Source organism: Jaculus jaculus, unplaced genomic scaffold (assembly GCF_020740685.1).
Source record: "Jaculus jaculus isolate mJacJac1 unplaced genomic scaffold, mJacJac1.mat.Y.cur u26, whole genome shotgun sequence".
Taxonomy (NCBI): Eukaryota; Metazoa; Chordata; class Mammalia; order Rodentia; family Dipodidae; genus Jaculus; species Jaculus jaculus.
Window position 1 is genome coordinate 509617 of NW_025423516.1, and position 61778 is coordinate 571394.

At 38.3% G+C, this 61778-nt stretch overlaps 1 protein-coding gene and 1 pseudogene across 1 annotated transcript; one reads left to right on the forward strand and one right to left on the reverse strand.

The window, feature by feature from the left end:
• Positions 1-26217: 26217 nt before the first annotated feature.
• LOC123457593 (vomeronasal type-2 receptor 116-like) lies at positions 26218-56117 on the reverse strand. The gene is made up of 6 exons (XM_045141441.1): positions 56095-56117; positions 32329-32620; positions 31147-31950; positions 30674-30901; positions 30042-30165; positions 26218-27137 (listed from the first exon to the last, which is right to left on the reverse strand). Exons 1-6 carry the CDS (start codon positions 56115-56117, stop codon positions 26218-26220), a joined length of 2391 nt encoding a protein of 796 aa, XP_044997376.1.
• A 178-nt stretch (positions 56118-56295) lies between these two features.
• On the forward strand, positions 56296-60141 carry LOC123457594 (annotated as a pseudogene).
• Positions 60142-61778: the final 1637 nt, after the last annotated feature.

Sequence of the window (61778 nt, forward strand, 5' to 3'; positions counted from 1 at the left end):
TTTTCAGTAGATAGAGTCCCTGGTGAGCCTATATTCTCTCTCTCTCTCTCTCTCTCTCTCTCTCTCTCTCTCTCTCTCTCTCTTTCTCTCTCTCGCCTTCTCTCCTTCCCTCCCTTTTTCTTCTCTTAAGTAAACAAATAAATGAAATTTTTAAATCTTCAAAGAAAATCAAATAAACCAAATTATTAGGGTTTTGATGGAGATCTTTGAATTGAATGGCATCTTTAAGATGTGGAGCAAAACCTGTGTTTTGGCTCACCTTGTACACATGCTTGATCACCTTTATGGTGTGATGGTGGAATCTCTCTGTCTGCTGATGATGGTCTTTAGAATTGAAAGGATTGATCATCACTAGTTTTTGTATGATTTCTTGTAACATTAAATAAAAGTCCACAGTTGTAAGCACAGACCATGTAGAAACCTGGATGGAATCCGGAGGAGAGCTAGTCCCCAGACAATTAACCCATCTAGTGCTGGAAGGTGCTACATGAGCTTCCAGGGGGAAAGTGGACAAAATCTGTCCAAGCAAGTCAAAGTCTAAGTAACTCAGAAGCAAACAACCTGACATGATGCTCACACAAATGCAATAGTGGCACACAGCCATGATGGATAACCACATGCTCTTGGATTGGCTAACAGACCCATTCAGTGGAAAGGAAACCATATCTGGAACAGGGAAACAAGTCTGAACCATATCCAGATGATAATTCTCTTTTCCACCATAAAGCTCCCCCTAACCATAGACTATAAGAGGGTCTACATCCTTTTAATTCTTTCTAAATTAATAATGGTTATCCCATTTATCCAGCAATGACTTCATTCTCCATTGGAGAACTTCCTTTTCTTTTTCAGATGGGAGCTAGACCTGAGGAGATAAACGACCAAGTGCATGCCTCTCTGACCACAGCTGAACCCACAGAGGAATTGGGGAAAAGAGAAAGAGTGCTCCTTTCTTAGCAAATCTGATATCAGCTCATGGATGATGGAGAAATATACTGAGGACACTAAACTTCTACCAAACCAGAGATCCAGAGGCTCCTATGTGTTCATCACTGAAGGAGACTTAAAATGCTCTGAGCATCGCTAGGGGAATTTTGCAGAAGAGGTGTGCCAAGATTGTTGGAGCCACAAGTTGGGACATTTTGCATAGAGACATTGCCTCTCCCCCCCCCCAACACATGGCGTACATTCCCCATGGGGTGGACATGCATCCCAAATAAGAAAGTCCTTTTCAGAAAAGGGGCAGAGAGGAGGGAAAGGATGATACCAACATGTGTTGTTTATATACTAATTATGTTCATATCTAAAAATCTTTCACATGCAAAAAAATGATAAACTTCTGGAATCTCATACTAAAAAAAAAAAAAATAGCCCAAAGTAAACAGTGAGCTGAAAAAAAAATAGACATTAAAGATTCTCTTTTCTATCTGTTCTGAGGATAACTCCAGTGTCAAAGATAATGTCATAAATTCAGATCACTGATCGATGATTGAAAGCTTAGTTCAGAACCATGTTCCCTCTTGTTCACATAATTTACTCTATCCTTTTCATGTGTGTCTCTGTGCATGGTGTGTGTGTGTGTGTGTGTGTGTGTGTGTGTGTGTGTGTGTGTGCATGGTATTGTGCATTCATGTGGATCTGTGAGCCACAGCATACATGGGGAGATCTGAGGACAAGTTCAGGTTTCAGATCTCACCTTGCACCGTATTTGAAGCTGTGTCTCTCAGTCAACAAAGCATTCCCCAGGATGGCTCAGCAAGTTTCTAGGTAATTCTCCTGTCTCTCCCATATTTGACCAAAAGCAATCTCAGATTACATATTTTATGCTGCACATCTGGATTTTATGTGGCTTCTGAAGATTTCAACTAGGATGCATTTGTGTGGCAAGTTCTTCATCCACTGAGCCATCTCTATAGCTCTCTCCTATATTTTGATGGCTGAAAACTTCTAATTCTTTGTTAACTGTGTTGCTGCTTACATATTTGGAATCAAATTATAATACATGCCCACCATGAAAGCTTCTTTTATGGTATTTCAGGTAGTATGTGCATATTCTGTGTGTTTTGCAGTGAAGAATAATCCAGACAAATATTAGCACATCCGAATCTGGTACAGAGGTCTAATGAAAGCATAGAATGAATTGAGCACAGGCTTTGGAGGTGAGCTTGGAGCCAACTAGACCATCTCCTCTGGGGCAATGGTGTGTGGTGATGCATTTATTTAATACAGTCTCCTTGAACAGGCCATCGTAGAGCAATGATTACATCTTCATCATGAGCCAATGAACTCCTTTATCTACTCTACATTCTTCTTACCTTTAAGATGAAATTTTATAATGAGGGTGTTTAAGAGTTGGTCAGGAGAAAGAAAAACAGTTTAGTCCACCAAATTAGACTGATTACTGGATGGGATCATTTGGATTTTTCTAAATCCCTGAATATTATGTTTCCATAGAAACTTACAGTATCTTTAAAGTATAGGGAATGTTGAGACTCAACATGTACAGTTCAATTCCTATAAACGAAGTGATTGCATTCCCTGGTCTTCTGCCTGTTATAATGCCAAGGCTCAAGCAAAAGTCTTCTGTTACCCTTACTCTCTCTCGCCTGGCTAGGAAGCATTGCCCAGACAAAAGCTACTCTCACTATGTGGCATTAGGCATCACCTAGAAGTTGCATAAAATGCAGATTCTGAGTCCAAAACTCTTGAGGAGCTTGCCACAATTCAGCACATCCAACGAGCTCCCAGGAGATGCTGTGATAATGGTCCAGGAAGCATATTTTTAAGATGCCAGAATTTGGGCTTACTTATTGTCTTCATGATCCCTGCCAGACCTCGCTTACATATTTTTGAATAAATATGCATTTGTAGAAAGTGCAGCCAGATCCGATGAGCCAAACATTATCTAATTATTATTGTGTGAATGTCTTGGTTTCTTCTTACAGACCTTCTAATGAGATGCTGTCAATTTGTGAATCTAATTCATGAGGCAGCATTCTTTTCTGATGATTCCAATGTCATCTACCCCTGAGTTTAAAAATGTCACCTGGGTAATCGTGAGGCCTATTGTCCTACTACCTTGTAGGTTCTTTAACAGAATACATGCAAGGATGGCTTGTGATGAACATTTATGTCTAATTGTTCCAGACGCTAGTAAATCAAGGCCCTAATAGATGTGGACTGTAGTGAGGGTACTTCCTCATGGATAGCTATTTTTGTCTCTAGCCTCACATGACAGAACTTTGAGGCTCATGCTTTCTAATCATTTCATGTAAAGACAAAGAACCCCATCATGAGGCCATCAACTCCAAGACTAAAATCATGCACTAGATTTCCACACATACATTTGGGGAGACACAAATGTCCAGCCTATAGGATCTGGCAAAGATTTCAGCCCACAAACTCATGTAATGAGAACTGTATCTTTATTTTCTCACTTGTCCAAGTGTGATGTCTTGTCTTCTAAGGAGTTCTGGAGGAAAAACTATTTCTTCCTCTTTGGATTATTGCATCTACCCTGGATCTTGTCCCACAACTAAGGGTTTACTTGTGCAAATGTCTCTGGTGGGCAGGGGCCCACCATATCAACAATTCACACAATAAGTTTCCAGGGCTATGGGATCTCTGGGTTGAGCCCAGAGAGAATTATGCCACTAAATATGCACATGCTCTGACTGGCTCATTCATTACTTCAAATAGTCACTGCCTGCTGAAGATGCTTCCATCTTTTCACACATATTAGAGCACGTGTCCAACTTCTCTCTTTGGAGAGTCCATGCCTGGGCCAGAGGTAAAGACACAGAGTGGCTCTTCATAGGAATTTTTTCATCATTTTCAATTCCCTTTAATAGTTCTGGGAGTCAGTTCCCATAGCCTCTTGAATGTCAAGAATGCATGTTTTCCTTCCTTTATTGGTTTGTAATGTGATAACTACAAAAAGATGTGAAAATACATGTTTAATTTATTTTTTATTGATCCCTTAAATTGCTTCCTTGGAGGAGTTTACACTAATGTACTATTATAGACTGAAGTGCTAAGCTGAAGTCCTCACCTCCAATACCTTAGAATGCGGTTTTATTTTTATATGGAGTTAATGCACAGGTAAATAAGTTCAAAGTGTGCCATGACTAGAGGATCTGGTAAAGATTTGTGTATGGAGAAGTATGGAGGGAAAGTCACGCAAACACCCAGGGAGAAGGTGACCTTCTGGAAGCATGAGGAGGCCCAGTGCTATCAGCACCATGATACTGGATTTCCAACCTCCAAAGTCACGAGAGTGCAATGGCAGTTCTTTAAGCTACCCACATTGACTACTTGTTACCAAGTCCTGCTTAACTAGATACAGAGATACTGGCAGATTTGCCATTTGTGTTTTGTCCTGTGTATTTGAAAAGTTATCCTGTACATTGTGAGTATTGTTATTTGTCTACACTTTTCACATTGTATCACTGGAATAATTTAAGAATTTGAAAAATGGGGCTGGAGAGGTGGCTTAGTGGTTAAGACACTTGTGTGCAAGCCAAATGACCAAGGTTCAATTCCTCACAATGCACATAAACCAGATGCAGAAGGTAGTACACTCATCTGGAATATGTTGGCAGCATCTAGAGGCCCGGTAATACACTTTATCTCTCTCTCAGATAAATAAATAAAAATAAAATATTAGCATCTCAACTGCTAAGCTATCTCTTCATCTCTTGATACAATCTTTAACTATGAAAAATCGTGCACTTTTATATTATGTGAAGAGCATATATTCAAAATTTTTTGAGATACATACTGATTAAAGCCTAAAAACTGAGGTTCAATTCCCCAGGACCAATGTAAGCAGGATGGACAAGTTGAAAAATGTATCTGGAGTTCATTTGCAGTGGCTAGAGGAAAGGCCCTTGTGTGCCCATTCACTCTCTATCTGCCTTTTTCCTCCTCTCGTTCTTAAGCAAATAAAATTAATAAAAAAATAAACAAAAATATTAGATTTCTGGCCAAGATTTTGACCACCTCTGCACCACACATCCCTGGGAATAAAGGCAAGACATTAAGGGGTCACTGTTTCTTTTAGGGGAGAGCAACCTCCAGTAGATTGCCAGTTGGAAGGCACAGAGAGGAAATAAACAGGGAGTCACTGATTCCTCACATGCAGGTAGCCCACCCCTCCCCTCAAGCAGCCACTATACCCACAGTCCCAGCCTCAGGAACCTCCCACACTTACTACAGGAAAAGAGTCCAGGCCAATATAGTTCCAACTTGCTTCACTGCACAGGGTTGATCGCCCTGCTATCCCTGGCCAGGAGTGACCTTGGCCAGGCTACAACCACGGGCCCATTAGAGCTCAGGCTCCTTTGATCAATTTGCCTGCCAAATGTGTGCCACCACACCACTCCCTGCTTGTGCAAGCTTAGCATGTTCGGCCCATTTGCTCACTTACTGCTCTGGCCACTGCACATTCATGCCCAAGCCCAGGCCCATTGCAACTGCCCATGGGAGCTCAGGCTGTCTCTGTCACTTGCATCAGCTCAGGTGCAGGCCCATCTTTGTCTGTTGTGGCTGACCTCCATTGTCCTGTTGGCGGGGGAGCTTAGACTACTTCTGGGTCCTGGTGTTAGGCCAAGCCAGAGTGTGGGCTGCCTCGGTGCTTGGTGCCTCAATGCCCCTCCTAGTGCAAACACAGGCAGCTTTGGCGCATTACAGCATGAGAGCTCAGGCAACTTTGGGGCCACTACCAGGCAAGAGCTCAGGTGGCTTTGGAAAGTTAGAGCCAAAGCAAGATCCTGAAAAAAATCCTCACAAACCAAATCCAACAACACATCAAAAGCATTATCCATCTTGACCAAGTGGGATTCATCCCAGGAACACAGTGGAGGTTCAACATATAGATATCTATCAATGTAATACACCACATAAACAAGGTTAAACACAAAAACAACATGATCCTTTCAATGCAGAAAAGACCTTTGACAAAATACAACATCATTTCATGATCAAAACAGTGGAGAGAACTGGCATGGTTGGTTCACATCTCAACATAATAAAGGCAATATACAAATCACCTAAGGCCCAAAGAATACTTAATGGAGTGAGACTGAAGGAATTTCCATTGACATCAGGAACAAGACAGGGTTATCCATGCTCACCTGTGTTTTACAATATAGTACTAGCTCAAGCAATAAGAAAGAAATAAAAGGGATACAATTTGGACAGGAAGAAGTTAAGTTAGCTCTATTTGTTGATGACATTATTGTATATGTAAGAGACCTGAGAGACTCCATGCCAAAACACTTGAAGGTGATTAACACCTATAGCAAAGTAGCATGATACAAAATAAATGCACAAAATCAGTAGCCTTTCTATATGCAAATGACAAAGATACAGAGAAAGAAACAAGGGACATGGCACTCCTAGACATATATCCTAAGGACTCATCTCATTTCCTTAGAAGTACATGCTCAACCATGTTTATTGCTGCTGAATTTATAATGGCTGGGAAATGGAACCAGCCTAGATGTCCCTCAACTGATGAGTGGATAATGAAGATATGGTAGATTCATACACTAGAGTTCTATGCAGCAGTAAAGAAAAATGAAGTTCTGAAATTTCCAGAAAAAAATGGTAGGATCTGGAAAGTATTATACCAAGTGAGGTAACCCAGGCCCAGAAAGCCAAGCACCACATGTTCTCCCTGACTGGGATACTGAGTGAGAAGGAAAAAACTCAGTAGCAGAGGCCAGTAAGTTAAAAAGGAGATATAAAGGGAAGAGAAAGGAAGGGAGGAGGGCACTTAATAGGTTGGTATTGTATATATGTAAGTAGAATGATTGAGATGGGGAGGGGATATGATGGAGAATGGCATTTGAAAGGATAAAGTGGGGGAAGGGAGGGTGTTACCACTTAATATTTTTTATAATCATGGAAAATGTTAGTAAAAATTGAGAAAAAAAAAAACAGCATGGTACTGGCACAAAAACAGGACTATAGACCAATGGAATAGATTTCAGGACCCAGACTTTAGGTCAAGCAACTATAACTACTTGATATTCGACAAAGGCCCGAACAATAGAGGCTGAAAAAAAAGACCGCATCTTCAACAAATGGTGCTGGACAAACTGGATAACCATATGCAGGAAACTAAACTTGATCCACACATCTCGCCATGTACTACACTCAAGTCCAAATGGATCAAAGACCTCAATACAAGGCCAGAAACTCAACTACTACTGGAAGAAAATGTAAGAAGTACTTTCCATGATATAGGCATGGAGAAAGACTTCCTGAACAAAACCCCATTAACTCACAATCTTAAACAGTGACTCAACCAATGGGATCTCATGAAGCTGAAGACTTTCTATACAGACAAGCATATAATAAGCCAAGCCAATAGATTACCCACAGAATTGGAGAAAATATTTGCAGGTTATCCAAGTGACAGAGGCCTAATCTCTAGAATCTACATAGAACTCAAAAATCTAAAGAGTAAAAAGCCAAAAGCACCCCACTTACAAAATGGGGCAAGGAGCTGAACAAGCAGTTCACAGAGGAAGAAATAAAAATGACAAACACACATTTAAGAAAATGTTCATCATCCCTAATCATCAGGGAAATGCAAATTAAAACAACTATGAGATTCCACATTTCCCCAATAAAGATAGCAAACATCAAAAAATCAAATGAAAATAAGTGCTGGCAAGGATGTGGAGAAGAAGGAACACTCATTCACTGTTGGTGGGAATGTACGAGGGTACAACCACTTTGAAAAGCAATATGGAGACTCCGAAAAAGCTGACTATAGAGATACCAACAGACCCAGTTATTTCCTTACTGGGCATCTACCCTAAAACCTTCAAACCACAGGCCAGAGAGATTTGCTTAACCATATTTGTTGCAGCTCTTTTCATAATAGCTAAGAGCTGGAATCAACCCAGATGTCCATCACTATAAGAATGGATAACTAAGGTGTGGTCTATCTACACAATGGAATTCTACACAGCAGTAAGAAAAAAATGACACAATGAAATTTGAGGAAAAATGGTTGAACCTAGAATAAATCATTCTCAGTGAACTTATCAAATCACGGAAAAAAAATCGCCACATGATCTCACTCATCTACAGCACCTAAACTTAATCTACCCAAGATGCCTTACATACCCAGCAAGCATCGTGTGGACTAGGAAATAGGATGGGTAGGGATGGAGGGGAGGGCAATAGAGGGGTGGGAAACTCAAATCTAGACACAAATGACAATGGTACCATAAAATTCTGCTCCCTAAAAGGCAGACCAAATGGCTGAAACTTCACCAGGCCCTTAGAGGGAACACCTGAGCCACAAGACACTGGAGAGTGTATGATGAAGATCAACCTACATCTTCTACAGTTTCCCTCCCTCCTTCTCTCCCCTCTCTACCTCGTTCTTTCTCTCTCTCTTCTCTCTAATTCTTGCAAATTAGTTATCTTTTTCTTCCTTTTCTTAGTGGGCACTGACCTGTAACTCACAGTACCAGCATGTGGCTATCATCCACAATGAGCTTTTGATCAGACAGACCTACATTATTTCCTAAAAGAAAGACAGAATTCTGTCTGACTATTTGATGACCCACCATAGGTTAGTGGTAAGGCCCTACTGCTGAAGACACTTTATGTAGTCAACATGTAAAATGCAATGGTATGCCTGGAAGCTGGAAGAGAGTCAGTCCCCAGACAGTCAGTGGGTCTAGTGCCAGAAGGTGCTAGATGGGTGACTGGGGGAAACTGACCAATATCTGTTCAAGCATCTAACCTACTTAGCAGCAAATAGCCTGTTGTGATGCCCACACAAGTGCAATAGTGGCATCCAGCTATGGTGGGGAACCAACTGCTCTTGATTTGGCTAACTGATCCCCTCAGTGGTATGAGACCCATAGCTGGAGCAGGGAAACAAGTCAGAACTATATCCAAACATAAGCCCACTCTCCATTATCAAGCTACTATCAATCGTGGGCTACAAAAGGGCATACACCTATTAAATTATCTGTTTAAGAAAGTAAGGGTTGGGCTGGAGAGATGGCTTAGCGGTTAAGCGCTTGCCTGTGAAGCCTAAGGACCCCGGTTCGAGGCTCGGTTCCCCAGGTCCCACGTTAGCCAGATGCACAAGGGGACGCACGCGTCTGGAGTTTGTTTGCAGAGGCTGGAAGCCCTGGCGCGCCCGTTCTCTCTCTCTCTCCCTCTATCTGTCTTTCTCTCTGTGTCTGTCTCTCTCAAATAAATAAATAAATAAATAAAATTAAAAAAAATTTAAAAGTAAGGGTTTTCTCCTTTATCCTGGTTCTAACTGACTCTCTGTTGGAGAATCTGCTTCTCTTTTTCAGATATATGTAGATCCTAAGGAGAGATCCTCCCCATCATACCTCAAAAGGGCCCCAGCTGAAACAAACAAACAAACAAAAAAAAAACAAACAAACTGGTGAACAAGCAAGGGTGTTGTTTTCATGGTGAACCTGATACCAGCACAAGGGTGAAGGAGATTAGCACAGAGAAAAATCAACTCGTACAAAATCAGAGAGCCAGAGACCCAGAAGACCCCAACACCTCATCACTGAAGTAGACCAAAAATGAACCCAACATGGCTCAGGGAAATTTATGAAAAACGGGATGGAAAGAATGTCAGATCCGCATGTTGAGTCATGGTATGCAGAGACATTTATCCTACCCATAACTGAAGGCAAATTCCACAATGCATGACCCATATACCTCAAAAAGGAGAAGCCAAGGGGAGGGGAGGATGAGCCTAATAATGGTACCAAACTGACTATTTGCTGAAGACAAAACTAATTAATAAAAAAAAGAAAAAGAACAAAAAAGTCCTAAGAGTTCAACTATCTAGATTAGATGAGGTCACACATCTAAGTTCTTAAGAGTCAATGGCTTTGTTTCTTTTTATTTTTAACTTAGTTGAGAGAGACAGAGAGACAGAGAGAAGGCAGACACAGACACAGAGAGAGTATGAGCATGCTAGGGCCTCTTACTGCTGAAAACAACTCCAGAAGCATGTGCTACCTTGTGTACTTGGCTTTCTGTGCGTTTTGGAGACTTGAACCTGGATCCTTTAGCTTTACAGACAAGCACCTTAACTTCTGAGCCATCTCTATACCCCCTGTTCTTTTTCCTTATATGTCAGGGTTTATTTTATGGGAACACGTACTCAGATGTCTCTGGATCTGAAATATTTCCTGAGGGGTGTCAAGTCTGCTCACCTGAATCTGAATTTCTAAGAGAAATCAAATATACTTGCAGGGATCCTTGTGGCACCTGTAGGCTTCACAGTCTTGGAGGTGATGTCTAAATGCCAGGACACCCGGTATTCCCAATAGTAGTTGCGTGTACTGCTGTGATAATCTCTTTCTGCACCCCAGGTCACTGGGAGAGGTACCTGGAAAGATCTCTCTAACCTGGGAAGCTTGTCCAAGAAAAAAGGACCCCAAGTGGAAGTCAGGCTATGGATGAGTCAAAGTCTTGTACACGACATAGAATTAAAAGTCACTGGCCAGTGGAATGTGGTGTTGCTCATGCCTTGAATCCCAGCATTGGAGAGGCAGAAGTAAGAGGATCATGGCTGTGAGCTCGAGGTCAGCCTGAGACTACAGAGTGAATTTTAGATCAGCCTGGGATACAATGAGACACTACTTCAAAACACACACAAAAAAGTGACTGACATTGTAGCTGGAGACATGGTTCAATGGGGAAAGCACTTGCTGTGCAAGCATGAGAATGTGAGTTCAAAGCCTCAGTAAACATGTAAATAGCCAGGTGCTGTGGTGCCCCCTCGCCATCCCAGAGCTGGGGAGGTGAAGACAGGAGGATCCCTGGTGCTCACTGGCCAGATCATCTAGCTTAATTAATGACCTCCATGTTCATTGAAAGACATTGTTTCAAAGAGTAGGTCAAACAGGCCTTGAGGCAAAGACCTCACCTTGACATCTGGTCCCTGATATATGAAGAGATGAGCAGGTGTATGACACATGTATGTGTCCACACACCTGCACATGCATGCACAAGTACAAACACACACACACACACACACACACTGCACACCATTAAGATGTGTGAGCACATACAATCCCAGAACCCATCCTGAACTCTTTTAAATTAATCTCAAAGTTCATAGTGGCTGAGAACTTGGGCAAATGAATGTCTGATTTTCTCAACATTCAATTCTTTTTAAAATTTTATTTATTAGAGAGAGAGAGAGAGAGAATGTGGGCACACCAGGGCCTCTAGCCACTGCAAATGAACTCCAGATGAAAGCACCACCTTGTGCATCGGGCTTTGCTTGGATAATGGGGAATTGAATTCGGGTCTTTGGGCTTTGCAAGCAAGTTTCTTGACCACTGAGTCATCCCCCCAACCCTAACACACATTTCAGATGAAGAAAATATACTAAGGAGGAAAAGGGGACTGAAATTTCACCTTGACACTCCCTCCATGGGAGTCTTGCTTCCTAAGGTTCTGCCACTTTTGCTCTGCTATTCAGTTTACTGACCTTTTTGTCATTGACGTCCTTTGTAATTAATTAGTTTATTTACATAATGAGAGAGACACACAGAGAGAGACATTGGGCATGCCATGGCCTACAGCCACTGCAAATGAACTCCAGGCACATGAGCCATTGTGTGCATCTGACTACATGTGGGTACTGGGGAATTGAACTTGGATCCTTAGACTTTGCAGGCAAGTGCCTTAACCAATAAGTAGTCTCAGCCTGGACTAGAGGGAGACTGCCTAACAAGAAAAAGTAAAAAATAAGTTGAAGAGTACGACATTTGTGTTTGTTCGTGTGTGTCTATGTGGTGTTGGGGGAATGCACATGTCTTGGGATGTTAGGCCTCATCATTCACCAGGTTTGAGAGAGAGAGAGAGAGAGAGAGAGAGCAAGAGACATGACTTCTGTGGTACCGACCATCTAACCACCCATGCATGCTTTGGGTTTCCCCTAACTCTGTCACCCAATGGTGTAGGTACTTTTGGATGACAGATGCAGGCCTTATGCCATCCAGTGTTATGTGGGTTCTGGGGGTTCCAAACTGCAATGCTCAGGGTCTTACCCTATTTGTAAACTTGAAACATGTCCCAGTATTTTTGGCTACTAAGGCTATAAGACTCTCTCTGTCTCTCTGTATGTATATATATAAACACACACATATATGTACATATAATGATACAAAAATGTTCAATGGAAAACATTAGAAACAGATAACTAAAATTGAAGCTAATACCATGTCCTTAAACGAAGTGCACTTTTTCCTCTTCATACATGTGTCAGCAAAGTTTAATTAATTTCTTTATTTTTTTGTTTTATTTTTTTGACATAGGATCTCACTCTAGCCCAGACTGACCTGGTATTCATTCCTATGTAGTTGCTTGCTAACCCCAAACTCATGGCCATCCTCATACCTCTGTCTCCCCAGTGCTGGGAAAAAAGGTGTGCACCACCACATCTGGCCAGCTTTTGAAGATAAGTATTTTATTTGTGTTTTGGCATTTTCATATCGGGATATCATGATTTTGATTTTAGTTCCCTCAATTGTTCTCTGTTTTTGGTGTTTGTTTGTTTTTTGAGGTAAGATCTGCTGTTATATATATATATATATATATATATATATATATATATATATATATATATATATTTTTTTTAATGTTCTACATTTTATGTTGTGAGACACGGTTTCACTGAGCCTTGAGCTACCCAGTTCAGCTAGACCACCTGGCCAGTACATTTCAGCGATGCTCCTGCCTCCGCCTTCCCAGCCCTGGGATGACAAGTAAATGCCATGGTGGGTGTTCTTTAAGTCTAGTGTGGAACTCTCAATAGGTTCTGGATTTCTGCTTTGGTGGGTTGTGAGTCTCCTCAGTGCCTGTCTCCATCACCCTGGTGCAGGTTGTCAGGCCCACTGTGGAAGCAGCTCTCTCACTCCTCTTGCAAGTTCCTCTCTTTGGTTTCACCTGTGCCTGTTGTTTCTTCCTTTTCTTAGTTGGAATGAGGGTCTTGTGACCCGAAAATGGGTTCAGATTGTATTTTCTGAGTATCTAGTCCATGGTGGGGGGAAGGTTTACTTCCTGTAGTGACTTCTTTCTGACACAATGAAGGTGTTATGTTGAGTATTTATTTGGTGTGAATCTACAGTGGTGGAAAGGCTATGTCTGAATCTTTGGTAGAGAAAATGGTGTCAGTGAAGTATAGCACAATTCCCATAGCAACTTCCTAATGTAGTATTGATCCCAGAGTCTAAGTCAGTGTAAAACCATGGCAATGAGGACTATGTTGAATCTTCCTTGAAGGAATGGATATATAAGTTCCTACATTTGAGTACATTGAGGTGCTGCAACATTTCAAATGAAAGGATACTTTATTTTTGATTTTTTTTATCTCTATTGTACTCAGTGAATACAGTTAAGTTGGAACCATTGTTAATCACCTCCTGTCTTCCCCCCTCTACCTGGCCCCTCTTTGTTGGGGTATATGGGTCATGCACTGTGGGGTTAGCCATCAGTTATGGGTAGGAGGAAATGTCTTTGTATATCATCACCCAATGTGTGGCTCTGAAATTCTTCCTGTCCCCTCTTCCACAAATTTCCCTGAGACATCTTAGGTTCATTGTTCATGCACAAAGTCTTGGGAGCCTTTGTATCTATGAATATCTGTTTTGGTAGGAGTTGATTGTGCTCTGTGTCAATCTCCTTCACGCTTTTGGTTGTGCCAGGTTCATCAAGAAAACAATACACTTGCTTGTGTTGCCAATTATTCCTAGTTTCAGCTGGAACCCTTTTGAGGTATGATGGGGTGGTTTTCTCTCTAGTACCTCCATCTATCTGAAAAAAGAAACCAGATTCTCTGATGGAAAGCAAAGTTAGCAGAAGATAAAAGGGATAATCATTATTTTTTAGAGGGAATTTAATAGGTGTAGGCCCTCTAGTACCCCATGATTGGTAGTAGCTTTATATTGGAGAACGGGCTCATTTTTGGATGTGGTTCTGACTTGTTTCCAAGCTCCAGCTATGGGTTCTGTCACTGAGCTGATCAGTTAGCCAAATCAAGAGCAGCTGATTACACACCATGGCTGTGTGCCACTATTGCACTTGTGTGAGATTCATAACAGGTTAATTGCTGCTATGTAGGTTAGACTATGAGTTGGTTGGGCAGATATTGGTCATTTTCCCCAGTCACCCATACCTTCTAGAGCTGGACACAGTAACTATCTGGTTACTGACTCTCTTCCAGCTTCCATCCATGTCAGTCCATGTTACATGTCAACTGCATATGGTGTCTTCAGCAGTAGGGTCTTACCACTAAGCTTTGGTGGGTCATCAAGTACTCTGACAGAAATCTTTCATTCTTTTAGGAAACCTTGTAGGTCTCTCTGATCAAAAGGTCATTGTGGATGATATCCACATGTTGATACTGGGAGTTACATGTTAGTGCCCACGAAGAGAAGGAAGAAAATGATAAGTAATATAAAAGAGTTAGAGAGAAGAGGAAAAGAGAGAGAGAGAGAGAGAGAGAGAGAGAGAGAGAAAGAGAAAGAGAGAGAGAGAGAGAAGCAGTAGAAGATTAAGGTCAGTCTTTATCATACACTCTCCAGGGCCTTGTGACTCAGGTGTTCCCTCTACGGGCCTGGTGAAAGTTCAACCATTTGGTCTGTCTTTTAGGATGTAGAATTTTATGGTACCATTGCCATTTGGGTCCAGATTTGTGTTCCCCCTCCCTTACCTTCCCTTACCTCCCCACCTACCCTATTGTCTGGTTCTTGAGATTCATGATAGGTATGTTGGCATCTTGTGTAGATTCAAGTTAGGTGCTGTAGATGAGTGAGACTATGTGGCAATTACCTTTCTGTGATTGGGTGAGTACACTGAGCATGATCTGTTCCAGGTTTGACCATTTTTCTTCAAATTTCATTGTGTCACTTTTCCTTACTGCTGCATAGAATTCCATCGTGGAGATATACCACATCTTAGTTATCCATTTGTCTATTGATGGACATCTGGGTTGATCCCAGCTTTTAGCTATTATGAATTGAGCAGCTATAAACATGGTTGAACAAATTTCCCTGGACTGAGGCTTGGAGGTTTTATGGTAATATACTCAGTAAGTGAATAACTGTTTATGTTGGTAACTATGTAGTCAGCTTTTATAGGAATCTCCATATTGCTTTCCAAAGTGGTTGTACCATCTTACATTCCCAACAACAGTGGATGAGCATTCCTATTTCACCACATCCTCGTGAGCATTTATTTTAATTTGATTTTTTAATGTTTACTATCCTTACTGGGGCAAGGTGGAAGTTCATAGTTGTTTTAATTTGCATTTCCCTCATGATTATGGATGATGAAGATTTTCTTAAGTGAGTGTTTGACAATTGTATTTCTTCCTCTGTTAACTGCCTGAACAGTTCTTTGTCCCTTTTGGTCAGGGGGTTGTTTGACTTTTTATTGCTTAAGTTTTTGAGTTCTTTGTAGATTCTAGAGATTAGGCCTCCTTCAGTTGGATATTTAGTAAATATTTTCTTCCATTCTGAGGGTAATATTTTGGCTTTGCTTATTGTATATTTTTCTGTGAAGTAACTCTTCAGCTTCATGTGATCTCACTGGCTGAGTGATTCTTTAACATCCTGTGCTACTGTGGTTTTGTTGAGGAAGTCTTTTTCCATTCATATATCATGGAAATTTCCTCTTATATTTTCTTCTAGGAGTAGCTGATTTCTGGTCTTATATTATGGTCTTTGATCCATTTGGACTTGAATGTTGTGCATGGAGAGATGTGTGGATCAAGTTTTAATTTCCTGCATATTGTTATCTAGTTTGTACAGCACCATTTGATGAAGATGCTGTCTTTTCTCTAGCCTACATTTTTATGGCCTTTTTCAAATATCATCTAGGTGCAGTTGCTTGACCCAAAGACCTTGTCCTCAATTCTCTACAATTTATCTATACTCCTGTTTTATGTCAGTAGCATGCTGTTTTTATTTTATTTTATTTTAGATCTTTCACTTCCTCAGTTAATGTTATTCCAATATATTTCTTTTTTTGTGCTTTTGAAAATGGGACAATGTCCCTTATTTCTTTCTCTGTATCTTTGTTATATGTATAGAAAGGCTACTGATTTTTGTCCATTGATTTTGTATCATGTTGCTTTGCTAAAGGAGTTAATCACCTTCAAGAATTTTGGGATGGAGTTTCTCAGGTCTCTTATATATAGAAATATTGAAGAGCAGAGGTGAGAGTGGACAATCCTGTCTTGTTTCTGATCTCAATTGGAATTCATCAAATCTCTCTCCATAAAGTATTTTTTTTTTTGCTGTAGGAACTTTCATATATAGCCTATATTATATTAAGATATGAACCGATCATGATAATTCTCTCCATTGTTTTGATCATGAAGTCATGTTGTATTTTGTCAAAGGCCTTTCTGCATCTAGAAAAATGATCATGTGGTTTTGTGTTTAACCTTGTTTATGTGGTGCATTTTATGACCGGAAAATGGGAGGGTGGGGTGGGAGGGGAGGGTAGTGTGGAGGTGGGGTACACTAAACTGGACCCAGATGGCAATGGTACCATAAGATTTTACATCCTAAAAGACAGACTAAATGTTTGAAATTTCATCAAGTCATCAGAGGGAATACCTGAATCACAAGGCCCTGGAGAGGGTATGATGAAGACTAACCTTAATCTTTGCCTCTCTCCTCTCTCTCTCTCTCTCCCTCTCTTTCTCTCTCTCCCTCTTCTCTCTCTTCTCTCTATCTCTTTTATATAATCTATATTTTTCTTCCTTCTTTTCCTTGGTGCTGGCCTGTAACTCCCACTACCAGCATTGGCTAGCATCCACAATGAGCTGTTGATCAGAGAGACCTACAAGGTGTCCCAAACCAAAAGAAGACATATTTCTGTCAGAGCAATTGATGACCCACCATAGAGTAGTGCTAATACCCTACTGCTGAAGACACCAATGCTGTCAGTATGGACAACATGGAATGACTTGGCTGGAATCTGGAAGAGAGTCAGTCCCCAGACAATTAGCTCGCCTAGTGCCAGAAGATGGTACATGAGTGACGGGGGGGGGGGGAGGGATACGACTAACATCTGTCCAAGCAACATGTGGTTTTAGCTACTCAGCATCAAACAACTTGACATGATGCTCATACAATTGCAATAGTGGTACACAGCCATGGTGGGTAACCAACTGTTCATGATTTGTCTAACTGATCCACTCAATGGAACAGAACCCATAGCTGGAGCTGGTAAGCAAGTCAGAATCATATTTTAAAAAAGTGCCTGCTCTACATTATCAAGCTCCTATCAACTGTGGGCTACAGAGGGCCTACACCTATTAAATTCTCTCTAAAATAACAATGGTTATCCCATTTATCTGGTGCTGACTTCACTGTCTGTTGGAGAATTTGCTTCTCCTGAGGAGAGATTCAACTCATTGTACCTCAATAGGGCCCAAGAAGAAACCAAGCGTAATTGGGGGAATGATCAAGAGTGCTGCTTTCTTGGTGGAACAGGATTACAGCAGAACGATCACAACATATGTAAAACATAGAACCAATATGTTAGTGAAGGCAAAAGAAAAGTTGATGACATTGTTTGTTATAGGGAAACAGGAAATATTATTCAGAACCAAACATGGCTACATAGAGTCTGCATTGAAAGTAGGATGAGGAATGAAAGTAGGGCCAGAGAGATGGCTTAGCAGAAAGCATTCTGGCTTGCAAAACTTGATGACCCTGGTTCAACTACCCAGTACTTATGTAAAACTACATGCACAAAGTAGTGCATGTGTCTAGAGTTTGTTTGCAGCTACTATACATTATGAATGTACATAATGAGTATACATTATGGTATACTCATTCTCATATTCTCTCTCTCTCTCTGCTTAGATATAAATAAATTTTTTTAAAAAAAAATAACATATCATTCTTTTGGTTAAGTGTATTGAGGTAGTAAATTACTTTTGTCAATTTCCTAATTTTGAACAAACCCTGCTGCCCTGAGAATAAACCTACTTCGTCAAAGTGCATGATAATCTTTATGGGTACTTCAAAGGGGCAGAAAGAATGTTACAGCCACAAGTTGGGACATTTTGCTCAGAGATATTGCCTCTCCCCCATAAGTGCATGCTGCCCATATAAGGCATGACCCACAATACCTGTGGGATTGACCTGCATCCCCAATGAGGAAGTCCTCCTCAGAAAATGTGCAGGGAGGTGGGAAATATGGTACCAATATGTGATGCTTACATGCAAAATATGTCCATATCTAACAATTAAAAAAAAAGAAAGAGAGCATAAGTGTGAGAAGGAAGACCGAAGGAAAGGCAAAGAATTGGGGAGCAATGGTCTCTAGCCACTGCAGTCGAATTCCACACACATGTTCCACCTTGTGCACATGTGTGAATTACTCATGTGTCTCCGTAGGCATCTGACTTATGAGGGATGTAGTAAGTCAAGCATGGGTCTTTCAGCTTTGCAGGTAATAATCTTAATTGATAAGCCATCTCTTCTGCAGTAGAAATCATGGGAAATACCTCATGTAAGCAATGTTATTATATAAATCTAATACACTACAAAAATATTTTATTCTTTTAAGAAAAACAAAGGATCGGGCAAATATATACGGTAAGTTAAGTGAATGAAATACAGCTTTGTTAGGCTGAGGAGATTGCTCAGCAGTTAAGGCACAGGCATGCAAAACCTAACCAACTCAGTTAAATGACCCATTACACAGGAATGACAGATGGACAAAGTGGTACATGTATCTTGTGTTTGCTTTCAGTAGCTAGAGGGTCAGGTGAACATATTTTCTCTTTGTCTCTTACGAATAAATAAATAATTTTTAAAAGCTTTGTTTATCTCACCATAATATGATGGTCTTTGTTAGTTGCCATCACCACTTTAGAGAGAACTACCTTAATTGTCAATAGGAACATGTAATAAAGTAGGGTTCATCTCTGAGACACGTTTTATGTAGCGTGCCATGACAAAGAAGGCAATGCTACCACTAATCTGATACTTTGAATAGTTTTCAAGATATGGATTAATATGTGAAATGCCCGATCAATCAGTATGCCAGCATAGAGAAAAATCACTGTCTCCAAAAACTATGAAGTTTCTGACTTATGAAGATGCCTTGGGGACGGCTCTACTTGTATAGCCCTGTGCTTCTCTACACTTACTGCTCTTGTACTTGGGACTTTTGTGAAGCACCAAGACACACCGATTGTGAAGGGCCAATAATCAAACAAACAACTACATGCTGCTCATCTTCCTCAAGGTCTGTTTTTTTGGTCCATTAGTCTTCATTGGACGTCGCAACACGGCCAAGTGCATCCTGAGGCAGATCACATTTGCAGTTCTATTCACTGTGGCTGTGTCCCCTCTTTTCACCGAAACCATTACTGTGGTTCTTGCCTTCAGGGTAAATTTTCCAGGAAAAGAGATGATGGGGCTGCTGGTATCAAGAGCATCTAACTTCACCATTCCCATCTGTACCTTGATCCAACTTGTTCTTTGTGGAATCTGGCTGGGAACATACTCTTCCTTTGTAAAGGCAAACAATGCAGCACATGCTTCTGTACAGTAGGTATGCAATATTATATTTATTCTTCTACTATTAGCTAAATACAGACCATAAGTTTCATCATATAGTCAAGGATTCAATGCATATTTCAGAGGCCATACTTAATTTCATCACTGTCCAGAAATGTTTCATTTTTCACAACTTGGGCTCTTCTCATTCAAAGCAATTAAACTGCCTGACCTTTCCTCCCAAAACAGGAATATGATTATTTCAGGCCAACAAATAAAGACCCTAATATTATAGTCTAAATCTTTGTGTGTGTGTGACTTTAGCTTTTTAAACTGTGGTTTGTATTTGATTATGTAACTATGAAAGTGATGTACTTTATTGCTGGCAGCAACTGTCAACTTTTAGGGCAAATATTGTAATGAGCCAAAACGCTGATCATTTCAGCGTTGTGGTCACATGGTCTCTGTGGCTGCTGTGAGACTCCACTGCTAGAGTGTGAAAACAGACCTAGGTGATGCAGACTAGATGGATGTGAAATGTTTGGAACAAATCTTGAGATAGCATAGCATAACTAAGATTTAAATGGAACTCACATGTTATGAATTTGAATTTGAGAACTTTTTTCACATATGAATATTGATAATCCTATATTAATGATTGAAAGCTGGAGTTCAAAACCTGTTATTCATTTTATGAATAAGTATACTTAGAACATATAGCCTTCCAAAATACCAAAAATATGAAAAATTAAATATTCTGAAACATAAATTTATACAAATTTTGAAATATAATACTGCAAAATATGGATATGTAACTGTGAATCTTACATTTCTTAAAATTAAATATATGAAAATTGTGAATTTGTTTGTCAGTTTTTCACTTAAATATGAATAAATTAATCTTACTTATTTGCATAAGTATGTAAAAAAATTCACAATTAATAAAACAATCCATAGAAACCAATGTCAGTTTATGAGCTATGCAAAGAAAGGATCCACAATTTCAATTCTACATTTAATGACATGAAGAAAATGGTATTTTTGTAAAATGAAAGTATTCTCCAGTAAATAGGGTTTGCCTCATTGATGTATTAGTCAGTCTACACAAAGGGTTACAGAAATCAACCTGTTTCTTAAAACAGAGTTTAGTCACTAACGTAACTATTCCATAATTCTAATAGGTGGAAAGTTTTGTCTCCAGGACATGATCCTCTTGGAGATTGTACATTTAAGTGAGGTGATCTGCTGTCATTAGTAAATGATATTTAACTATGTTCTTGCATGGGATACTGTCACACAAACTGCTCCTCTCCCTCTGTACTATGTGACGGCACATTCTGCCTTTCATTCCACTAAGGTTGTGCTGCTGTCTCGTCACAGCATAAAAGCACTGGCAACAAACACGTGAACATAGAATAAATGTGCTTAAACTGTGAAACAAACTCACTGCTTTCTCTACAGAATTAGGTACCTTCCCATATGCTGCTGAAAAACAATGGGTATTGTGTCACATTTGGATGGGATATTCTGTAGAGGTGTAGATTTTACAGATTTTTAAAGCTTTGGAGAGTTATACTTAAGAAATAAAAATGAAGAGTTACAACTTGTTTTAGGTATGCAACTGCCATAGCATATATTGTTTTGGTGGCCTATGTCACCTCACTGGGCCACAACTTACTGGCAGGTATCTCATCACTGGCATAGAATGTTTCTAAAGAATTTTATTTTTAAACTTGTAATCAGGGACAGACAGTGAGGAGAAAAACAGCAAGATAGAGAAAGAAAATGGCTATACCATGCCATCTTGCCACTTCTCACAAAGTTAGATACATGTGCCAATGTGTGTACCTGGCTTTATATGGGTACAGTAAAATCAATTTAGTGTCATTAGGCTCTGAGTGGTTACCCTGTTGTCATACCATTATTTGGTGAAAAGCTTTTTTTTATCATATGGCATATGATTAAATATTTTAAATTTAGGTTTTCAAAAGAAGGAAACAGATAAATTAAAAAAATAATGACATGATATTATAATGGAAATTTATATAGAGAAAAAAATGAAAAACAAAACTGAAATGTTTCTGGAAAGAAGAATTCAAATTAAAAACTGTGGAAATCCTCTCCAATTGCATCCTATGAAACACAGAACAACAGCAGGTAAGACAAGAAATCTGAATTAATGTTTCAGTCAAAATTAATAAGGTCGGGTTAGAGAGATGGCTTAGCAGTTAAGCACTTATGTGTGAAGTGTAAGGACCTCGGTTCAAGGCTCAATTCCCCAGGACTGATGTAAGCCAGATGCACAAGGGGACGTACAATCTGGAGTTTTCATTTGCAGTGGTTGAAGGCCCTGGAGCACCCATTCTCTCCCTCTCTCTCTCCCTACCTTTTTCATCTCTGCCTGTAGCTCTCAAATAAATAAATAAATAAACCGAAAAAAATTACTAAGGTCAAAATATATAAATAAAATAAGGGATATTTGCAACCATACAGAAGGACCAAGCTTACAAATTGTAGGCTTAGAAAGAAAAGAACCCTTGTCTAAAGGTATGGAATGTTTTAAAAATGTAGAACTTGTTTTCTATTTCATTGGGGAATGCTTTCATCTCAATTATAGATATCAATCTATAACTTTCTATTTTGGGGGGTGTCTCTGGTTTAGGTATGAGACTAATGGTAACTTCATAGAAGGACTTTGGATTATTCTCTCTTATTCATTTGTGTGAAATAACTTTATAGGAAATATTTTTGTTCTTGAAAAGTTTGGTTCAATTCAGTAGTGGATCTGACTTGATATTTTTGTTGTCCTTTTTGTAAGATTTAATGACTTTTCCATTTCCTTGGAAGTAATATATTTGTATAGGATGCCTGCCTTTTATAAATTTACTTCTGGACTGTGACATGAATCAAGGAATTCATCTTTTTCTTCCAGGTCTTTCCATTTTGTTGAATACAGTTCTTGAAATATGCCCATGATTCTCCAAATTTCATTGGTATTAGTGTGACATCTCCACTTTCACTTTTAGGCATGTTACTTTGAGAATTCTTTTTGTTTGGTTGATTGATTCATTTGACCACAGGAATATCAATCTTGTTCAATTTCTCAAAGAATCGGCTCTTTGTTTCATAAACTTTTTAATTCTTACTTATATTTCCAATTCATTGTTTCTACTGTGACCTTAAATAATTTATTTCTATCTCATTCTTGGACTGTTATTGTATTTTCAGCATCTTTAAATGGGTATTTAAATTATTTATTTGAAATCTCTGTTTTTGTAGTATGGGCATTTAATTGTATAACTGGGAAGTAATGTTTTACCTGATTGAAAGAGAATGATTTAAAATACTTTCACAATTACAAAGAAATTAAACATTGGACCTAATAAACAAGTTCCAGACATATACAATGTGTTAGTTTGTATGTAATCTCCCAAATTCAGACTGAGTCCCCTAGCATGTTATGGGTCAATTGAACTATGTGCTTGCTCCAGTTTGATTAGAAACGTTTTACAGATCTGGTGGGCGCACTTTTGCATGATACTGAATGTGTCTAGAATGAGTTCTCAATACGCTTCTTACTTCTGTATATTAACAATTCTCACTATAACATACCCTGAATATTTTCTCTTTTGGCTCATGTGCATTTGCTATTTACTATACCTTTTGTACCTAGATAGTATCTTCTCTCCTTGAAATAGGAAAATTCCTTCTACATTTTTTTCAATACATTCAATATTTTTAGTCAAGGGTTCCTTTCTTTCTAAGCCTATAATTTGTACACTTGGTCTTTCTGTTGTGTTGCAGATACCCGTGATTTCCTTTATACGTTTTGACCATATTAATTTTGACAGAAGCATTAATTCTTTGTCTTTGTCTTCATCTGCTGATATTCTGTCCTTCATAGGATGCAATCTGTTTGAGAGGATTTCCAGTTTTTAATTTGACTTATTATGTTTTTTTCTTTCCAGACATATTGCAGTTTTATTTTTCATTGGTATCTTTCTATTTATAAACTTCCATTAAAATATCCTATTATGATTATTTTAATTCACTTGGTGATTCCTTTTGAAAGGCTAAATTTAAATTTTCAAATATTTAATTAGATGTGAAAACCACAAGTGAGGAAGAAAATCTTTTTCAGTACATAATGCTATGAGAACTGTGTAACCATTTACAGCCTAATAACATTAAATTGATTTTACTCTACCCATATAAAGCCAAGTGCACAAATTGGAACATACTACTGAAAATTGTTTGAAGAGGCAGGAGGGACTGAGGCACCCATTTTTTCTCTCTCTGTCTGTCACTACTCTCTCTCTCTCTTTCCTCAGTGTTTGTCTCCCCTTACAAATATATAAATAAAATTCTTTAGAAACATTCTATGCAAGAGATGAGATACCTGCCAGGAAGCTGTGGCTCAGTGAGGCAACATAGGCCACCAACACAATATATGCTATGGCAGTTGTCTTGGTTGCATACCTAACATAAGTTGTAAATCTTCATTTTTATTTCTTACATATAAATCTCCAAAGCTTTAAAAAAAATCTGTAAAATCTACACCTCTACAGAATATCCCATCCAAATGTGGCACAATACCCATTTTATCAGCATCATATGGAACAGTCCCTAATCATGTAGAGAAGGCAGTGAGTTTGATTCACAGTTTAAGCACATTTATTCTATGCTCACATCTTTGTTGCCAGTGCTTCTAGGCTGTGACAACAGCAGCACATCCTTAGTGGAATGAAAGGCAAAATGTGCTGACACATAGTACAGAGGGAGAGGAGCAGTTTGTGTGACAGTATCCCATGCAAGAACATAGTTAAATATCATTTACTAATGACAGAAGATCACCTCACTTAAATGTACAATCTCCAATAGGATCATGTCCTGGAGACAAAACTTTCCGCCTATAAGAATTACTGAATAGTTAGTTACAAAACTCTGTTTTAAGAAACAGGTTGATTTCTGTAACCCTTTGTGTAGACTGACTAATACATCAATGAGGCAAAACCCTATTTACTGGAGAATACTTTCATATTACACAAATATATTTTCCTTCATTTCATTAAACATAGATTGAAAATTCTGGATCTTGTCTTTGCATAGCTCATAAACTAACATTGGTTTGTCTGGGTTTTAAATATTAATTGTGTATTTTACATACTTATGCAAATGTGAGTAATTAGTTTATTCATGTCTAAATGAAAACAATTCTTGAAATCATCATATCTATAATTTTAAAAAAATGAAAGATTAACAGTTACATATAACCCATATTTTGCAGTATTATATTTGTATAAATTTATATTTTAGAATAGTCAATATTTTCATAATGGATAAATGTTTGAATCATTTGTGTAATTTTTTTACAAGAATGGGATAGAACACACACTAAAAACAATCAAAAATAAAACTCCTGATGAGCTATTCCCTTGGCCACTATGATTTAAACTTCTCTATATATTACATTCAGAATTCCATGGTCCAGATAGACATTCAGGCTTGATATAAGTTCAGGTTTCATGGACACAAAGGCTGATATATTCATTCAGGAAAGACAAGAAATATTCAGCAAAAAGATGATAGGGCAATCATATTAGTTGTACCAGGAAGCACATATTGGATTATTCCTATGCCTGACTGTCTTTCATGTTGACCATGAACAACATTTTCACTGTCACCAAAGTTTTGCTGACATTCTTTTGTATATTCCCTACCACAGAACATCAAATGGCTAGTGATTTAAACCATAACTATTCTGTTTCAATTTTCCAGCAGATGAACTATTTGCTCCTATGCATGGATAAACCTTAATGTATATTGAAACATCTTTAGGTAAGGTCTCTGCTACTTAAAAAGGGAGCTATTCTTTTACTCCTAATCAAACCCTCACCATATCTCTGAATATTCTTTGAACACTCAAATACAACCTTTTAAGACATTCTCAAAGACATTTGCTCTATCCAGCAAACTATAGTAGGTTTCTTTGAAACAATCTGAAGAAGGTATCAGATACATTTCAGGTTATCCAGAGTAATGGGAGCAAAATACACACTATATTAGCAATGCTTTGTTCTAAGTGTCTTTATTTACTAATTGGAGAGAGATGTGAGAAAATGATTGTTCTTGTTACTGCAAACCATCTCTAGAGGCATATGACAGTTTGTGAAATTGGCTTTTCGTAGGAGCTGGTAAATGGAACCTGGCCAGACAGCTGTACATGGAAGCTGATAAACAATGTTGGAATATAAGAGCCAAAAGAAGGATAGGACTCCTTACAACGTGCTCCTTCCAGACATAAAATGGCCTGGGTATCTATGACCTCATAGTGCCTGACACTACCTACACAAGACCGTCATAAGAGGAGGAAAAGATCATGACATCAAAATAACAGGGAGACTGATGGAGATGAAGAGGGAATATGATGGAGAATGGACTTTCAAAGGGAAAAGTGTTGGGGGGAGAGCATAGAGGGTAATGCCATGGGATATTTTTTATAATAATGGAAAATGTTAATGAAAATTGAGAAAACAAACAATGTTAGAGACTAAATAAGACCTGTACACATTAACAACTATCTTACCCTCTTTTTAATATTTAGTGTTTACAATAGTGCAAGGGTTTCTACAGGATATAATTTAAATTTAGACATATGATGTAAAATTTAAAAATCAATTGGTTGTACAATATGTTTTTTCTTCACCCTCTTTAGATTATTTTTACTGGGTCTTATCAAAATGATGTAACACTTGGGGAAAAAGATGCAACTTATCAATCCTGTACTGGAGGCCAAGATAGAGAAGACTTCCACTATCACCATGGCTATCCCCTTGGTGCTGTGATAGACAGGGAGGAATGTGACCCACACACTGCAGAACACCAGCATGCTGAAGGTCAGAAATTTGGCTTCATTGAATGCATCAGGCAGGTTTCTGGCCAGGAAAGCCACAGTAAAGCTCCCTATAGCCAGAGATCCCAGGTAGCCCAGGACACAGTAGAAGGCAGTGTCTGAGCCTTTGTTGCACACAATGATGATGTGCCCATGTTCTGAGTGTTCATCAGTGTCAACAAAGGGAGGGGATGTTCCCATCCAGATGCCACAGAGAACCAGTTGGATCAAGGTACACATGGGAATGATGAAGTTAGGTGCTCCTGATACCAGCAGTCCCCTCAACTTTTGTCCTGGAGCAGTGGCCCTGAAGGCCAGAACCACAGTGATTGTTTTGGCCAAAACAGTCGACACAGCCACTGTGAACAGAAGTGCAAATGTGATCTGCTGCAGGACACACTTGGCTGTGGTGGGGTGTCCAATGAAGAGTAATGGGCAGAGAAAACAGAACTTGAGGGAAATGAGCAGGATGTAGCTGTTTGTTCGATTATTGGCCTTCACAATTGGTGTGTTTTTGTGCTTCACAAAAACCCCAAGTACAACAGCAGTGAGTGTAGAGAAGCAAAGCGCTATACAAGCCAGAGCTATTCCCAAGGCATCTTCATAAGCCAGAAACTTCATAGTTTTTTGGAGACAGTGATTTTTCTCTAGGCTAGCATATTGGTTGATTGGGCACTTCATACATTGATCCATATCTGGCAGACAATGCAAAATATCATCAGATTAGTGGCACTACTTCCTTCTTTGTTACAACATTCTTGTATTCTAGTTCATATTTACAATTAAGGTAGTTCTCTTTATAGCCATGATGGCAGTTAATAAAGACCATCATATTAGGTGTGATAAACAAAGCTTTTTTAAAAGTAATACTTTATTTATTTGCTCATAGGCAAAGGGAGACAGAGAAATCCAGAGAGAATGGGTGTGCATGAACCTCTAGCCACTGAAAACAAGCACCACATATATGTACCACTTTGTACATCTGTCTTTCTCTGTGTAATGGGGAATTGAACTGAGGTGGTTAAGTTTTGCATGTCCTTGCTTTAACTGGTGAGCCATCTCCTCAGCCTAACAAAGCTGTATTTTATTCACTTAATTTACCTTACATATTCTCTTGACCCTTTGTTTTTCTTAAAAGAATGAAATAATTTTGTTGCAGTGTACTAGAATTATATAGTGACATTTCTTACATGAGGTATTTCTTATGATTTCTACTACAGGAGAGACGGCTTATCAATTAAGATGCTTGCCTGCAATGCCTAAGGGCCCATGCTAGATTCACCACATCTCTCATAAGTTAGACACACTTGGTGATGCATGAGTAAGTCTCACATTTCCTCAAGGTGGCACACGTTTGGAATTCAACTGCAGTGGTTTGGGACCATTGCACCCCAATTATCTCTCCTTCTCTCACTCCCTCACACTCATGCTCTCTTTCATTAAAAGAGTTAGTCTTGTTTCAAAAAGAAAAAACAGTAGCTCAGAGTTCTGTACACAGTGCAGTATGAGATCAGAGAGGTGCATGATTCTATGTTGATTTTAACACCTTTGTTAGACAACATCCATAAATTTAGATAATAAAATGTGATTTTTCCCTCATACTACAGTTCTCTGTCTTATGAAGCCTATCTGTCTATATCACCTGATGTTTTATGGCTTTGTACCCAAATGTCAGTAGGTACATATAATTGTTCCAACTCATATTTTAGAGAATATGAATGAAATTGAATACACCTAGATATAATTAACTCTAATATGATTATTGCTGAAATCTATCTACTTGGAATAGGTATTCATATACAAATTTTGAGATGACATACCATTCATCTGTCTCTCCAAATTTACCTCAATACTCCTTGGTCTATGTTTTAGCATAATTTGGTCAAGATGTTTATTCAAGAAAGGATTATGAACAAGATAATTTGCCATCTATGAAAAGAATGAACATGATACACAATAAGGAACTGGGGAGAATTCTTGCCCCCTATAAGTTGTATTTTTTATCATGGTGCTTTATAGTTTTGATTGTAATTGCATTGAATCATAAAAGGGGACTTATAAGAAATAAATGGTATCTCCTATTAAATATTTACATAAAGGAATATTTTTTCAATAATTATAATATTACTTCTCTTAATCATGTATTGTAAATTTATGCACATATATTTTATGAATCATATATTATAAGGCCATACATCCCACCTAATTTGGTATATATAACATGGCCAACATGTACAAATTAAAAAAAAAAAACACTTCAATGTTAATACTGAACTTATCCAACACCACTAAAGTTTGTAGTTAATTATTTAGTTTGGATTACATGTTGAAGTATTACTTGAATGAACACTGTTTTAATATACTTCTAATTATATTATTTTATTCATTTTGTGACATTAGCCAATCATACTAAAAATTCATGTCAATCTCATTCCTTTTTTACATCATGTATCAATATTCCTCTGTATCCACTTTGACTTCTGGTACACTGAAAAGGTGGTCTGGATGTTAGTGTGTGCTCCAGACTCTAATAGATGAAAATACTGAGGAATTAATATTTATATCATATTTAAATTCTATTGATAATATTTTCCACAGCCTTTATGTTCTACTTTAATATGCCACTCCCATTGTATTGTGTTCTCACCTGTAAAATAGAGGGCAACTTAAATTGTACCTATTTTTCCATTCTGTGCTCAACCCAGTAGGTTTGACAAATGAGATATATGCTTTATTCTTGTTTATAACTTCAGAATATTTCCCATTATCTCCTTAAATGCTTCAAATTACATCTAAAACGATGCACATGATATTTTAATTGGAATGTTTATGTTTCCTGATAAAGGATTTAAATAGCTGTGATATGCTATTACCTAAAGTCTTAAAAACAACTGCTTTCTGAATTATTATTTCATAGACACTAAGGAGATATTATGCTTATGTTGAAAGTGTTTGCAAAATTACATATCACTAAAGCCAGAAAAGGGTGGAGTGGTGGCATACTGACTAAAACACTTTCTTGCAAAGACTAAGGACCCAGGTTTGACTCTCCACATCCCATGTAAACCAGTTCTACATGGTGGCACATGCATCTGGAGTTTGTTTGCAGTGGGTAGAGGCTCTGGCATTCACATTCTCACTTTATCTCTCCTTCCCTCTCTAATCAATCAATAAATAACTGAATAGAATGAATATAAATATTTATGTCCAAAAATTATAGCTCTGAGCATTTATTATTCATCAGCAACCTCTTGCATCCTGGGAAGATAATGATGTGAAAGAATTCTTCTTATTAACATCATTTTGTGTAGATTCACAGAGGATTAGATGAATATGTGACACTCCTTGATAGAAATAATATATTCATTAACTATTTGACCTCAAAGAGTATTTTTATTGTGGGAGAACCAGTATGTACAATGGATCTAGGTACTAAAAATGTGGTTCATGGAGTAAAGTGAGTATTATGTTTATGGTCATGAGTATATATCATTTCAACCAAGTGATTACATTAAGCAATGAAGAAATATTATCTGTTTTTTCAGGTAGATGGATAAAAGAGACAAACTGGAGAAAGACTCTCTAAACCATCAACTTACCCGTTTTGTTAGAAATCTCATTTTCTGGGCAGGGGAAACAATCAAAACAACAGGCAGCGTTTCCCTCATGTCGGAACTTCCTGAAACCAAGCTTGCAAGTCTCACTGCACACAGAGGAGGGAATCTGAGGAAAAACAGAAGTGTAGTTGCAAAAGTTAGTAATGTTATATACTCCATTCATAACGATATGTTAAAATAATCACCCTTACTAAACTCTTTATCCACATCTACAAAAAAATTGAGGTGTCACACTCCATTTATTACAATGGATGTTGTCATGTCTGTCAAGATTTTTTTGTTTTTGAGGTAGAGTCTCACTCTAGCCTAGGCTGACCTGAAATTTACTATGTGATCTCACGCTGGCCTTGAACTCACAGCAATCCTCCTGACTCTGCCTCCCGAGTGGTGGAATTAAAGGCATGGACCACTACACCCAGCCTGTCTGTCAAGATTTTGATGAAATTTTTTGTCATTTCCAAATATTTTTCAAAAGATATAAAGAAAATCTAGGACACTGTTAAAAGAAACATAAACAACATGTTGCACTTGGCCAAATCGTGAGGGCACACATGGGCCCACATGATTTTCTCTATTTATGTTGAGAGTAAAACATCACAGTTAGGTAAACATACCTGCCTACTCCCTGTGGCCCACTCTATGGCCTCATCAGACAAATAAAATTGTTGACCGAAGGAACCATATGATGTAAACTGTCCTATTTTCACCTTGATTCCAAGACCTTGTGGATAATTTGAAATGTGGAAAATATCATAGTCTGCATCACATTTTCTTTTCTCATTAATAGTCACTAGGTCTCCAATGGGGTTAATAAATTGCATATTCTTCATAGTGTGGTAAAACTAAAGGAAACATATCAGTTCCAATTAAGCAAAGACAAAATGGACATAATATGTGATATGAGTAATACCTTTGTTTTTTACAACCCTACCCAGAAAATGAAACTCTATTGCATGTACCCAATAATGTGAAATAAATGAATTTTCACAGATAAGTGTAGAAGCATCCAAATTCAAGAGTACTCCCAGCAACAGGTTTTAAACATATATGGAGCTACTTAGAAGGTATTAGTGATGATAATACATACCTTTGAGCAGTCAGGTACACATAGACTTGTTATTGGGTGAACATCTACATGTTCATAATGCATTGCATGGTAAGCATATGCCCAGAAATACACAGCATTATATAGATTATAACTCTCATCATTCATGGCTATGTCAAATCCTTGACTTGCAAACCATTTTAATGAATTATTGAGTGCACATTTACTCTGTGTTCTACATTTAGATTCAATGTCCAAACAATTAAAGTACATCCATGCTGATCTCAGCACAGAAAAGTCTATTGGATATTGAGAAGTGTTCATTGACTGAATAATTTTTTTAAAATTGGGAATCTCGTGATGGTGATTAGAAAATGTGAAAGCACCATAGAATGAGTCAAAATTGATGTCTCTTCCTGTATTTGTGATGACATCCCACTGTGAGGTGGTGACCCAGATCCGACGGATGCCTAAATTTGCCCATCTTCTTAAGCTCACTTCCAGTGTGGAATTTAATTCACCATAAATGACCACAACATTTGCCAATGATGTCACAATTTGTTTATAATATTTCTCAGCCCTTGTGTTGTATAAGTCCATGTTTAATGGGATCACATTCACAAAGGCTAAACAGAGTTCATTTCCTTGCATCTTTTCTCTGAAGTCTGAGAGAAATTGAATACCTTGGTCATCATCGGAGATGACCAGCCCCATCCAGGTCCAGTTGAAATGAAGCATTAGGGAGACTATGGCAAAAGGCAGCTTTGTTTCCTTGGGAGCAATCTGATACAGATAAGGATACTGAAAATGGTCACTCAGAACAGGATTAAATGGGCCATAGTGAATCTAAAGGACACAGAACATAGAAATGAATGTGAGGAAGAACAATGGAAGAAAACTCAAACTGAGATCTGAATCGTTTTAAACACCATTTGGGAAGAATGTTTGGAAGGATGTTTGCTCACACCATTATTCATTGTATTTCACTATCCATAAGACTCTGGAAAAGTACTGAACAGTTTAAGAGTTGTAGCAAATCCATTTTTATATCTCCATAGTTCCTCCTGTCAATTTTTGAAAGTTAAGTGCTGAAACCCCACAAAGTCAAGGATTATGATCTCTATTAACTGGATGTAACAATACATGAATAATCCAAATATCTACTGGAAATATCCCTAAGCACATGAAATTCGTAATTCTACTCTGTACATAACAAAGTCTCACCTGTCCTATATTAAATATTATTGAGAGAAATGTCCCAATTTTGCTACTTCTTTCCCATGACGGTCCTGTAAATGTTAAGCCACATTCATTTATTTCACAATGATAATTAGGAGGAAGAATCTGTGTAGCTTCTGTGGAATGTAGGCAAGAGACCAGAGTCAATGAATCTTCACATGTTGAAGGATAGAATAAAAAATTAATAGACTTGTTGGGTATAAGTTTGGAATTTCTGTTGATCTCTTCAGTGACAAAAATCATTGTCAGAATATATTGATACTTTTTGACTGGCACACTGAAATGAAACACAGTAATCATTATGGATGAGGCTTCAAACAGGATAATCTTCAAAACAATTGGAATGGACATGTAATACATGTGATAAGTGATGGTTTTCTCCTGAAATTCTCATGTAATCATGCACCTTTATGTGAGGATATTATCCCACATAGCATAAAGATCAACTAGGTATTTTTAAATTATTAAATGAATGCCAATTCATAAAGGGATTTATGTTATGAATATATATAGAGAGAGCTGTATTCACCTTTGGCTAATGAGAAACTGGTGAAAAGTATATATATATAGTATATATATACTATATATATATATATTTAAATATATAGTTTATTGGTCATAAACGAACTTGGAAGTAGACTTACTCCAGACAGAATATCTTGATACTAGAATTCTCAATTTTAAGAAATGAAACATAAATGCAGTAGTGATCGAGCTTATGGTGTTTTGGTGGGCATATGTGGGTAATAGTCACCATTTTTTTGGAAGATCACATTGTTTGTGTGTGTGTGTGTGTGTGTGTGTGTGTGTGTGTGTAAGAGGGCCTGTGCTTGTTTCAGTGTGTACACTATAAACTAGTGTAAGTTGTTCTTATACATTACTGTACAGGTCATTATTTGTCTTCAGTTTTTATTTTGACACAGGTTCTGACTCTTGCCCTTTCTGACTTGGGATTCAATATGTAGTCTTATGGTAGCCTGGAACTCATGGTGATACTTCTACCTCTGCCTCCTAAACACTGAGATTAAAGGTATGTATCACCATGACTGATTTACATGCAATTATTCTGATGACTTGGAGTTCACTAATTTAGTTATACAAGCAACCAATCTCTAGGGATTAGGACTTTTCAAACTCAGAACATGGGATGACATGTACTCCAAGTCACAATTTTAGGTTAGGGCCATGGATTTGAACAAAGGACATCATGTTTATGGGGAAATTCCTTTACAAATTCCTATGTTTTGCTACTTTTTTAAATACCATCCTGTAATGAGTAAGGCAATTCCCTGTTTAATGGTGAATATACAGTCAATCCTATCTATTTACACAAAAACATGGCACTTATAATGCCTTTGAAGGCATGGGTATCTCTTCTAATTGTAATGTGAACTCTATTTCACCAGGAATTGGAAGTGTCTCTTCATTTTTGGAGTTCATTTGCTTCTTCTGTTAACTAATTCCCCTTTGTTAGGACAACATAGCTGACAAAAATCAGGTTAAAGGAAGGCAAATTTGTTGAAGATTATCCTTCCAGGTCATACTAAAGAATACTCAAAATTGATAAGGATATTATTGGCAGTCATAGCATGGTATCTGGGAGTGGCCTCTTTCAGTCCAGCAAGGAGGCCCACAGAGCTATAGGAATATTGCACATTGGCAGTCATGCCTCTTCCGTTTTATACAGTAGAGGATCTCTGCCCTGCTATGGTGCTGCCCACAGTAAATTTGGATATCCCCACTTCAATTACGCAGTCAATCTTATCTAACAGGAATTCTCTTGAGGGATAACCTCATCCATATAATTCCTCTCAGATGATTGTAAGTCTTCTCAATTTGAATATAAAAATAAAACGTGACAGTTAAAACATCTTTTTCCATCTGTTACCTCAAAAATTCTCTCTCACATTTATCGTACCAATAACTGTGGGCTAACTCCACTATGCACGACCCATGTACATCAACAAGGAGGGGCCATTGGGAAGGTGGTAGCCTGTGGATGAGCCTAATAATCATACCAAACTGCCTGTATTTTCAAATAGAAAACTAATAAAAAAATAAATAAATTTAATAAAATTATCTCTCTAATGGTAATGTGAATTATTTTAAGGTGAAGAAATATTCCCTTTGTCTGAAATAATCTTCTACTGTAAGTCTTTTGATCAGAGAATTAAGACCATAAATATCCAGAGTTATTGTGGTTCTGTGAGTTTATTTTTATTGAGTGTCAAAGATTTGTTTCATTATGGTGTTTTAAAACAATGTTTCATTCCCCTCTTCCCCTTTTCTTTTTTCACATCCCTTTAAGCTCCTCCCTGATACTTAGCTTTTCAGCCTTCATCCCTCAGGTTTCCTTTGGTTTGGTGGTATCACACTGTAGTTGTGCCTCTTGTGGTTGGTCAGTAGTTGTAGCTCATGTTACCTACCTCTTCTTGTATTTAGAGTTCGTTGAAAAATCACCTATCTTGAAGGGCTTTTTTAAAAAGAATTTTTGTAGCTTTCCATCAGGAGGTGGCAAAGGTGGTATAAAGGGCAAAGAGTTGCCTCTACATTTGGACTCACAATTGGAACCCTAGAAGAAATTATTTATCTAGGAAGAGGTTCATGGATATCGGGAAATTGCGCCTATACTCTTATTGGAACCCAGAAATGGGCAGTGTGGGTGGAAATAAGGACATGGGTTATGGTTAAGTGTGCCCAAACTAGCATGAGTGCTTCTTTAGACCTGCAATTATGATCCTTGTCACAGGTGATATAGGAGGGAGAAAGTGGTATAGTGACTTGGCGGCTATGCTTAGAGTCATGTGTGACATCCAAGTCCATGTAACAGTGGCAGGAGGATAACATTTGAGATCTGAGGATTTGGATACACTGGAGGGAGGATGTGTTGTGTAAAAAAAAAATCATTTTTATGAATGTAAAAAAATGATGCTATTGATAATTATTAATGTAATTCTTCTGACATCGTACTCTACCTTTACGTTACACTTTTCTATCTCTATGTATCATTATTGGACTTCTAGTTGACCAAGTAAGCAGAACAAACTCAGGATATAATGATATTTCAGATGTTGATGATTTCATGTTTGCTTAAACTTTTGTATCTCTCTGCAAAAGAAACCCTTTGATATCCTATATAATTCTGTTATTATTAAGTCTTTTTTACTTATATTTACTAGTATTTAATGTGTTTAATGATTTCTAGCTCATTAGAGGTATTCTGTAGATGCATTTTGACATCCCATTTAAAATAGTTCTTCATAATCATTTACTCTATGTGGTCTTTTTGTGAACATTCAATATTTAATTATTTCAAGTGACTACAGCAATGTTAACTAGCAAAAACATAGCATTCTCAACAAATGTTACTGGACATATTGAATAACTACATATAGAAAAAGTGAAACTACACCCATTCCTCTTCCCATGCCAAAAAAATTAAACTCCAAATGGATGAAATGCTACAAAATAAGATCCAGAAATCTAAAGATACAGAATGAAACAAAAAGGGAACTTTCTACAAATATGACTAGGGCCATACTTCCTGAATAACACCCCAGTAATCCAGGAAATTAAATAAATCATTCAACCAATGGCAACTAATAAAGATAAAATGGTTGTCTACAAACAACATGCCCTAAACAGAGCCCACAAACTACCTACAGATGGGGAGAAAATCTTTTCCAGTTATACCACTGACAGAGGCCTAACTTCCAGAATATAAAGGAACTCAAAAAACTAAACAATAGGAAAAAGAAACACTAAACTCAAATAATCAGGCAGAGAATTCAACAGAAAATTCTCAAAGGAAGAAATTAAATGCCCAAACTCATCTCTAAAAATGTTCAACATTCTTAACCATCAGGGAAATTGAAATTAAAAATTCTATGACATTCCACCACACTCCATAAAGGATGGGAATCTTTAAAAAATCAAATGAGGGCCGGGCGTGGTGGCGCATGCCTTTAATCCTAGCACTTGAGAGGCAGTGGTAGGAGGATTGCTGTGAGTTCGAGGCCAGCCTGAAACTCCATAGAATTCCAGGTAAGCCTGGGTAGACAGAGACCCTATCTCAAAAAACAACAAAAACAAAAACAAAAAATAAATGACAGTACATTTTGAGAACACCTAGGGAAAGAGGGCCCCTATTAACTACTAGTGAAAATACAAACTTGTAAAATCAATATACAAATCAATAAGTAGACTCCAGAAAAGGATTATAATATTGCTACCAACTAACTCTGTCATTCCTCACCTGAGCATCTACCCTAAATGCTCCACTCTTCACTCCAGAAACATTTGCTCAATAGTAGCTGCTCAAATCACCATGACTAAGAACTGGAATCAACCAAGATGCTAATCAGTTGACAAATGAATAATGAAGATGTGGTACATACACACAATGGAATTCTATTCAGCCCCAAGGGAAAAAAAAAAACCAGGGACATTGTAGGACTTGAACAGATCATACTAAGTGAAATCACTCATATATAGCAATACAAATGCCTGGTTTCCCTCATCCATGGTTCCTAAACTGGAATAGCTTGAATTGCTATCATACCCAACAAGAAACTGATGGTCAGATGAGAGGAGTGGAAAGGTTTCTGGGAGTGGGAAGGCACAGTGGAATGGAAATATAAACAAAATGAAATCCAAAAATATATTGGTATCATAGAATACTTTCTCATCAGTAGCAGACTAAAAGATATAATCATCAATAGGATCATGGGGGGATTGTCTGGTAATGATTAGGCCTGAAGAGAATGAAATGGAGGCTTAATCTAAACATGGAATACAATGCTGTATGAAAGCAGCCAGCAATACTGTGAGAAATCAGGGTACTATGGTATACCGAAGCAACAATCCTGACCAGATGTACACACCTGAACAATAGTGTCAGCCACCCTAGTTAAGTAAACAATGCCTATCTCATTAGCTAAATGATGCACTCAGTGGGAAAAAAAAAACCATAGGTACACCTAAAAGTCAATTCAGAATCCTATGGATACCAAGATAATAGACTCTGATGAGAACCATCCATTAGTCTTTGGTCAAAAGTGAGGCTACAGCTATCAAAATCTCATTGTGGGGGGGAGGCAGGGTATTATCATGGGATATTTTTTATAATCATGGAAAATGTTAATAAAAATTGTGAAAAGAACAATAATCTCTTGAAATTCATAATTCTTGTACATTTTAACCTAGCCTGATCCCACTCTACATTGGAGTATCTGTCTTTCAAGGAAGCAAAGAGAACAAAGCACAACCAGAATATGTCAATAGAACAAGAATCACCTACTGTATTTCAGGAGGTAAGGGATAGAGACACTGATAATACTCTGAATGCAATAAAGCAAAAATCCAGAATGATGAGACTTACACACTAAGGTAGACATAAAGCACAGTGAAAAAACTCAGAATTTTGTGGAAGAGTGTGTGGAAAGAATGTACTGGCCACAGGTTGGGCAGAAACATCCAGAGGCATTGCATTCCCCTACAATGACAGACTTTTCAACTCACATGTCATTACCAATAATTACATTGTGAATACCAGTAATCATATTTGGAGGGCCCTCAGTGAAATGGGGATAGGCGTGAGGGCAATGATGGTAACAACAGTTGATATATCCATACAAAGTGTCAACTTAATAAAAAAGAAAATATAAGTAGAAGTGAAAAAGGAAATTTCAGTTTGTAACATGTCAGTCTTGCTATTAAACTGTAACAGCTACCACTTGTAACACTGGCCAGTTTAGTAACTCAGGAGGGATGTAAGTAATCACAACTTTGAGTGACATCTCCTATTCTACCAAGAGTACAAATATTCCCTGGGCTTTCTTAATTGTGTGTTTCACCATTGTATTAACTGGAATATAGACAAAACACCTGACAGACTATGTTTCAAATTCTTGCTATTCTTATTTCCAAATAAAATGCAGTAACATAGGAAAATAATGCAAAATTGGCACCTGTCTTCTCCACATACCCTGTTACTAAAGGAAGAGAATATCATGGAATCTCATGTACCTATTATCTGAGAGATTAGCATCTATGAGAAAAGTCTGTTCAGGTTTAGAAAGACAAAGAAAATGGTTCTCATTTCAGAGACTACAAGTTATGTGCTTATGGGTGAAAGATGAGCAGCTACTTATAGAATCCTTTCTCTCAGCCACTTAATAATGAGCAAATATGAGTGATGTTTATTTTCTAAAAGGAGGGTCTAATATGAAGCAAGTTGTAAAGCACTGTGTTCTCCAAATTCTACCTTTCTACAGAAATAAAATACAGAAGAAAACCAGTACGAAAGTCTACTTCTGGATAAAACAGTCAGCCAAGTAAAAAACTCTGGAAAATCTCACCAGCAGTTTGGACGGAGGAGAGAACAGATATAAACTAGAAAACCAGGAGGCAGAACTAAGAGAAAGGCAAGCTAATAGGAAAATATGAATGAGAAATTCAAGATATCTGGGGTACTATGAAAAGATCAAATGTAAGAATTCAGTATATTGTAGAATGAGAAGAATTTTGATCCAGAGGCTTAGTAGGACTTTTTAACAAAATCATAGAAGTAAAATTTTCCCAAATTGAGAAAGAAATTCCAATGCAGAAACAAGAAGCTTTTAGAACACCACACGGACAAAATCTGGAAAGAACCTCTCCTCGCCATGTTATAAATAAACTACTAAACACACAAACCAAAGAAAACATATTGAAAGTACTTAGAGAAAAAGTGTCACCGACACAGGCATGCCCATCAAAACAACAGCAGATTATTCAATACAAACTCTAAAAGCCGAAATGACTTGGAATGATATATTCCAAGTTCTGAAAGATAACAACTGTCAACCAAGATCACTTCATCCTGCAAAATTATCTATCCAAATTGATGGGGAAATGAGGATATTACAAAACAAAAGCAGGATCAGTAAATTTATGACAACTAGACCAGCTCTACAGAAAATACTCAAAGGAATCCTTCTTAATGGAGAGAATGAAAAACACAAAGAGGAGGAAAAATTAAAAAAAAAAACCTTATTCAAATAACAGTTAAAACAAGCAAGTAAAGGGAAAACAGGAAGCACTACAAAACAAGAAGAATGGAGAAAATAATACATACATTTCCATAGTAACTGTTAATATGAGTGGTCTCATTTCATCAACCAAAACACACAGCCTTGTAGAGTAGCAGGATCCCGACATTTGCTGCCTTCAGGAGACTCATCTCTCAGTAAGAGACAGACACTGTATTGGGGTGCAAGGTTGGAAAATTGTATTTCAAAAAAATGGGCCTAGGAAACAAGCAGGAGTTGCTATCCTAGTATCTGACAGGATAGACTTAAAAAAAGAAAAGAAAAGAAAAAAACACTAGTGAGGAAAGATAAAGAAGGTCACTTTTTACTGATTAAGGACCACTCCACCAGGAGGACATTACTATCCTAAACATGTATACACCTAACATGGGGACTCCCAATTTTATCAAACAAACACTATTAGACTTAAGGTCACAGATAACAACAAACACAATTTCAGTGGGTGATTTTAATACCCCAAACTCCTCAATTGACAGGTCAACCCCAGAAAAAATAAACAGAGAGACATCTGGATTAAATGATGTCATGGAACAAATGGACCTAACAGATATATACATAAAATTCCACCCAAACACTGCAGAATATATATTTTCCTCAGAGTACATGGAACATTGTCTAAAATAGGCCATATATTAGGACACAAAGCAAATCTTAACAACTACAGGAAAACTGAAGTAACGCCTTGTATTCTATCTGACCACAGTGGGATTAAATTGCAAATCAGCAACATGAAAATCTATACAGTTCAGATGTATTTGACTATGGCAACATTCTGCTCAGTAAAATATAAAATAACTTTGGATTCATTCATAAATGATATGTTTGGGAGGAAAACTGCAAGGGATCTAAAAACTGTTACTGTACCCATATAGAAACTTCTTACACATTATTCATGACTTTCCAATATAAAGTTAAGTAACAAAACTGACAGTTACTGATAAAGCTGGTTCAGTGAATCATAGTCTATCATATGCTTCTTTGATGTGTAAATTACAAACATACAATCCTTGCACATATCTCCATCACTTTCTGTGTTTTCTTTTATTCTCCAAAAGCAGCCTCTTTCTGTTAAACTGCAAAAGAGGACAGAAAGCATTGGAAGAAATAAGACAAAAATGAAAATGATTAGCTTCCCCATGTCTTAAAACTCATAGTCTGAGCTCTAATGTAATAGGCAGCATCAGGTAGATACACACATCACATATGCCTGTTTATGTGTGTATATCCATCCTTACTACTATTGCTGACTAGAGGAGATATTTATATCCCTAATTTCTATCTTTGTTGTTTTTGTCTTCCTTCCTTGATGAATACAGAACACAGCCCTGGGGCTCTGCATCTGAGGTCTACATCAAGGTCATAACAACGAGTTGAAAAACATGTTGTGAGCATCATCTTTTGCTTCAGGTGCTATGAGTTCATGTATCTCCAGGCATGAATGTCATGGGGATAATCTCCTGAGCATACTTGTGTTCAAACTAATTTCAGAATTCCATTTGGATGAACAGGACCTGAAATCATGTAAGTGGATTGCATTGGAGTTTCCAAGTCAAGATGTAATGTGAAAAGGTCAGAAAGGTTTCCTGCTGATCATAGCTCATGAAGGTATGGACACCATTGTTCAAGCAGTGGAGAGATCCTCACATACCTCACTTCCATCAGCATCATAGCATTTACTGAGAGGTCCATGCACTGCTCATAACAGTTTCATGCTTGTAATGTCCCACGACCCCATGTTTCCCATTGTCTGAGGACACAACACAGAAAATGATCATGGAAAGACCAGGATTGCCAGCCAGTCTTCCCATAACTATGCAGACATTAAGCTTCATACTTTAGTTCTGATACATGACCTGCATCCATGTTCCTCAGTTTCCACAGAGTAATAAGCTGTGATGACTCAGATTCTCATCTTTAACATTGTTTTTACCTCATTACAGGATTCCACGCAGAATTTTTATTTTATGTTTGTACAATCCACTTCCACCACCTAAGTAAGGAATTATTTTTTGTTGTTGCTTTCACATTATATATTCCAGTTGGATAGTAAATAAATAAGTGTGAGGGGCTGGAAACATGGCTTAGTGGTTAAGGTGCTTGTCTGCATAGTCAAAGTACCTCAGTTTGATTCCCCAGGACACATGTACGCACAAGGTGGCACGTGCATCTGGAGTTCATTTTCAGTGGCTGGACCCACGGGCCTGCCCATTCTTTCTCTTTCTCTCCCGCTCTTCCTCTGTCTCATTCTCTCTCTCTCAAATAAACAAAAAAAAATCTAATAATTATATGAGTGCATGATGAGAAGCCTGGTTTTTATTAATATGAACTGTATATAAATTTGCATAAATTTAGGTAATTCCTTTCTTGTGAGTTGAGATTGATCTTGGGACTTGAAATAAGGCTCAACTGTCCTGATTTATTTCCTTATTTCATATCTAATTAATATTTTAAAATCATTAGCTGGGCTTGGTGGCACATGCATTTCTTCCCAGCACTTGGCACTCAATGTTAGGAGGATTGTCGTGAATTCAAGTCCATTCTGAGAGTACATAATCAATTCCAGGTTTGCTTGGGCTAGAGAAAGACCCTAACTTGAAAAAAAAGCAAACAAAAAATCATTACCCACTGATTATATATATGAAAAGAATGATACTGGAAAATTATGAGAGGCAGATGCAGAGAAAATAAGGAGAATCAGTCATGAATGGGAAGAACATAGAGCTAACAAGAAACCTGGTTATTCCCTTATTGGCCATCTATCCTAAAATGTCCCAAGTCTCACTACAAAATATCTGCTCAACCATGTGAACACACACAATCACAGGAAGAAAAACAAACAAAAAAAAATCTTTGCATGTTCTCACTCATCCTTGAGGACAGAAAATAAAATTTCTGTGAACAGTGTTGAGCATATTCTAATTAGTATTTACTGTCATCATTTCAGTTTTTATTGGTTTATATATAAATCTTCTTTATTAACAACATATTTTTGTGTGTACACCATGTATTTGTTCCCTCTTATCCTTTATTCTTTCCCCCATTTCTCTGGGGGTCTTCTTACTTGGGGTTTCAGGTATTCCCCATGGGGTTGTGGGATATGCACTGTGGGAGCAGCAGTCAGGTGTTTTTTTTTTTTTTGTGGGGTGGGAGTGCCTCTCATTATGTTCCAAAATGTGGATCTTACAATCTTTGTGCCCCACATTTCACAAAATTTCCTGAGCCATTTTGGCCTGGTGTTAAATCTACTTCAATGACAAGTTTTTAGGAGCCTCTAGATCTCTGTTTTGGTAGGTGTTGAATATCCTCAGATTCTATCTCCTTCGCCCTAGTGCTGGTTATCAGGTTCACTATGGAAGTAGCATTCTTGCTCATCTCAATTCCTTTGGCTTTTCATCTGAAGTACAAGGGGTAGCTCATCCCCTCGTGTCTCCCTGCCTTCTAAAAAAGAACAGATTCTCCAACTGAAAATGAGTCAGTATAGTTTAAATGTGATAAGCATTATTAATTAAAGGACAAATTGATGTATGCAACCCCTCTTTTAATCAAAGACTCATGAGATCTTGACACTAGAAAACATAATGTTTGATCTATAGGATTGTGTTCTGGTTCTCAAGTCCAGATATGGGTTCGTTTACACTGAGTGGATCCCTTAGCCAAAAATAAAGCTACTGGTTACCTACCAAGCCTGTGTGCCACTATAGCACTGGAATGTACATCGTGTCAGGGTGTTTGCTTCTGACTAGCTTAGACAACTGGTTGCTCAGACCATTGTTGGCCACTTTCTCCCTAGACGCAAAGATCCTCAACAAAATTCTCGCAAACCGAATCCAACAACACATCAAAAGCATTATCCACCTTGACCAAGTGGGATTTTTCCCAGGAACACAAGGGTGGTTCAACATACTAAAATCTGTCAATGAAATACACCACATAAACAAGCTTAAACATAAAAATCACATGATCATTTCGATAGATGCAGAAAAGGCCTTTGACAAGATACAACATCACTTCATGATCAAAACATTGGAGAGAATCGGCATGCCCGGTTCACATCTTACCATAATAAAGGCAATATACAAAGCTCCAAAGGCCCAAATAATTCTTAATGGAGAGAGACTGGAGGAATTCCCATTGAGATCAGGAACAAGACAGGGATGTCCTCTCTCACCTCTGCTTTTCAATATAGTTCTGGAAGTCCTAGCCCAAGCAATAAGGCAGGAGAAGGAAATAAAAGAGATACAATTTGGAAAGGAAGAAGTTAAGTTAGCCCAGTAGATCAGGAAGCACTTTCCAGCTCTGGACAGGCTAACTGTGTGGGTATTGGCTCTATTCCAGATTCCATACAGGACAATTTATGCTCTGTGTCAGCAGCATATACTGCCTTTGAATTAAAACTACTATGAGATTCCACCTTACTCCAGTAACAATAAAGATCATTAAAACATCAAGTGAAAACATATGTTGTTGAGGATATGGAAGAAAATGAATCATCATTCACTGTTTGAGGGAATTTCAACTTAAACAACCACTATGGAAATCAATATGGAGATTCCTGAAAAGGAAGAACATAGAGCTACCAAGAAACCCAGTTATTCCCTTATTGGACATCTATCCTAAAATGTCCCAAGTCTCACTACAGAAATATCTGCTCAACCATGTGAACACACACAATCATAGGAAGAAAAACAAACAAAAAAAATCTTTGCATGTTCTCACTCATTCTTGGTTCCTAATCTGGAACAGCTTCAGTTGCCAACATAGCTGATAGGCCACTCATAGCCCAGACATTAGGGCTAGAAAGTTTTGGGGGGAGAGGAAAGATAGGATAGGTGAGGTTTGGGGGGAAAAACACAAAACTAAATCAAAAAATTATCCCTGGAAGTCAAGTAAAAGATATAACCTTCAACAGGAACATGCGTGACCACCTGAAAGAAGGGCCCTGGAGATGATAGGATGAAGCATTACCTTAATTTTGTTGTTGTTGTTGTTCTTTTTGTTACCATGGGCCTGTAACTCTCAGAACCAGAAACCAGTTGCTATCCACAATAAGCTGTAGGTCTGTCACAGCTTCAAGACCTCTGCACTCAAAAAAAAAAAAAAACAAAAAAACACGTTTCTCTCAAAGTACTTGGATAATTAGCTGAGGCAAAAGTTAAGATCCTGCATGGAACAGGATGTATTTCTACATGAAATTATTAATTTTATGACAATGAAATTTGAGCTTGATGCTCTTCCATCACCTATGTTTATCCCTTACCGAATTCTTACCATATCCTTTCCTTCCCCGAAATATTGCTCATGCCCTTCATGTCATGTGTATTTATTTATATTTTGCATATGAATGACGATATTTGTCATCTTGTTTTTCAATGCTAATTTTTACATCAGTTTCCATCTCCCAGCTCCTTTTAGACTAATGCATTCCCCTAAATAGTCTTCTGTTATCAGTACTACATACGGTTATCCAGTTTGCCCAGAACCAATTGTTGAAGATGCTCTCCTTTTTCCAGCCTATATCTTAAAAATTGTTTATTTATTTATTTGAGAGCGACAGACACAGAGAGAAAGACAGATAGAGGGAGAGAGAGAGAATGGGAGCGCCAGGGCTTCCAGCCTCTGCAAATGAACTCCAGACAGGTGCGCCCCCTTGTGCATCTCAGCCTATATCTTTATGACCTTTTTCAAATATCAAGTAGTTGTAGTTACTTCACCCAAAGTCCAGGTGCTCAATTCTATTCCACTGGTCAATACTCCTGTTTTTATGCCAGTGCCATGCTGTTTTTATTACTATGGCTTTATAATATAGAATTAGATCAGGTATGGTGATGCCTCCAGAAATATTATTATTGCTTAGGGTATGCCTGGATATCTGAACCTTATGTCTTTCCATATAAACTTTGAGATCATTTTTTCTATCTCTGTGAAGAAAAATACTGGGATTTTAATAGGAATTTCATTAAATCTGTACATTGCCTTTGGTAGAATTACCATCTTCACTATCTTAATTCTGTCTATCCAGGAGAATGAGGAGCATGGTTGGTCTTTCCATTTTCTCAAGTACTCCTCTATTTCTTTTTTGAATGTTTTTATGGTATAGATCTCTCACTTCCCTGGTTAACGTAATTCCAAGGTATTGTTGATGTTGTTGCTGCTATTAAAATGAGACTATGTCCCTTATTTCTTTCTGTGTATCTTTTTATTTGCATTTATAAAGGCTATTGATTTTTGTGCATTGTTTTTGTTTCAGTCTTTAAAGGCGAGGTGGGTTTCTTGAAGACAACATATTCAGGGGTCTAATTTTCTGAATCATCCTGTCAGCTTGTGTCTCGTGATGAGGTGAATTAAGACCATTAATATTTATGGTAATGACTTTGAGGTTTGATTTGATCTCTGCCATATTGTGTTGGTATATGTGGCTGGGTGTTTACATGGACTTTGAAGATTTTGCACCTTCTCTGAGTTTGGTTTTTGTGATCTGCTTCTTATATGGATTTGAGTGTCATTATTTGATTCTCCTGTGTGAAGAAATTCCTGAAATGCATATGTTTGGTTTTATGTTCATATAGTGGTAAAGTTGAGTTTTGTCATGGAAGGTTTTTCTTTCACCATCTATTACGAGAGATACTTTTCCTGGGTAGAGTAGTTTGGCTTGGAAGCTATAGGTTCTTAGAGTTTTCAGTGCTCCGTTCCAGGCCCTTTTGGCATTCTGGGTTTCCATTAATATGTCTGAAGTGATTCTGATGGGGTTACCTTTAAATATGATGTGTTGTTTTTCCCTAGCTGCCTTTAGGACTTTCTATTCCATGTCCATGTTAAAATCTTAATGAAAATATGTGTGGAAATTTTCTCCTTTGGTCCAATCTGTTTGGAGTTCTTTTAGCTTCTTGTATCTTTTGGGGCCTTTCTTTTGAAAGAGTGGAAAAGTTTTCTTAAATTATTCTTTTAAATAAGTTCTCCATTCCTTTGATATGAATTTCTACCCTTCTGGTATTCCAATGATGTAAATGTTGGGACATTTGAGGGTATCCCACATTACCCTCATGTTCTCTTCACAGGCAGATGTGAGGCACGTGGGTATAACACTTTTTACATTATTGTTTTTCTAATTGAAAGTATTAATTGTATTCTCCTCTTTAAAAAAGACCATGAGAGCCAGGTGTAGTGGTGCACACCTGTCATACTAGGACTTGGGAGGCAGAGGAAGGCTGATAGTCACGAGTCCAAGGCTACTCTGAGACTACATAGTGAATTTCAGGTCAGCCTGGGCTAGAGACACAGACGGTACTGTGGAACAAAAAAGACCATAAGAAAAACCCTGATGATCAGCATACCAATTGTGGCTCAGGGACCACTTCACTGGACAATGCTAAAAGATTACATATATTTAACATCAATTTATAACTCAGTTACTTTTCTCAAGATTCCATAGTAACTACCATTTCTATTCAAAATCATCTTGACAAGCAGAATCTGTCATGCGAATTTATTGTTTTCCAAGACAGTAGAATATTTAACATTGACATTTTAAGTCAGTGCTCTCTAGTAACATCTAGATAGATATTACCAATATCTCCACATCACACTGTGGTTGTGTATCCATAATGTAACACAAATATTTTTTAGTGGGGACAGAGTAGACATTTGGTTGAGGGTCAATTACTCAAATTTATACCTTAAGAGAACAGATGATCTTAGTCAAAGCCATTCCACTATGCTCTTATTAAATGAAGGTGGCAATACAAAACAGGTACAATAATGGGTATGACTACATTCCAGTAAAACTTTTGAAACCAAATACAGATCCTTGTTCTAAATACAGATTTGATAAATAAAATATTATGAAGAAAAAAGGCTGGAATGTTGTAGACATGGTTCAGTGGCTAAGACTATTTGCTGAATAAACATAAGCACTTCAGTTCAGATACCAGGCCCAAGATAAAAGGCAGGTATGGCTCTGTGTCCCCAGAACTGAGGTGAGCATTGACAGGATAATCACTGAGCCTTGACTCTCAGCCCTAGCCAAAACCAGCAACTTCCAGTTTCCATGAGAGATCTTGTCTCAGGGAACAAACACAGTGAAACTTTTATTTTAAAGTTTCCTAATAAATATTTCTGTTATCTAAAATCATAGTATCTCAAGAAATGATGATTTTTAGGTAAGTAAGAAACAAACCTATACATTTTCCTTTTTATTATTATGAGGTTTAAAGAACAAATGATCAGGCAAGGAGAGGAGTAACATCGTTTTATGACAAGCATGCTCCTGTGTGCTTCGCTGTCCTCAGAATACTTGTAGCATGCTTTCCCCTGATGGAAAAAAATAAGATTTTACCTTAATTTTTGGAATTGAAATTGTCTATGACTGATTTAAACTTTGATTCTTTTCAGTTTTTCTAGCAATAATTGTGTGTGTGTGTGGGTGGGTGTGGGTGTGTGTGTCTGTGTGTGTGTGTGTGAGTCTCACCAGAATCAAGAAATCATAGCCAGGTGCAATGGTATACACTTTTAATCCCAGCACTTTAAGGCAGATGTGGAGAACTTCCCTGAATTTGAGGCTCCCTGAGACTACATAGTGCATTCCAGGCCAGCCTGGTCTAGAGCTAGACCCTATCTCAAAAGGAAAACCAAAAAGAAAAGTTAAAAAATTTGTTTTAGGTGATTGCATAAGTTATGCATGACATTAAAAATATATTATGTGGGCATTTAGGGTTTCTGGAGTTGGGCACAGTCATCCATTCCTGTGATCCAAAACTTGCTAGGCTTAGGCAGGTGAATCATGAGTTAGACACAAACCAGAGATACCAGGAGAGATCATCTCAGAAAATCAAAACCAAGCTGTGCTTGGATGGCTTATTCCTATCATCCAATACTTGGGAGGCTGAGGCCAGCAGGTTGCCATCAGTTGAGTGGTCTGTTTTGGTATACATAGAAATTTCAAGACAGACTGGGCTACAGAGTGAGATTCTATTTCAGAAAAACATCACCACACCATCACAAAAAGTCCCATATCATATCAAAACTATCCAACCTAAAGCAGAAACAAAAGCTCACTTGAGATCATACTTCCTAGTGATATTTTGGCAGATTAGAATAAAGAAGTTAGCAAGGCATGGTGGCCTTTTATCCCAGCACTCTGGAAACCAAAAAAGGAGAATTGCTGTGATTTAGAGGCCAGCATGAGAATACATAGTGAATTCCAGGTCAGCTGGGCTAGAGCAAGAGCCTCCCTCAGGGGGGAAAGTGGAAGTAAGAAATTAGTAATAGATTCTTGATTATTGCTTAATTTAACCTTAGAATTTATTATTTATTTATTTATTTATGTGAGAGAAGCAAATAGTGAAAGAGGAACAGAGAAAGAGAAAATGGGAACACTAGGGCCTAGCCACTGCAAAGGAACTCCAGACACATGTATTGCCATCTAGCTTTATGAGGATACTAGGGAATTGAATGTGTGTCCACTGGCTTTGCTGGCAAGCAATTTAACCTGTAAGGAACATCTTCAGCCTTCCTTTTCTTAGCCTTAGGGATATGGTATGAAGAACAGCTGTTCTGGTGATTTTATAAGTTCCATTTCATTTCTCCTAATCAAGTACAGGGCAGCCATACTATGTTTTGCAAAGAACTTTACAACAGAGTTATTGAGGTCATGGCAAAGTATTTGCACATATACCTTAGAATAATTAAGGTAAGTTGGCAATTTCAGCATGTGCTAAGTAATTATGACAAAAATGTAGTTATGGAATTAAAATTCTAATATTTTAACAAAATCTGACAGAATTAAGTTGTTTTGAATGCTATAGTTTTATATAGAAAAATGGTAGTTATGGAAAGTGATTTAAATTTGCAGGTTTGAGCGTTGTGTGAGCATTGGTCCTCTTTTACACAGCTTCCTCGAGTGAATAACAGATTTTGGAAATGAAAAATATAGATATTCTATATAACACATGTTGAGTTGTGTGTAATATATGCACATGTATGAATTGTTCCCCCTCCATCACTCATCTGTTTGTTTCCTTCTGATGGAGTTTCTCTTTGTACACACATATCTCTGGTGGTTTGAATAGATGTCCCACAATATATTCAGTTTTTTAAATTTGTTTGTAGTTTGCATGTGAAGCCACCTGACTGGAGGCAGTGTCAGTGGGTGGATCTTAAGAAGTGGTGGTGGGTGGTGGGTTTCAGATTTCAATCTAAACATATGCAAAGAGTGCCTAGCTGGAGTTCCTGAAGTGCGCTGTGGCTTTTAGCGTTTAGGTTTGTGCCTCCTCCCCCCCTCCTCTCCCTCTCTCTCTCTCTCTTTCTCTTTGGACCTGTGAAGGCAGGCCAGCTTCTTCTGCCATTTATGGAACTTCCCTTGGATCTGTAAACTTCAATAAATATCCCTTTGTCCAAAACTGTGGCTGGTCTGGAATTTATGTCAGTGAACCTGAAGCTGTCGGCTACAAAACTTTGTACAGAGGAGTGGGCAGAGATGAACCTGACCATGTTGATGTTGATCTATCATAACCTTTGTTTTAGAGGAATAGTCATGGACTTGGTGCTTGCAACTGAAGATGCCTTCTGGAGTGTTAAGCCAAGTTTTGTGGACTATTCTGATGGGAGTTTGAGAATGCTAAGTGCACCCAGTATTCTGCTTTCTAAGAAGAAGAAGAGTACAGAGGACTTTGTTGGAACCAGGCTACTGGCATAAGGGCTGGCTGTGTTCTGCTGCTGCGGCCCAGAGCGTTTGATGAAGGTTACATTTGGTATGGACTGATGTGCTTGGCTAGAAATATTGGACTGAGAGATTTAAGATTTTTAAGCTGGAAAACTTCAGGCAAGTTAAAATTACTGGTACAGAGACTGGTTTTAGGTTAATCAAGCTGCTATTGTCAACATATTACCTGAGAAAAGACTCCCATAGAAATGCAAAGTCTTGGAAAGAGTTGACTGGAGAAGGAACCTGCTTTTCAGGCTATGATTTGTTTTGACCCTGAATTAAGATTATGGCTGAATCCTGTACAACTGGTATTGGTTTCAGCAGCATGAAAGTTGTGAGGAGTGCTTGTGAATTGTACATGGTTCCAGGAGCTGCTGCTGAGATGTGCCATGATGTAGGGCCTGATGCCCTAATAGAGTGAAAGAGCCTTTGGAAGATGGACCGCGGTTTGCGTGGAGACCTGAAAATATTTTGGATATACTAGAATTGTGCAAGCACTACCATGAAGGGCACTGTTGGCCTAGGATTGAAGTGTTCCCTGGATACTCTGCCCAGCTAGAGGGACAAATTGAAAAATCTGGAGACTGTCAGTCTCTTGTTATATTGAACTTAAACTGCAGAAATTTGATATTTATTTCATGGTGGTTGAATTTGCATTGGTTTAGACTCTCCTTGCTATGCATTATACCAGTTGAAAATGTTTACTCTGTGCCTTTATATGTTACAAGTGTTTAAGTTGTTTTATTTTACAGGTCTTAGTATCTTAAATGGGTCAAGACTGTGTGGTCCTTTGAAGTTGAACTGAGTACAATTTACAATGTATGATGGTTATAAATCTATTGGGAGCCAGGGGCCGAATGTGGTGGTTTGAATAGAATAGATGGCCCCCAATATATTCAGTTGTTTATTTGTATGTAGCTGTGTCTGCAGCCACATGGATGGAGGCAGTGTCACTGGGTGGATCTTAAGGTGTGGTGATGTGTTTTGGATTTCAATCTAAACATATGCAAAGTGTGCATAGCTGGAGTTCCTGAAGTGTGCTGTGTCTTTTGGCTTTTAGGTCTCTCCTTCTCCCTCCCTCTCTCTCTTTCTCTCTCTCTCTCTCTCCTTGGACCATTGAATGCAGGCTATCTTCTTGCCATTTATGGATCTTTTCTGGAACTGTAATCTTTTATTTTATTTTATTTTTTAAATTTTTATTAATTTATTTGAGAGTGACAGACACAGAGAGAAAGACAGATAGAGGGAGAGAGAGAGAATGGGCGCGCCAGGGCTTCCAGCCTCTGCAAACAAACTCCAGACGCATGCGCCCCCTTGTGCATCTGGCTAACGTGGGACCTGGGGAACCGAGCCTCGAACCGGGGTCCTTAGGCTTCACAGGCAAGCGCTTAACCGCTAAGCCATCTCTCCAGCCCCTGGAACTGTAATCTTAAGTAAATATCACTTCCTCCATAACTGTGCCTCATCTGGAAGTTTATCTCCGTGAACCTGAAGCTGTCTGCTACACTACCATACCATTTCTATGAGCCCCAAATTCTCAAGTTTTTGTTCCCTATAGTACCAGGGTCACAGGCATGTGTGGCAATGACCATATGTTTATTTGGGCTCTAGGGAATTGTGCTCAGATGGTTTCAGTCACACTCACATCTTCATGCTTGTCTGGGAACTGCTCTTATCAGAAGAGCATCTCTCCAGTCTTGATAAAGTATTATTACCCCCAAGTGTGGTGGTGCATGCCTGTACTTTCAGCCTGCAGAAGGTGAAGGTATACAGGAGTTATCTGAGTTCAAGGGCTACATGAGACTCTATGCCAAAGAACAAAAGCCAAAAACAAAGGACTTCCTTGTTAGGAGAATGTTTCTTTGTTGATGTGGGGGAATTCATTTGGATATGAACTCTGCCTCTTGCCTGGGAGTTTTGTAATAACTTGGAAGCCAGTAGTTGAGGAAACCTCCCTGTAGAATTCAACTATCACAGAGTTCCAGCACCAAGGTTACAAGTTCAGCTCCTGAAAATACTAGGACTTCTATAAAAACATGGGCAAATGTAAACTATGCTAAGTAAATGACTTAATACCTCTGCACTATAAAATAGCTTTAGTATGTAGTTACATAGAGGATTCATGAAAACCCTTATTCTGGCAATGCTTAATTGACTCAACAGTGAACAATGAATCTATTTAAGGGTCATAAATTCTTTGTGGCTGATGGGCCCATATTGACTCAGCCAGTCCAAATACTTTCCATATGAAAGGTATCTGAAGTGCAGACTCCTCAATGAGATTTTCTTAATCATTACAATAGAGGTTGGGTAGGCTCAGATCCACCCTTCAGGCTGTGTGGGCCGTGTTGTCTGTTGCTGCTACAACCTCTGCTGTTATGGAATGAAAGCAACCATACATAGTGAGTGTGTAAACTAATAATCTGGCTGTGTTCCAAAGAAACTTCTTTTAAACATCAAAATATGAATTTCATCTAATATCCACATTCATGAAATACTATTCTTTTTCCTAGCATGTTGAAAAAATTTATATCCTATAGACATAAAGAAACAGGTGTCTAGCCATGTTAAGCCTGTGGCTATAATTCTCAACTCTTGCTCCACTTGGAGATATGCATTATCAATCAATCTTCTATATATCTATCAATGTATCTGTGTACAATGTATTACATATCATCTGCAGATTTGGTAACTATAAATTTTATCATACTTTCAAATGCATAAACCTAAATTTTCCCAAAATAGTGTGGGTCACCTTGCTACATCATCAATTATTCATACTTGCTTATCACTCTAGTGCTTTCTATATTTATATGCATTAGTTTTCTTTTCCTTTCTCTTTCCTTCATCTCTCTCCATCCTTCCCTATGCCCCTCCCACTCTCCCTTCTTTCTATCTCCCTGTTCATAATATCCCTTTTCTGCCCTTTGTCCTCTCTTTTCTATCCTGCCTCTCACCTCTGTCCTCTCTTTTCCTCTTTCCTTTCCCCTCTCTCCCCTGTCTCTCTTCTCTCTCCCTCCTCTCCTCTCCTCTTTCCTCCTATAAGGTACACTAGTCTGGAATTTACTATATATGCAGGGATGTTCTTCAACTTCTAATGTTCTGATCTCTACCTCCTGAATGCTGGGCTTACATGTGTGTGCCACAAAGCCTTGCTTACATGCTATTTTATTTAAAGAAATATTGAACTATTTGAGAGCAATTCCAACTACATTTCAGTTTCTCGGAGTGCAAGGACCTTTCTAACCTAGGAAAATATGAGCTAATTCATGTTCATTGGTGGCATGCAGTGGGTGCATTTTATTCAATTCGCTAGCCTGGCTCTGTAGAGGACCATCCTTCAGGCTATTGGTCCTAGCAGTGCCTCCTCAGCTGGCTGTCAGCATCCCTCCCCTGTCAGTTCCTCATCAGTGCTAACTCTGCTAGATCTCTGTTCACCATTACATTTTCTGTGCTCATGAATCTCAGCCCCTGATGGGAACCTGGAGTGCCAACATGGAGTGATAGAGCAAACACACATTTGAAATGTTTCTCTTATGTATATATTTTGAATGGGGAAAGTACATTTTATTTATTTATTTGCTTTATATTCAGCAAATACAGTCAGTTTGGTACCATTATTAGGCTCATTGTGAACTACCCCCTCCCCATTGCCCCTCCTTGTTGAGGTATATTGGCCATGCATTGTGGAGTTAGCCCACAGTTATGTATAAGATAAATGTCTCTGCATATCATGACCCAACATGTGGCTCTGACATTCTTTCCGCCCCCTCTTCTGCAAAATTTCCCTGAGCCATGTTTTACTTTATCCTCCTTCACTCTGTTCTCATATGGAACTTTAAATAGAGTGTACTAGAGTCCTGCTTGAAAACCTCTACTTTCTGTTAATGTATTATTGATATAAAATAGTCTTAAATGTCTGCATACGTTGTCAGGAAGTGAATTTATGTAATAAATCCATTAAGCCATTATCTTTCTTCATGGATGAAATTGTGATGTGTGTGTATACAAATTTATTCATTAACTCAATTAAATACTAATTAGGCTTCTCTAAATGAATTTAATAAAATTTCTTTTGTAATACTGTAAGAAATTAGAATGGTTTTTCCTTTTGTGTCCCAACTTTAGTATATTTTATGTTAACATATCTTTGAATTTACAAGTTATGTTCAGTTTAATGAAACCAAGTAAAATACTTTTTCATGTCTGGATTTTAAAGAATTAACTGAAAAAATGTATACAAAATTCTTTTATAACTTTTGTTGCTTGAACATTTTCTTGGATTTTATAGTATTGTTTCTTAGATTATTAATATTTAGCTCAATTGTGATCATACATGTTTCCACATTTCATGAGGTTAATGATGACTCTATGTCAGGCATTGATCTTTAAAACTGAGAAAGTAGACTCTAATATACATCAGGTATAACTTAATTATGTGGGTGGATAATTCTTGCATAAAAAGTGAGGGGTTTAATGTTGTTCTGATTCTCATTACTGAATGTACTTCACCAGGGAAAATAATAGCACATGCACTTCAGGTGGAATTTTCCATTTGTATATGAAAAAAATAAGAGAACTCTTCTGAAAAAGATGTAAATATTTATGACATTGAATTTTCTATAGCCCCAGATGATTTTGATGTTTTGGTTTGTCCTTTGGCAAGGTTTCTCACTTCTGTTATTTATTTCCACTGCTGACTTTGTAACATATATTAAAAGGCCGGCTGATGAGCAGTAGTTTTAACATTGGCTACTTGGCTGGGGCATTTTTTCTGGGGAAGCTTGGAAGCAGAGTGCTAGGGCTTCATAAGCAGTGCACTATTTCTAAAAATTTATAGATATAACAAATAGTAATAATAACAAAATATAATAAATATGATTTATTTGACTGAGGGAGAGAGGCAGATAGATGAGAGAGAGACTGAAGGACTAAGAAAGAGAGAATAGGCACGTCAAGGCCTCCGGCCACTACAAATGAACTCCAGGTGTTTCACCTTGTGCATCTGGATTAGGTGCACACTGGGGTATTGAACCTGAGTCTTTAGACATTGCAAGCAAGTCCATTAACCGCTAAGCCAACTCTCCAGCCCCCTGGAATGTGTTTTTAATATATTTACTTCACCCAGTTCCAGTTACTGTTATCAGTAACAAAACAGATATTTGGATTGTACAAATCTATTAATTTCACAAAACATTTACTTATCTGTTTGACTTTTTTAGAGAAGAGTATGAAAGAGAGAGAGAGAGACAAAAGAGAGAGACTTGGTATGCTAGGGCTTCAACCACTGCACTCAAACTCCATATACTTGTGCTACCTATTGGTCATGTGCAATCATGCAATTGCCTCACCTTTGTGTGTCTGGCTAACATGAGATTTGAAAGTAGAGCACGGGTCCTTATCTTTCACAGACAAGCACCTTATCATCTAAGCCATCTATCCAGCCTAATTTATTTTTTAATTCTTTTTTTTTTTGAAAGAGAGAGAGAGAATTGATATGCCAGGGTCTCAGCCACTCCAACCAATCTCCAAACACTTGAGACACCTAAGGGGATAGTTCAACCTTGTGCTTGTCTAAACTTTGTGTGTGTCTGGCCTGTGTGGGATCTAGAGAGTCAAACACGACTACTTAGGCTTCACAGAAACCATTAATCCATGTCTCCAGCCCTATTTATTATTTATTTTTAATATAAATGAAAGCATATATAACTAAGGAACTTCATTCTTTAGGAAAAGACTGCAATTTGAATGTTTTCAAAACAACAACTCTATAATGTACTGTGTATAATAGTCTAGATATATGTAGTATTACATGTAGTACCTTGAAACTGGAAAAGGCATTTGTGGCAAAGAAAAGTATAACAGATGATATGTTCAATCAAATGACCTTGTTTTAAAGTAAGATTACTTGGGCGAGAACTGATTTACCTCTGTATATCTCCTCACTGTCTAATTACTAACCTTTGGTGAAGTAGGCTATTCATCTCGTGGAAGCGAACATGTAAGATTGTTTGGAGCTATATTCATATAACTTCCCTGAAAAATAATGTTTTGTTTTGTTTTTTACTTCTCTTCTGTAGTCTTTAAAGAGAGAAGTTTCAAAAAACTATGTTTAATTGGGTTATAATACTATTTCTCCTGCAAAAAAAATAATTTTTAAACATGACAAGTGAATTAATGTATGATGTTCTTGATGAATCCTTACAAAGTCAAGTAAAATCAGTGTCCTTTATGTAGGTAACAAGGACATGATTTTCTAATGACGAATGATGGTTTTAGTGTTGTAGCTCAGTCTATGTTAGAATGTCATCCATTGCAAGAAAATTTCATGTATTAATTAAAAGATGGGGCTGGAGAGACGGCTTCGCGGTTAAGCGCTTGCCTGTGAAGCCTAAGGACCCCGGTTCGAGGCTCGGTTCCCCAGGTCCCACGTTAGCCAGATGCACAAGGGGGCGCACGCGTCTGGAGTTCGTTTGCAGAGGCTGGAAGCCCTGGCGCGCCCATTCTCTCTCTCTCCCTCTATCTGTCTTTCTCTCTGTGTCTGTCGCTCTCAAATAAATAATAAAAAAAAAATTTAAAAAAAGATGATGATTGGTTAATGTAAATACTGAATAATAATAGACTAATAATTTGACATAGTAACTTTTTGTATATATGAACTTACAATCATTAGTCTATTGTCTATATTTACAACATTTACCAATGTATCAAATCAGGAAGAATACTCAATATATATGTCTGTTGCATATTTTTAAAAGTGTGTTTCCTGTTCTTAACCCAGTCTATTTGTTGTGAGGTATTACTAAATGTCTTTGTCAGTCCTCGTGCAACGTTTTTAGTATGCTGTGTGTGTGCATATGTGTATATGCATGCGCATGTACATCAGCTTGCATGTGCCACCAAGCATGCTTAGAAGTCAAAAAACAATCTTTGTGTGTTGGTGTTAACCTTCTACTTTTTCTTTTTAAAAATTGTGTTTAAATTTAACAATTTTACACATGTAAATAATATATAATATTTTGATTATAGTCCTCTGGTGTTCATTTTCTTATCCCTTCTCCCTTATACTCCATACTTCCACTAAATCACTTCCTCCCTTCAACCAGTTTGTCTAAATTTTGATTTTGTTTCTTTCTAAATTTTGCTGAACTCTTTTCCTTCCCTCATTACCAAAGATGACATATTGACAGGCCCAATATTGTGTGGGTAACTATAGCTACTGTGAGGTAGTTCATGCAGTGGTTACCACATGTCCAGAATGCAATGTTCTAAACACTCCTCCCCATCCTCTCGCTCTTATATTTTTTTCCATCACCTCTTCCAAAATGTTGCCTGAGCATTGGCAGGTATGATAGGGATGTGAGACAGGGTCTTCGTGTTGATGCTTGGAAGGCCAGACTAGCTGGTCCACAAGTTTGGGGATTCTCTGGACTCCACCTCCCATTGCCTTCAGAGAATTGGAATTAGTCATGCACGTGACACTCTGCTTCTGCCTTTACAAGAGTTCTGGGTATCCAGACTTGTTCAGTAGCTTTGGGGAGAAAGCACCTTTAAACATTGAGCCATATCCCCAGCCCACATTTCTTTTTATCTTATTTTCTATTTTACACTATTTAAAACTTGTATAAAATATCTTGAGATCCATTATTTTCTCTTATGCAATTGTTCCTTACTGAATCCCTTTCTCCCAGTGACTTCCTACTTTCATTGACCACCCATCCCTCCCACCCTTCTTTTTGTCAGGTCTTCTGTGAGTGGCCACTGTGCATTCACGATTGCAACAGCCTTTGACATTTAGAAGATATTGTTAATATTGTTGTTGTTGTTATTATTATTATTATTATTATTATTATTGGTTTTCTGAGGAAGGGTATCACTCTAGCTCAGGCTGACCTGGCATTCATTATGGAGTCTCAGGGTAGCCTTGAACTCATGGCAATCCTCCTACCTCTGCCTCCCGAGTGATGGGATTAAAGGCATGTGCTCTCCTTTATCCTTTGTCCTCTGGCTTTTCATCCCCTCTTCTATGATTATTCCTGAGCTTGAAGGGGTTATATATATGTTCTGCTTATTGCTAAATACTCAGCAGTCACATTGACTATTTATGGATCTCTGCTATGGCTGTCACCCACTGCCAAAAGATGACGCTGTGATCAAGGCTGAGAGCTACACTAGATTATGAATATAAACACAAATATTTAGAATACAGTTTAATTACAAGTCCACTGAGCAAATTGTGAGTGGTAAGCTCCCCCATGGGGCCTGTGACCTCCCTAGCTATAGGCTTTGGAGTGGATTTACAATACCAGGCATGTGTTCCTTCCCCTGAAACAGGCTTCAAATCCAATAAGGAGGCAGTTGTTGCCCCTAGAAGATTCATACCACTGTTGAATCAGTGGCCACATCTTATATTCAGTTTTATAGCATCCAGTGTCCACAACAGGGCAAGACTGGTGATTTGATACAGGTGTCCTCCATAAACTTATGTGTTCTGAACGGTAGGTCCCCATCTAGTGGTGATTTGGAAACTACAGCCTCCTGGAGGTGATGCTAGCCCATGGGTGTTATAGTCAGCTTCTCCTTGGCAGTGCTTGGCACACTCTCCTGCGGCTGTTGTCCACATTATGTTGGCCAGGAGATGATGTCTATCCCCTGTCATCATTTGTGCCTTGGAGCTTCCCCTCAACCCTATAAGCCAAAATAAGCCCTTCCCTCCCACAAGACGTTCTTGGTAGGATATCTTCTACCAACAACTCATAGATAACTGTAACAAAGACTACTGATTTTTTTTTTTTTTTGCCAACTTGCATAGCACCTTATATCATTATGAGAGCTTTCCTTAGTAAAATAAATCTTATACCAGGAAAGTTCTGAATGTAGGAGCCTGTAAATAAAAACGTGAGTTTGGGCTTCTCACAGTCCACGCCCTCGCGGTGGCCAGGCGCCCACGGCGCAGATGCTTCCTTCCCCGGGGCCTGGCTTCCACTTGCCTCGGCCTGCATGCCATACACGCCTCCCGACTCCCCAAGGCCGCCCAGTGCATGGCCATCCCACTGTGTGCTGGGGCGCTAGCTGCAGCTTAAATGGGCCTCGCCTGCCCGCCCTTCTAGTCTGCACCTGGCATTCCGCCGCTGTTGCCTTCTCCTCCTCCAACCTCCTCCTCCTCCTCCTGCTGCTGCTGCTGCTGTTCATGCCTGCCTCGAACACGAGGAGCCACAGCTCGGGCCGTGTCCTCCAGGAGGCTGCGTGGCCTCTCCCTCGCCACAGTACCCTGCTGCCTCCCACCTGGCCTACGTGGCCTTCTGCTACCCCAGGTGCTGGCGGCCGCTGCCCGGTGTGGCCTTCAGCCAGGAGTCCGAAAAGATCCATCCGGAAGACCTTCCTCCACGACCTGAGTACAGTTGAGCCTGTCCAAGTTAGGAGAGGAAGTGGATGATGTTTCTCTCATTAGAGCTCCAGAGTTGCCCTGGTCATGTACTGTGGAAGATGTGCTTAACTTTTTCTCAGGCTGCAGAATCCGCAATAGTGAGAATGGAATACAATTCTTATTAAATAGAGAAGGGAAACAAAGGGGTGAGACCATAATTGAAATGGAGTCGGAGCAGGATGTACAGAAATTCGTATAAAAGCACTGGGTGTACATAGGTCAGCAGTATGTGGAAGTGTGTGGGATCAACAATGAGGATGTGGATGCCCTCACGAAGAGCCTGCAGATCAAGTCTTCACCTGCAGTCAAGGATGGTGTGGTTTGCTTATGAGGCCTTCCTCTTACATTTGCGATGAGAAAGACATCATAGACTTTGCAGGACTGAACATACTAGATGTAACTTTTGTGATGGACTATAGAGGCAGACAAAAAACACAGGAAGCCTATGTACAGTTGGAAGAACCAGAAATGACTAACCAGACTCTTTGAAACACAAAGAAGCAATTGGTAACCGATGCATAGAGATATTCCCAAGCAGAAGGAATGGAGTTCAAACCCATGTAGGCTGGCTTCAAAATTAGTCATTAATAAGCTTAGCTTTATGTATTCCTGTGTAGAAGAATCAAAGCCCTTGTAGACTTTCTTTCCTTTGTTCCTGTTCTCAGGGTGACAGCGACACCAAGAGGTGCAATTCTAGTTCTTAGATGGAATTTTTTAAAATGTCAGAAAGGTGGAACCTGGAAGAGAGATTACATCTCTCAGTTAGTTCACAACCATCGTTGATTACCAGCTAAGATTCAGGATTACTGTATTGTAGTCCATAAATGAGATTTTTTTTTAAATGTCAGTTTTAATAGAAAACAGTTTAAATTTATTTGGAATATCATGATAATTCAAGGCTTAAATTGAACAAAATTGAACAAATTGCACAATTGAACAGTGGGCCAGGATATTAAGTATGATTATTGTTGGGTTCCTTCCTGCACAGGTTGTGCCTAGGGAAGAACCAGGCCTGCTGGTTCCTCCCTAGGGGTTGAGGGGATGATGAGCGGAGGATGACCCAGAAACCTCTCCTGGCCACTGGAGAAAAACCACACTGACTGGGGAGTCTTTTGAAGCAGGACTCACTTTATTGTTACAGGCGGGTGTTTATATAGTGTTAAGGAGGAAGGCAGAGACTTTAGGGTGGGGTGAGATGTAAGGGCCAATAGCACATTGCGACCTTTGAGATGATTGGTTGTAAGCACGTATGAGCGGGAGACTCTAACTTCCTGTGTGGAAGTGGCAGGCCAGAGGCCATTTGGCCCCCTGCTGAGTTCTCAGTGCCCATGGGCAGGAACTCTAATTTCCTGTGTGCAAGTAGCAGACCAGAGGCCATTTGGCCCCCTGCTGAGTCATAGCTGGGCGGAGGCAGTTAGGCTCAGGAAGTTCCACTAGGCCTCATGTGGGGGCCTCTCAAGACCCAACAATTATTATTATTTATATGTTATTGAATATTGCTGGCTTTGTATGTCACCTAGGTGTATTTCTTTTTTGCCTTAGAAACAGTGCCTCATATATCAATTTGGCCTCAAGCCATATATGTAGCTGAGAATAATCTCAATCTCAAACTCCTGGTCTTCCTTCCTCCACTTTTCCAGGGCTAGGATTACAGGTGTGCACTGGCATTCCTGGTTTTCACATAGATTTCTGACATATTCATTTTTTTTTACATTTTTACATTTTATAAATACAATAATCTTAGTTTGTAAACTTGTAAAAATAGAGTAAAGGCTGGATTGTGTTGGTTTGCCCATTCCTATTAATACTTAGGTGATTAGTAGATTAAGACTAGATAGCTCAGGTTGGCCTTGAAATTTCAGCAGGTCTTCTACATCTGTCTCCCGATTCTGGGGTTACCCACACGCACCACCAGCCCTGGCTTTATATCTCACTTCTAAAATTATGATGTCCAAATCCCATGGCAAAGCACTAAATTATAAATTCATTATTGTTCAGAAAATTTGAAAAATAATTTGTCCACTCTATCATAGTTATACAGATTTATGGACTTATATCTTAAAATCAAATTTGAACACTGTCAAGATATACACTAGACATTATTATATATTAGAAATTAATTTTAAATAGGTTGCCTGAAGATTATTGAATAAGTGTCCCTAAATTAGAAATACATATTAGAATATCTTAAGCTGATTATATTTAAACAAACTTCATA

Bases quoted from the DNA above. Each gene is read 5' to 3' on its own strand.
- LOC123457593 (XM_045141441.1), bottom strand. From the start codon at position 56,117: ATGAATAGCCTACTTCACCAAAG. The intron at 32,621-56,094 runs GTTAGTAATTAG...GTTTCATTTCAG, and splicing joins AATAGCCTACTTCACCAAAG to TGTGCCAGTCAAAAAGTATC. The intron at 31,951-32,328 runs GTGAGACTTTGT...TGTGTCCTTTAG, and splicing joins TAATATTTAATATAGGACAG to ATTCACTATGGCCCATTTAA.